Here is a 72,089-nt window from a genome sequence, read left to right as displayed (position 1 = left end):
CCTAAAAACATGAAGATGAAAACATTGGTTTTTTTTATAAGTCAAAAATTTGTATTAATAGTTAATAAATTTACAAGAAAAGAGGTCACAGCAACCCCAAAAACTTGTAAACTATTTGAATCTATAATAAGCAACATTAGGGTATTCAAGTAAAATCAAAAAACTTGGTCTTCCATCATAATGTAAACCTTCCTCTTTATTAAGAAGACAGCCCCTCTTTTCCATAGAATCGGCAGAGAAATTCTCCTCCCTATAGGTGTGAGAAGATGAAAACATTGGACATAGCTATGTGTAATCACAATAATGGCTATCCCAAACTCTAGTTATTCTTCTAAAAAAACAAGAAAATAAAATTCTCAATAAAAGATTTACTAGGCAAAAACAAAATCAACAAGCTAAAGCGGACTTCTATGCCAAAGTCGAACACGAACTTGGGCCAAATAGACGGTTCGGGATCCTCACGAGACTTGAGGTCTTTGAGCTTGTGATTGACAACACCCATCGCATCTTCAGAGAAGATATTTTCTTTGAGAAGATCATTGATGTGAGATTTTATGAGACCAAGGTCAGAGGTAACCTTTTTCAACTCAGTTTTTAGCACATCAAGACGTTTCAAGGTATCAACGAGTTGCAGTTTTGACTCATCAAAGTATTTAAGAAAATAATGAACCACTTCAGCAGAAACCATATCCTCCTTCTCAACATCCTCATGAGTATAGGCATAGTAACATGGGGCATTATGATGATCTTCATCTACAAGGGTTCTTTTCTTCCTTCCCATGGACTCAAAACCAATACCTTTGTCAAGAAACCCTCTTGCAAAACCGCTAGAGTTAGATGAAGACATTCTTGACAGACCACAGAAAAAACACCAGAGTATGCGTACGAGACTCAAGGGTTCTCGTATTTAAATGGTTTCTTAGAGAAGGTAACTTTTAGGGTTTCTAAAAATTGATTCGTGATAGTAACACGAGTACTCGCACGAACAGAATCTTGATTCAACACCAAAGGTACGCAACCGGTCGTAATTCTACGATAAGACAGAATTTCTGATATGTGAAAAATATCACAAGAATTTTGGCTCAAAAATGTTATATCTCAATAGAGAAACAATGTTAGAGCACAAAAGTAGCAGGCAACAAGGTTACAAATAAAAAAAAACTTCTTCGAAAAGGAGAAGACAAAACGAAGAACCACATTAGACTCAGTTAATACTTTAGGCAAAGTTGTATGCAGTCAATAGTTGTGTCATAAACGATAAGAGGATAACTCAACTAAACAGAAACAATTTTGACAAAAGTATACCCGATTATAACACAACTTACCCAACATGATTTTTATGAGTAAGTTCTCAACCCTTGTGATTATTTAGCCCAAGAATGAGCTTTCAGCTCATTAGATGAACGGAGTTCATGGTTGAGTTTCTTTTTCCTTTCAAGTCTAGGAAAAGTCTCTTTTGATGTGAAAAATTATCATAAAACTTACTGTCATCAAAATATGAGACATAGTTTAAGTTCTTACCAAAGGAATTTTGACTTGAGGAGGATGACAACCTGTTGACAATTTCTTTATAGCCTTCAATTATCTCCTTCAGGTTATTTCTCATATCATTAATTTTTCTCCTTTCTCCTGGGATTTCGTTCACATCAAGAGTAATGTTATCTCCAGAGGAAAAGACTTGATATTTCCTTAGACAATTTTTGTTAAGACATCTGTTCTGATTTTGAGCATTCGAGGAACTAATTGAACTGACTCTCCTGGTAGCATACACAGGGTAAGTACTAAAACCAATTGGCTTAGACATACGAATGTCAGTTACACCTTTGATAATTAAGTCTAAGGTGTGTTGAAGTTGAACAATGGAATTGTTATTCAACCTAGAGTTTCTCTTTAGCTTAATAAGCCCTTTTGAATCACAAAAGAGACATACTTTATGATCATGGGGATGATTAGAAGGTTTCGTCTTAACATCATCGTTTGAAGATTTCTTCCTTCCATTTGATGTGCAACATCCTTGATTAATGGAGATTTTAGGCACATCCTTTTTAATAGGAAGGGATTCCGATTTTACTTCTGAACCTGAAGCTTTGATTTCAATAGAAGTCGATGGTATAGAGGACTTTTTGACACGACCTTGAATAGAGACTTTATTCAAGCGATGTTCAATTTCCAAAACATCCTTTTCAAGACTTGCCTCAAGTAGGATACGTGAATACTGGTCTTCAGCGTTTTTGGAATTGCAGTCTCTTACTACACCAAGAAGGACAATGACATGGTTTTTCGACCGATTAAATCTATCGGCTTGGATACTAACAAGGTTTAGAATCATTTCACTCTCTTAATATGTTTCCCTTTCATTAATAGAGATAGACTCTTTCGAAGGATAATCGGAACAACACATGTCAATGTCTGTCTGTCGCGCCAGAACACTAGGTTCATCTATATTTGAGATTGAAGAATCTTTCTCTTTAATAGATACAGTCAAGACAAAACCTTTATTCTGATGATGCATTTATCAGAGATGGTACTCTTGTCCATAGAGTCAGATTTCCACAAACACAGACTCGTAAGGTCTTTAAACATGTTTGCCTGCTCTGATACCAATTGAAAAAAAGAGGGTACAACAACCACACCCAATATTTCACTTAGTAATTTGTATGGACTAACTCCAATATACTTTCAAGAGAATCAACTAGACTCAATCTTAATAAAGTATATTAAAGAGTTATATCTCTCTTTCTCGATTCAATTCTTACTCAAGCAAATAGAAATCTGCGAGTCTAATTGAATACAAGAAAAATCACTTGAACGGTACCAAAGACCAATGTTCAAGTATGAATCAATGTAAATCAACAACCAAAGGTTGGTTATTCTAATTGATTGATTCTGTTAGAGCATTACTCGGTCGAACTCGCATACGTTGGTTATGACTAAGTCTCGTCCTAGGATAGTTAAGTGTAGTTGAGCTCCAGACTCCATGGAGATCATCTTATGAAGACGAAGAACTACTCGAGGAACAAGTGGAACTTCATCCGACTAAAATGTATGTGGATACTTGAACTTATCTATCACTCAAAAGTCTATTATATCTCCTACTATTGAGACAAAGTCGTATAAGTATGATAGTTTTCATACATACACATTTGATATTTCGAGCCGAGTTTACTCGTCTATCTTTTTCCCGAAATATGTGTTGGTAAGCTTTCGCTTTAACCATTTTCATCTTTACGCGTGACGAAAGTCATGATGACGTTTCAATCTTGAAAATAGCTTTGATGACGATAGTCGTGAATAACGATTGTTACAACATTATAGAATAATGTTTCAATGATTGAAATGTAGAGTTAACATTACCATCTATGGATATAAGCATATATAGTGCGTTTGTACATTAGTGTATAAATCCATGTGTCGGAAACCAAGTGCATGCATATGTGTGCATGCGGTGTTGGTGAGGGAGACAGGTTGAGTACGCGTACCCATACGCGTACCAGTGGAAGTTTTCGTATCGAAAATTTCTGCTGAGTTTGTAGTTTGCAAACTATTAAACCAGTCACCTTAGTCACGCATACCCGTACGCGTACCCACGGAAGTTTTCATACCCGAAAATTTCTGCTGAGTTTGGAAACCAAAGCCAACTCAAATCCGGTAGCTAAGGTACGCATACCCGTACGCGTACCCAAGCTGGTTATTTCTCAAATCGGTAGTTCATGAACTTAAAACAATAAATTATAAGGAATGCAATCTTTGAAAACCGTGGGTATATTGTTCATGAATTGATTCAAGTGGATCAATCCGATTTTGTTTCAATTGTGTCTATGAATAAAGACCTAAGCAATTGAACAACTCTATCAACTAGTTCTTATGAGTCATTTGAACTAGTTATGATAAAGATGAATACGGTTAATATGAAAGTGTTCATATGGCTAACCATTGGTTAACTATTTGTGAACCAACTAAGTGTACACGTTTAGGTACGGTTACTCAAACCTAAATGAATACATTTCATTTGTGTGTGACAAGCTAAGTTTCGATCTAACGTTGAAAGATATTAGCTTGATTGAATCAGGTTTTTCATCTGACGGTAAATATTGAATGCTTTGTTACCAAGGTAACTTAGAGTGCAAACCCTGATTTGAAAAATATATAAAAGAGACATCTAGTAATTGGAAAAATTAATCCCCACACCTCCTGTGTGATACTAGTTAGTTTGCTAGAGTCGATTCTCCTTTAACCTTAGGTTTCTTCTCGAAACCCTGTAGGTTAACGACTGAAAGACTTCATTGGGATTGTGAAGACAGACAAAACTACTTCTCTTGTAGTTGAGCGATCTGATCTTGCCATTTTCTATCGTACGAGTTCAATTGAATAATTGACTTGAGATTATATCTCCGATAGGGAAAGATAAAAAGAAATCACAAAAATCTTCGTCTCATCGCTTGTGATTCCGCAATATCTATTTTCGCTACCATACAATTTAGATTATTGTGAGGTGATTGATAATTCTAGGCTGTTCTTCGGAATATAAGTCTGGTTTATCAATTAGTTCCTATTCACCTTGATTTATCAAAAGACGGAACAAAAACTCATAGGTTTATCTGTGGGAGAAAGATTTATCTATTATCATAGACTTTTCTGTGTGATACAAATTTGTTTATTAAAGTTTTTGACTTTGGGTCGTAGAAACTCTTAGTTGTGGGTGAGATCAGCTAAGGGAATAAAGTGCGTAATATCCTGCTGGGATCAGAGACGTAAGAAGATCAACTGTACCTTGAATCAGTGTGAGATTGATTAGGGTTCAACTACAGTCCAGGCCGAAGTTAGTTTGTAGTAGGCTAGTGTCTGTAGCGACTTAATACAGTGTGGTGTTTAATCTGGACTAGGTCCCGAGGTTTTTCTACATCTGCGGTTTCCTCGTTAACAAATTAGTGTCTGTGTTATTTCTATTCCACATTTATTTTGTTATCTAATTGAAATATCACAGGTTGTGCGTTAAGATTAATCAATTAGAATATCCAACCTTTGGTTGTTGATTTAAATTGATTGACACTTGGATATTGGTCTTTGGTACCATCCAAGTTTATCTCTCTAGTATTTGATAAAGACTCGCAGATTTCCATTTGCTTTAGTAAAGATCAAATTGAGAGATTGAGATATTAACTCTTTGATATACTTTTATCTAGATTGAGTCTGACTGTGTAGTTGATTCTCTAGAAAGTATATTGGAGTTAGTCCATACAGATTGCTAATCGAAATATTGGGTGAGGTTGTTAGACCCCCGCTTTTTCAATTGGTATCAGAGCAGGCAAACACGTTAAAGATCTTATAAGTTTGTGTTTGTAGCGATCTGATTATGGACGACTCTATCTCTAATAACGTACCAGTTCAGAAATTAGCAGATGATTTTAAAAGCTTGGATTCATCTGAGATAACTGTCACATCTAAGTCAATATCTAAACATTCTCTTGATGTAAAAACTGTTGATTGGTAAACTCTCCTAGAAGAACAGTTGGATGAACTTTCAGATGAGGTGATTCAGATATTGATAGAGATGTTGATGAGGAAGTCTCATAGTATGTTAAGTTTTTGGATTCGTGGAATATGAAGAAGATTACAACTTCTCATGTCTCACCTCTTCTGAATCCTCTCTGTCGAAAAAACAAGAAATTGAGAAGATGTTACGCAGGTGTTTATTTTTTGAATCGTTCTAACGAATCGATCCTCAAGGATTCTGAGGAAAACCTACGTATGAAGTCACTTGAATGTGATAATCTTTATCAAAAGTACTTTTTGTTGGAAGAGAAACTTGCAGAATCTGAAGCAAGGTTTAACTCTCAACAAATTAGTTTTGATGACAGAGAAAGTGCTTGTCTCGCTCGAGAAAAATGCCTTGAGGCTGATTTAGCTGATGCTCTTGATAAAATCAAGATGTTAGAAGATGAATTGAAAAAGTTCAATACTAGTTCAAGCAAATTAATCACTATGCTAGGAGCAAGTAAAACTTATCGTGATACATGATAGACACATTTATGTGTCTAATATAGCTCATTTGTATATATTGTTAGTGCTCGATATCGTACTTATTTGGTTATTTTATTTATTTGTAGGTGTTTTTGGAAGAATAAGGCTTTGTGGCGAAATTGGCTAAAAATGCGGCATTTGGACCTCCGTTGATAACGTGCCGGAAGTGCCCCAGAATTGTACCGGAAGTACCCCAGGAATATCCCGGAGGGACCCCGAAAAAAGTGCGGAAAATGTCCCAGAGAAATCACTATACGGACCCTCGATTTTGGATAAGGGGTAACCTAATTACTAAGGGGTGACCTATTTCCAGGCAGCTGCTAAAGGGAGAACAACACAGGATAAGGGCACCCACCTTCTTCACGTTTTGAATTGGAAAATTGGCGCGAAGTTCACTGGCAGATTGATAATCGAATTTTGATGGAGTTTTAACGAGATTCAATCGCCGAAATCAGTTGGGCTGGACTTGGATGGACTAAACAGGCCTAGTACAATCGATTGGAACCAACCAATTGGGCTGGAATGGCCGAGAGAGGGTTTCAAAGTTTCCAACAGAGAGACGTGTTCTCTGTTGGGTTTTTAAAATATTTTTGAGAGATTTCTGGAGGACTTTGACGCTGGATTAACATGTACATGGTCCTATTCAAGATGATGGAAGAGTTTGGTAGCTATTTTATAGCCAACAGCACGTGAAAAAGCTCAACAGAAGCGATTATCGTTTCAACTGCATGAGAAGAAGAAAAAGAATAATCGCATATTTAGTCGAGATTTATGGATCTGTTGGGCTATATAAGTGTTGGTTTACATCAAAGAAAAGTTTGGAAAACCTCAGGAGAGAGTTTAGAGTCGATGAGAGCCTAGGAGAAGCAATTATAGAGGAGACAGCGCTGCTGCTGCTGCTGCCATTAAAGCTTCTGAAGAACACGAAGAACAGACTCGCAGAGTCCGTCGTTCTTCAGCAGACTTATTTTGAATACCACTGTTGTTGTTTCACAGCAGTAGATAGTTATCGTTTACAGCAGTCTTAAATTACCATACTCTTTTGTAACAGTGACCCCTTTGTAACGGTGACGCTGTAACACTTTCACAGCGTTACAATTTCCTGTTTCATCTTATACATCAATAAAAACACCTATTTTAGCCATGAATTTATCTTGTGAGTGTTTTTTTTGGATGAGGAGCTAAACCCCTTAGCCAAGGCGACGGAGGAAGCCATTGGTCCTTATTTATGGTATAATTCTAACTTTATTATTTATTTGCAATATTATTACATGATTATTTGCATGGAATTTTTATTGGAAAATTGATTTTTATTGAATAATTGTGATTCATTTTGATGGAGCATGCTTAGTTTAAGACCCTTGATGTTTCATGCTTGGTGTTTACATTTATTACTTCAAAAATATACAAAAGGCATAATATTAGAATCACTCTAAAAGAAAAATTGCATGAATATTAATTATTAGAATTTATCAAATAATGGATCAATGGTGGAATCCAAGTCTTGGTGTTTTTCTCTAAAGGTTTGAACTATTTTATTTATTTGCGTGTTTAATTTAAATCTAGAAAAATTGTTTTCTTCACAAGTCTGATACGAATCCGTTTTACCACTTCAACTACAATCACTTTTGATAAACCATCAATTTTTGGCGCCACCGACGCGGACCTGTGTTTAGTTAGCATTTTTTTTAGATTTTTTAGATTTTTATTATTTTTGTTCTTCTTTACGTTTTTTGGGTTTTTTTTTGTTTCCTTGCAGATTTTTGAAGATTGGAGCGAAAGACAATTTTGCCAAAGCTTGTGGTGATTTACTTAAAGTTTGGGAGCGAAAAGCAAAGCTAAAGGAGCGAAAGAAGAAGATTTTCTTTATTTTGTAAAAGAGAGGAAAAAAAAAGAGAGACATTTTTATTTTTTGTAATTTTTTTTTAGACTTTCTTTTCTTTTGTATTTTTTTTATGGACTTTGGACATTAATTTTGGGACATTTTTATTTTTATTTTTAAACCCTACGGAAGGGTACCCTTAAATATAAACTGTGTGCAGGGAAGGACGACGATTGCGATATCGTCTCGGCCCCTCGGGTTCGCACACGGCATAGGAGTCGTGGCCCGAGTCGACTTCAGCGGTTCTTCGCCCGTCTGGTACGGGAGGTAAAATTCTAAACACCCGCGAATCTCCTGCAAGCGGGTTACTGGACTCCTTAAGGTGAATATATGTTGAGGACTTGAATATGGACTGTTTTTAAATTCCTAGTAAAGGGCAAGGACTGGACCATATAAGATAAGGGTTCAGATTTCATCACCGCTCCCTTCTTGCCCGTCTTAGGAAAACGAAACCTAAAGCGAACCTAAGCCTAAAATTTGGACTAGAAAGAGACCTATAGGGTATCGATCTTAACAGGACAATCATTCGAAAAATATTGGTTACTCTTTTAAGCACACCTCGAAGTTCTTGACGGTTTCTGCGAGTTGAATGCGTGACTGCGCCGCATTGGATCGGTGAGGTTTTGGGTATCAAAGCTCCACTGAGCTTCCCTCGCCTCGATTCAACTTGCTTTAACTCGGATTGATTCCAGAGGGGTTTGCTTAAATTGTAACGAATTCCCTTTCGAAGTATTAGAAGCTGGTCTAGAAACAATCTAAGTGGAGCCATCATGCTTGTTGTTTGCTAGAAATCTTTAGGTTTGCTGTGGTAAAGTCGAGTCAGCCTGCTGTGTGATTGCTAGAACCTTCCTGTTAGGATTTTTTTTTTTTTATTTCTTTTTGAATTCTTTTTAGTGTATGCCCGATTTTGTTAGGGCTTGGAAAAGAGATACTCTAGGTCGATTGATTAGCGAAAAACCTAGTAGTTCTTCTGATTTAAGCAGGGAGCTCGAAGACTCTTCTTTTGAGAGCCCTGTTTTTGGAAACTTCAGTTTTGAGAATTTATCTCTGAGTGATAAAAGTACCCCTAGTACTTCTGTTGTGCCAGCGATGGCAACTTTGAAAGATTACATGTTCCCAACTAGGACCAATCGAGCTTCATGCATTAAATTGCCAGCCACTACGTCTAATTTTGAGATAAAACCTAGTATTCTTCATATGATCCCTATATTCTTAGGAAAAGATGATGAGAACCCTTATTTCCATATTAGGGACTTTGAGGAAATCTGTTGGACAATTAGAATAAAAGACCTTACTGATGAAGTCTTGAAACTTAAAATGTTTCCCTTTTCCTTGAGAGATAAAGCCAAGACCTGGCTGAACAACCTACCGTCTGAATCCATAGAAACATGGCAGGAACTTATCGCTGCCTTCTATATGAAATTCTACCCTAAGCATAAAACTGCAGCTGTTAGGCAGAAAATTAGTGCTAGTGTGCAACAAGAGGGAGAGTCTCTTTATAGGTTTTTAGAGCGATTTAATGATCTCCTATCTCAGTGTCCTCACCATGGATTTGATAATATGAAACTCGTACAGATTATTTATGATGGTTTAGACTATTCGACCAAAGCCATGGTTGAGTCTATGTGCGCTGGTGAGTTCACTAGTAAAAATGTTGATGATGCTTTTACCTTCTTAGGAGCTATCGCTGAAAAATCCCAACAGTGGGAATCTTGTGTTGAACCCCCTAAAAGACTCTTAGTCAATAGAAGTAGCACCAATGTGGTAGATACAAGTTTTGGTTCAGATGCTAAGTTTGCTGCTTTATCTAGAAGGTTAGAAGCTTTGGAAATGGGCCAGTCTAAAAATAGGTCCCTTGTTGAACCTAATAGAGCCTCTCAAGTCTCTAGTTGTGGAATAGAGCCCGATAATTCATTATGGGAAGGTCAGGTTAGTGAAGAAAAAGCCCATGCTGTCTATAACAATGCTAGTTTTGAGAACCGTCAGAAGTTTGACCCATACTCAGAAACCTACAACCCTGGTTGGAGAAACCATCCTAATTTCTCTTGGTCTAAGAGCCAGAGTCAAGGCCAGTCTAGCAATTCTCAGCCTCCCCCAGGTTTTGGTTTTAAGAACTCTTCAGGTCAAACCCAGTTTCATAACACTTCCGAGAAAAAGATCTCTACCTTAGAGGAAGCCATCACTATGTTAATAAGTAACCATGACATGCTATCAAAGAACCACATGAGCTTTCAACAAGAAACTAGGCAGGAATTGAAGAATACTTCCCAGAGTCTTGCCAAGTTAGAACTTCAAGTAGGACAAATAGCTAAGTTATAAGTGAGAGAGAAGATGGAAGGTTCCCTAGTCATACTGATCCTAACCCTAGAGGAGAGAAATCGTACAATCATGTGAATGCTGTCACGACCCTTAGGAGTGGAAAGAAAGTTGATAATAAGGTCGACATACCTGAAAGTGAACATGCTGTAGTTCACCCTTATGAGCCAGAAAATGAGGAGACTGATAGAGTCTCTAAAGAGACCAGTGAGGGTCCTGTTGAGCCTGGTTTTGTCCCAGAGCCCCATTTCCCCGGTTATTGGCACCAACAAAAAATGAATCAAACTTTAATGACATAATGGAGGTTTTTAAGAAAGTTACCATAAACCTTCCGTTACTAGAAGCAATTAGGCAACTACCATCTTATTCCAAGTTCCTTAAGGATCTTTGTACACGAAAACGTAAGCTTAATGTCCATAAGAAAGCCTTTTTAGCTGGTCAAGTAAGTTCAATTCTTTTGAACCAAACACTCCCTAAGTACAAGGACCCTGGATGCCCTACCATATCTTGTGCAATTGGTAATCACATGGTCGATAAGGCATTACTTGACTTAGGAGCTAGTGTTAACTTACTCCCGTATCATGTATACACCCAGCTAGGTCTTGGTAAGCTGAAACCGACCAACATGACACTACAATTAGATGATAGGACTGTCAAAGTCCCTCGTGGTGTCATAGAGGATGTTCTAATTGAGGTTGATAAGTTTGTTTATCCAGTTGATTTTGTTGTTCTAGACACCCAGCCAGTTCAGGACCCAAGTGCTCACGTCCCGGTGATTTTAGGTCGCCCATTCTTAGCCACATCTAATGCTATCATCAATTGTAGGACTGGACTCATGAACATATCCTTTGGTAATATGACCACTGAACTGAATGTTTTTAATGTTACTAGACAACCTTCCAATGATTTAGAGGAAGTGAATATGATTAGCACTTTAGTTCAAATTCAGGATAATTGGGATGACACTTTATTTAATGATTGTGTGGATGCATTTGATGAGACAATCTTACTAAGACAGATAGGTGAACCTACTGTAGAACTACAAGAAGCTCTTGAGCATTTCAAGGACTCCGAAGATTCGGAAATCCAAGCAATAATTAAAGGTTTGACTGAGAGTAGTGAAAACCCTATGTTTGGAGGTAGTAATGATTCTTGTGATAGTCAAGTATCCCCATTGGAAGTCCCTAACTTGGGACTCGAGCCTAGTGAGGTATTCCCTGAGTCTATTCAGACTCCACAACCCGATCCTCCTGATACTGTCCAGGAGAAAATCCATATGTTAGAGGCTCGTTTTTCGGATGAATATGTTTCCCGATACACTCATATGAAGCCCAATTGGGCACTCCAGATAAATCCAATTGTCTTGCGAGAAACTTTAGATCAGGTTGTGCTCTTTCTGCTCATTTTTCTGTTCTTGACTATTTGTCTCCTATTAGTGGCAGTTCTATTTGGTCTTATGGACCCACAATTGTTTCGACTATTGGTATACGACTTTGGAAGGTGAAAATTCTTTTTGAGGTATTTGATGTCTAGATAATGACTATAAATTTAGCATTTACTGGGAGGCTCCCGCGTTCTTGTGATACGGTAATATCCTTCCTTATTTCTTTTCCCTCCAGTGATAACATTTTCTCCTTGTATGTGCTTTAATTTCATAAGTAGAAACATTGAGAACAATGTTAGATTTAAGTTTGGGGGTGGGGAAGAAACACTTTTTGGCTTTCAGTTGCAATAAATAAACTCCAGAGCTTAGAAATTATGCCTATTGAGGATTGCACTAACTAATCTAACTGGATGGAAGCATTTTGGTTGTAGGAGTTGAAGAACCAATCTGATTAGATGGAAACATCTAGAAGAGTCTATTCATAAAAGCACAGAGCTCAGGTGTTAGAAATAACATGATAATTTCACCATATCTCGTTGAGTCCTTTTCACTTCTATTTTTATTTTATTTTGTTTTTAAACTATGTTTCTCTAAGTGATAGGTGGGGCCCACGATTCAAGTTGTTACCAATGCTAGGGTGAATTAGAGTGATTGAGATACCATGAAAAAAAAAAAAAAAAAAATTGAGACCAGACCATTTGACCAAAAGGAATAAATTCAATAAAGTCGACCACTGGTACCCTTGTATATGCCAGTTGTGTTGACCTAGAGTTAGGTTATCGACCACTGGTACCCTTGTATATGCCAGTGTGTTGATATTAGTCAGACTAGTATCTCAATCCATTAGGATAGGTTCATTTTGGCGGAGGTCTTCAGACAGATATGGGAAACGTCGTTCACTTAGTAAACATCAAAACCATCTATGTTTTTCTATATCCATCTTCTTAATCTTTCCATGTGATTATTTTGACTCCGAATATGATGTCCATAGTGCAACTATCTGAGTAGAGCTCTGTCACTTTATATGAATTTTAGTATGCTTGAGTGCAAACTCGTGTACAACAATTGGAATTTCGCATCAAGGTACTTCTTCCTGTAGTCAATAAGTATGCCAACCAAGGAGATTCTTTAGTGCCTTCCAAGGTTCTGCGTAGATAGCTAAGCTCTGGAGTATTAAGGTTTTGTGGGTACACCTCTGGTAAACCCTCCGGAGACAACACTCTGCCACTAGGGTTTAACGTCTTACTGCACGTGCTAAGTGTAGTCATTTTATTTTAGATTAGATTTGCTCGAGGACTAGCAAATAATAAGTTTGGGGGTATTTGATAGACGCATTTATGTGTCTAATATAGCTCATTTGTATATATTGTTAGTGCTCGATATCGTACTTATTTGGTTATTTTATTTATTTGTAGGTGTTTTTGGAAGAATAAGGCTTTGTGGCGAAATTGGCTAAAAATGCGGCATTTGGACCTCCGTTGATAACGTGCCAGAAGCGCCCCAGAATTGTACCGGAAGTACCCCAGGAATATCCCGGAGGAACCCCGAAAAAAGTGCGGAAAATGTCCCAGAGAAATCACTATACGGACCCTCGATTTTGGATAAGGGGTAACCTAATTACTAAGGGGTGACCTATTTCCAGGCAGCTGCTAAAGGGAGAACAGCACAGGATAAGGGCACCCACCTTCTTCACGTTTTGAATTGGAAAATTGGCGGGAAGTTCACTGGCAGATTGATAATCGAATTTTGATGGAGTTTTAACGAGATTCAATCGCCGAAAACAGTTGGGATGGACTTGGATGGACTAAACAGGCCTAGTACAATCGATTGGAACCAACCAATTGGGCTGGAATGGCCGAGAGAGGGTTTCAAAGTTTCCAACAGAGAGACGTGTTCTCTGTTGGGTTTTTAGAATATTTTTGAGAGATTTCTGGAGGACTTTGACGCTGGATTAACATGTACATGGTCCTATTCAAGATGATGGAAGAGTTTGGTAGCTATTTTATAGCCAACAGCACGTGAAAAAGCTCAACAGAAGCGATTATCGTTTCAACTGCATGAGAAGAAGAAAAAGAATAATCGCATATTTAGTCGAGATTTAGGATCTGTTGGGATATATAAGTGTTGGTTTACATCAAAGAAAAGTTTGGAAAACCTCAAGAGAGAGTTTAGAGTCGATGAGAGCCTAGGAGAAGCAATTATAGAGGAGACAGCGCTGCTGCTGCCATTAAAGCTTCTGAAGAACACGAAGAACAGACTCGCAGAGTCCGTCGTTCTTCAGCAGACTTATTTTGAATACCACTGTTGTTGTTTCACAGCAGTAGATAGTTATCGTTTACAGCAGTCTTAAATTACCATACTCTTTTGTAACAGTGACCCCTTTGTAACGGTGACGCTGTAACACTTTCACAGCGTTACAATTTCCTGTTTCATCTTATACATCAATAAAAACACCTATTTTAGCCATGAATTTATCTTGTGAGTGTTTTTTTTGGATGAGGAGCTAAACCCCTTAGCCAAGGCGACGGAGGAAGCCATTGGTCCTTATTTATGGTATAATTCTAACTTTATTATTTATTTGCAATATTATTACATGATTATTTGCATGGAATTTTTATTGGAAAATTGATTTTTATTGAATAATTGTGATTCATTTTGATGGAGCATGCTTAGTTTAAGACCCTTGATGTTTCATGCTTGGTGTTTACATTTATTACTTCAAAAATATACAAAAGGCATAATATTAGAATCACTCTAAAAGAAAAATTGCATGAATATTAATTATTAGAATTTATCAAATAATGGATCAATGGTGGAATCCAAGTCTTGGTGTTTTTCTCTAAAGGTTTGAACTATTTTATTTATTTGCGTGTTTAATTTAAATCTAGAAAAATTGTTTTCTTCACAAGTCTGATACGAATCCGTTTTACCACTTCAACTACAATCACTTTTGATAAACCATCAATCATAAAAAGGACTACTTTTCAATAGTTTGATTGTATCCTCTAGAGACGAAGAACTAGTACTATAATATTCTTGCTCGTAAGACTGATGCACGTGCGGATAGTAATTGGGCTCACCATGGTATGAACCATAACCTTGAAAAGGTTGGCGTCCCCAGCTACTATTCTCACTATGGTCATAATACTGATGATGTCCATATTCAAATTCAGGTCGATATTCATTGTATTGGCTTCTATCATACCAGTTCGACATTCTTAATTGCAAGGGAATTCTACGCAATCACAAACAAGGCCGACTCGACTCCACCAAAGCAAACCTAAAGATTTCTAGCAAACAAAAAGCATGATGGCTCCACTTAGATTGTTTCTAGACCAGCTTCTATTCCTTCGAAAAGGAATTCGTTACAATTTGAGCACACCCCTCTGGAATCAATCCGAGCTAATGTAAGTTGAATCGAGGCGAGGGAAGCTCAGTGGAGCTTTGATACCCAAGGCCTCACCGCTATCACAAGGCGGCGCAGTCACGCATTCAACTCACAGAAACCATCATGAACTTTGGAGTGTGCTTAAAGAGTAACCAATATTTTTCGAACGAGTTTCCTATTTAAGCTCGTTACCCTATCGGTCTCGTTCTATTCCAAATTTTAAGCTTGGGTTCGCGTTAGGTTTCGTTTTCCTAAGGCGGGCAAGAAGGGAACGGTGATGAAATCCGAACCCTTATCTTGTTTAGGCCAGGCCTTGCCCTTTACTAGGAAAATAAAGACAGTCCGGTTCGTCCTCAAACAATTATCACCTTAAGGCAGACAGTAACCCGCTTGCAGGAGATTCGCGGGTGTTTCGATTGGACTTACCTCCCGTACCAGACGGGCAATGAACCGTTATCGTCGACTCGGGCCACGACTCCTATGCCGTGTGCGAACCCGAGGGGCCGAGACGATATAGTAATCGACGTCCTTCCCTGCAAACAGTTTGTATTTAATTTTTTTTTTTAATTTATAACCCTTCCGTAGGGTTTTAAAAATAATGTCCAAAGTCCAGAATTAAGTCCAAATAAAAAAAGTCCAAAAAATTACAAAAATTATGACAAATAAAGCCTATTTACAAATTCTAATATAAATAAATAAAAGCTATATACAAAAAAAATAAAAAAAATAATAAAGATTAAATCCTAAAAAAAAAATATTATGTCTATTTTTTTCTTCTCTTTTAGCTTTTAGCTTTAAGCTTTTTGTTCCCAAGTCCTTAGTATTCCACTTCGAACCTGTAAATCAAAGACACAAAAAGAAACGTAAAAAGGAACAAATAATAATAAATAAATAAATAAATATTAAACCTAAAAACAAATCTATATACAAGTCCGCGTCGGCGGCGCCATTTTGTTGTAATATTAAATTTGCGTTAAATACGGATTCGTTGCTCGGACTTGAATAGATTTAAAAACAAAAATATATACACAATTTGTCACAGGATCAAGAGATACTAGGACTCAGGATTCCACCAATTCTTATACTCATGTGAATCAACTATTAATTCTAGACAATTATAGCTTATAATGATAACAAATATCGACTCTTTTCTTTGACAAAAATAGATTTTGTAAAGTATTAGATGTAAATCATAAGCATGATGCATCAAGAGTTCCTAGACTAAGCATACATCATCAGATAAAATCACAAATAATCAAGAAAAATCATAATACAACTCATAATAGTGCAAATAGTCATACAAGAATTAAATAGAATTAGTCATGCATAAAGAATGGTTTCCTCCATCATCCCAGTAATGGGGTTTAGCTACTCATAATAATCATGTTCTAAAAATAAATATTTGATGCTCAAAAAATGATTAAAAGAGTGAAAAATATAATACAGAGAAACTACGACCTCTTTAAGCGTCCAGAGAAGAACGATAAAACACCACTGCTGTAAATAACGATACCTCACTGCTGCTGTTGACGCTGTTGTTTTAAGACCCACAGCAGCAAGTCGTTGTCACTGTTGATAAACGACTGTCTTGTGGAGTCTGTTCTTTGTGTTTTTCGTGCTCTTTAATGGCAGCAGCAGCAGCAGAACTCCTCCTTCCTGCAGCTCCCGTTCTTCGCTCCTCTAGCCTCTCTCTGGTCTCTGCTCGACCCCAAACCTCTTCATCCCTCTTCTCTGACATAAAACCAACTATTTATAGGCTTTAAATCCCCTTGAAACTCGATCAAACCCCTTGGAAATCTCCATTATTCTTTACGGGTTGTTTGAAGAATAATCTTCTTCTTGTTGCGTTACAGGCTGTTTCTAGCTATTCTCTCGTCTCAAATATCTTCTAGGACTTTTAAACAACTTTTTTGATGTATATACCACGCAAGATATCCCATAAATCTCTCAAACTAATCTCAAACCCTAAACAGAAACCGTGTGCACTGTCTTGACTTTGTGTGGATTTTCTGACTTATCCAGCCCAATTAGATGGGTCTAATCGCTTCTAACAGGTCCCTTATGTCTTGTAGAGTCCGTGGGTACCAAATTTGCCCATTGAATCGCCTCCTAGGTCGCTCAAATCCTTGATCCAAAACTGTTGACGCTGCTGCCTTTTTTCCCGCCAAAATCCAGTTTTGAAACTTTGAAGATGACCCCCCCCCTATCCAGTTCCGGTGTCCCTTTAGTACATGCCCTGAAATGGGGTTCCCCTTAGTAATTAGGTTACCCCTTATCCAAAGTGAGAGTCCGTATAGTAATTTTCTCCCACGAGCGCAAAAACCACTTTTTAGCGAATTTCGCCGCAAAAGCTTATTTCTCCAAAAACACCTACAAAGACATAAAATAACCAAATAAGTACAAAATCGAGCACTAACAATATAAACAATTGGGACAAATTAGACACATAAATGCGTCTATCAAATACCCCCAAACTTATTATTTGTTAGTCCTCGAGCAAATCTAATCTAAAATAAAATGACTACACTTAGCACGTGCAGTAAGCCGTTAAACCACTAGGTGGCCCTAGTGGCGGAGTGTTGTCTCCGGGGGGTTTACCAGAGGTGTACCCACAAAACCTTAATACTCCAGAGCTTAGCTATCTACGCAGAACCTTGGAAGGCACTAAAGAATCTCCTTGGTTGGCATACTTATTGACTACAGGAAGAAGTACCCTGATGCGAAATTCCAATTGTTGTACACGAGTTTGCACTCAAGCATACTAAAATTCATATAAAGTGACAGAGCTCTACTCAGATAGTTGCACTATGGACATCATATTCGGAGTCAAAACTAATCACATGGATAGATCAAGAAGATGGATATAGAAAAACATGTATGGTTTTGATGTTTACTAAGTGAACGGCGTTTCCCATATCTGTCTGAAGGCCTCCGCCAAAATGAACCTATCCTAATGGATTGAGATACTAGTTTGACTAATATCAACACACTGGCATATACAAGGGTACCAGTGGTCGACTTTATTGAATTTATTCCTTTTGGTCAGATGGTCTGGTCTCAATTTCTTTTTCTTTTCTTTTTTTTTTCAACTTATTTTTTTTTTTTACTTTTTGGTAACTACCATTTTTTTTTATCTTTTTTTTTTCATCTCTTTTTCTTTTTCAACTTTTTTTTTTTTTTTTTTTATCATGGTATCTCAATCACTCTAATTCACCCTAGCATTGGTAACAACTTGAATCGTGGGCCCCACCTATCACTTAGAGAAACATAGTTTAAAAACAAAATAAAATAAAAATAGAAGTGAAAAGGACTCAACGAGATATGGTGAAACTATCATGTTATTTCTAACACCTGAGCTCTGTGCTTTTATGAATAGACTCTTTAGATGTTTCCATCTAATCAGATTGGTTCCTCAAACTCCTACAATCAAAATGCTTCCATCCACTTAGATTAGTTAGTGCAATCCTCAATAGGCATAAATTTCTAAGCTCTGGAGTTTATTTATTGCAACTAAAAAGTTTCTCCCATACCTCCAAACTTAAATCTAACATTGTCCTCAATGTTCTAAACATAAAATTAAAAACATGAACAAGGAGAAACTATTACCATTGGAAGCAAAAGAGTTAAGGAAAGATATTACCTGGTTGCATGAGTTTGGGTTACCTCCCAAGAAGTGCTAAGTTTAAAGTCTTCAGCCAGACATAGAAAAGGTTTAGTCAACTCGAACCGTATAACAGTAGCCGGAATAACTGTGGGTCTTTAAAATCAAAAAGAGCTGACAAAAGGAAACTGCAGTAAACCAAGAAAATGTACAATACTGGCATGCCCTTACCTAGTTTCTGGATAACTATCGCTAATTGCGGTTCAGGTTCAGGTTCTATGAAGGGGTCTAAATAAACTATTTTCCTCGGATGCATTTCCTCATAGGTAGGATCCAAATTATTAGGTCCTAGAGTCTGGAAAAACTCAGATAAGAACCTGGAATCACAAAATAACCTAAATAATTTAGGATCCTCTAAGTCAATTAGGTATGACTTACATAGTTGACCACAGTCAGAGTAGTGGTCATTCTGAAGCAAATGTGTCGATTCTAATTTCCTAAAGTACTTAGGCTTAGTCTCAGAACTTAATAAGTGACACATTTGAAATCTATACGTTCCCACAATTGGAAGAAAACTATTTGGTGGGAAAACAAAGTCAATCTGGGTATCATAGCCTGGGAAAACCACATCAACCAGAGGATGGGTTTCTAACGACTGAACTTTTTTCATGACATCATTAGGTTCGGGAAACCTAGTATGAAGATAATCTTGTAAGATGGTTGAGGCATGGATATCAAGTCCTATGTGAGGGGACTTTCTGAGAGTTAAAGGTAAAGCACTAGGAAAGTGATAATCACCCCCAAACTTAGAGTTTTCAGTGTCTCTAGTTAGACTAGCCACAATCTCCCTAATTTATAGGTCATCAGATTCCTGAAAATGGGAAATTGATTCTTCTAAGTTGTAATCTTGCGGTGTATCCTCATTAATCTCTACGAGTTCATCTAAGACTATTGTTTCTAAATCGTACGACTCTGAAACAGTATTCTCAGGGTAAAACCGTTCCTCGAAACCATCATCGATTACAGTTTCTAAATCGTTCGACTCGAAAACAGTAGTCTCAAGATAAACCGGTTCCTCTAAACCTTTATCGGATTCGTAAACAGGACATACTACATCGTCTAAAACGGTGGTATTCCTAATCAAATCCTCGTCCTCTTGAATAGGTGAATAATCATAAAAATTATTTTGATTTGAAGTAAAAATAATATAATCATTATAAAGCTCAATTGGATTACTAGCTTCCTGATCACTATTCCTACATATTTCATGTTCTTCATCAATACTATCCTCATCATAATCATCATTATAACACGAAAAAGATCGAACCTCATCAAAACAAGTAGTGCTACCAATTCTAACCTTGTTATCTTGATTATGTAAATAACTATTTTCATTCTCAAGGGTATTATTAGATACACTATATTGGCAATTCAAGTAATTTCGAGCAATTCTTTCGTTCGTCTCAGCTATCCGCTTGAGGTGGTCTTCTAAAGAAGGTTCACTCATTATTGTAGTTCTTTCTTCTATAATTATACTATTCATATCAGCTAACTTACTCGTCGACTCAGCTAACTTACGTGTTGACTCTAGTAAAGAGGAATTATCAGAAGGATCATAAAAAGGACTACTTTTCAATAGTTTGATTGTATCCTCTAGAGACGAAAAACTAGTACTATAATCTTCTTGCTCGTAAGACTGATGCACGTGCGGATAGTAATTGGGCTCACCATGGTATGAACCATAACCTTGAAAATGTTGGCGTCCCCAGCCACTATTCTCACTATGGTCATAATACTGATGATGTCCATATTCAAATTCAGGTCGATATTCATTGTATTGGCTTCTATCATACCAGTTCGACATTCTTAATTGCAAGGGAATTCTACGCAATCACAAACAAGGCCGACTCGACTCCACCAAAGCAAACCTAAAGATTTCTAGCAAACAAAAAGCATGATGGCTCCACTTAGATTGTTTCTAGACCAGCTTCTATTCCTTCGAAAAGGAATTCGTTACAATTTGAGCACACCCCTCTGGAATCAATCCGAGCTAATGTAAGTTGAATCGAGGCGAGGGAAGCTCAGTGGAGCTTTGATACCCAAGGCCTCACCGCTATCACAAGGCGGCGCAGTCACGCATTCAACTCACAGAAACCATCATGAACTTTGGAGTGTGCTTAAAGAGTAACCAATATTTTTCGAACGAGTTTCCTATTTAAGCTCGTTACCCTATCGGTCTCGTTCTATTCCAAATTTTAAGCTTGGGTTCGCGTTAGGTTTCGTTTTCCTAAGGCGGGCAAGAAGGGAACGGTGATGAAATCCGAACCCTTATCTTGTTTAGGCCAGGCCTTTCCCTTTACTAGGAAAATAAAGACAGTCCGGTTCGTCCTCAAACAATTATCACCTTAAGGCAGACAGTAACCCGCTTGCAGGAGATTCGCGGGTGTTTCGATTGGACTTACCTCCCGTACCAGACGGGCGATGAACCGTTATCGTCGACTCGGGCCACGACTCCTATGCCGTGTGCGAACCCGAGGGGCCGAGACGATATAGTAATCGTCGTCCTTCCCTGCAAACAGTTTGTATTTAATTTTTTTTTTTAATTTATAACCCTTCCGTAGGGTTTTAAAAATAATGTCCAAAGTCCAGAATAAAGTCCAAATAAAAAAAGTCCAAAAAATTACAAAAATTATGACAAATAAAGCCTATTTACAAATTCTAATATAAATAAATAAAAGCTATATACAAAAAAAATAATAAAGATTAAATCCTAAAAAAAAATATTATGTCTATTTTTTTCTTCTCTTTTAGCTTTAAGCTTTTTGTTCCCAAGTCCTTAGTATTCCACTTCGAACCTGTAAATCAAAGACACAAAAACAAACGTAAAAAGGAACAAATAATAATAAATAAAAAAAAAATATTAAACCGAAAAACAAATCTATATACAAGTCCGCGTCGGCGGCGCCATTTTGTTGTAATATTAAATTTGCGTTAAATACGGATTCGTTGCTCGGACTTGAATAGATTTAAAAACAAAAATATATACACAATTTGTCACAGGATCAAGAGATACTAGGACTCAGGATTCCACCAATTCTTATACTCATGTGAATCAACTATTAATTCTAGACAATTATAGCTTATAATGATAACAAATATCGACTCTTTTCTTTGGAAAAAATAGATTTTGTAAAGTATTAGATGTAAATCATAAGCATGATGCATCAAGAGTTCCTATACTAAGCATACATCATCAGATAAAATCACAAATAATCAAGAAAAATCATAATACAACTCATAATAGTGCAAATAGTCATAAAAGAATTAAATAGAATTACTCATGCATAAAGAATGGTTTCCTCCATCATCCCAGTAATGGGGTTTAGCTACTCATAATAATCATGTTCTAAAAATAAATATTTGATGCTCAAAAAATGATTAAAAGAGTGAAAAATATAATACAGAGAAACTACGACCCTCTTTAAGCGTCCAGAGAAGAACGATAAAACACCACTGCTGTAAATAACGATACCTCACTGCTGCTGTTGACGCTGTTGTTTTAAGACCCACAGTAGCAAGTCCTTGTCACTGTTGATACGACTGTCTTGTGGAGTCTGTTCTTCGTGTTCTTCGTGCTCTTTAATGGCAGCAGCAGCAGCAGAACTCCTCCTTCCTGCAGCTCCCGTTCTTCGCTCCTCTAGCCTCTCTCTGGTCTCTGCTCGACCCCAAACCTCTTCATCCCTCTTCTCTGACATAAAACCAACTATTTATAGGCTTTAAATCCCCTTGAAACTCGATCAAACCCCTTGGAAATCTCCATTATTCTTTACGGGTTGTTTGAAGAATAATCTTCTTCTTGTTGCGTTACAGGCTGTTTCTAGCTATTCTCTCGTCTCAAATATCTTCTAGGACTTTTAAACAACTGTTTTGATGTATATCCCACGCAAGATATCCCATAAATCTCTCAAACTAATCCCAAACCCTAAACAGAAACCGTGTGCACTGTCTTGACTTTGTGTGGATTTTCTGACTTATCCAGCCCAATTAGATGGGTCTAATCGCTTCTAACAGGTCCCTTATGTCTTGTAGAGTCCGTGGGTACCAAATTTGCCCATTGAATCGCCTCCTAGGTCGCTCAAATCCTTGATCCAAAACTGTTGACGCTGCTGCCTTTTTTCCCGCCAAAATCCAGTTTTGAAACTTTGAAGATGACCTCCCCCTATCCAGTTCCGGTGTCCCTTTAGTACATGCCCTGAAATAGGGTGCCCCTTAGTAATTAGGTTACCCCTTATCCAAAGTGAGAGTCCGTATAGTAATTTTCTTCCACGAGCGCAAAAACCACTTTTTAGCGAATTTCGCCGCAAAAGCTTATTTCTCCAAAAACACCTACAAAGACATAAAATAACCAAATAAGTACAAAATCGAGCACTAACAATATAAACAATTGGGACAAATTAGACACATAAATGCGTCTATCAATACACGAGGATTGGGCTATAAGGGAATAGATGCTCCAAGTATTAGCAAAGTGGTCAAATTTTTCAAGGCTAGTGATTCTTCTCAACAAAAGGTTTCCACTGATGGAAAAGGTGAAATACCTTCACCGGAAATTAAGGTTCGAAAGAGCAAAGTATATCAACCTCCAAAGTCAGCACATACAGATCGAGGTAAGAACATTCCTTATGTTTGCCAGCATTGCGGAAATAAAGGTCACCTAGAAAGGAGATGTCGTTTCCGTATAAGGAATGGGAAACTTAATGATGTTCTTGTTTGGGCATCACAATAAGTTGTTAAACCAAGATCATATGTTAAAGCTAATCCCCTTAATGCTACAGGTTGTAACTGTCCAACCTTTAGGCAAAGGAATCAGTGTTGTGATAAACCTATTTTTCCTATAAACGTCATACGAATCCTTTTCACAATTGTAATGGTTATAAAAAGGATAACTTCGTAAAGGCAAAGACAAGATCCGATGTTCCCAATTGGAGAAAGACTAACTTGCAAAAGAATAGTAAATCTAATCCTCTTTCGAGAAATCTTGAAGAGAGTAACAGGAAGAAGTTTTCGGTTGTTTCTAAACGCACTCATAAGTGGGTTCCAAAGAAATTCAATGCCACTTTGAGTGTGAAAAGGAATCATCTCCCAGAAAATTCCATGACTATGGAGAAGGCAGTATCCATGATGTTGGAACTTAAAGAGTTCTTTGGAAAGATGGATTTGAATGTGAAAGGTTTTAAAAGTGATCTCTTTCATGATAATCCAAAAGTCACTTGTGTTGAGCAAGACACTGTTCACCTCAACACAACTTGAGTGTGTTTTAAGTGCATCCTCACCAAGGAATGCCATGTTATGTATACGGTGAGGGAAGCACGAAAATTGGGGCGCACATATTATGTTTGGTAAGGCTGTAGAATTCAATTAGATTCATCTAAAAAGGTATGCCTTTAATCTTTATGATTTTATATATTGCAATGTTGTTATGGGATACGTATGTTTGCGTCCACGAACTTTATTTTCCCATATCTTGTCAAAAGTAAAGTCTTTCGTAAGTCGATATGAATGTATTGATAAAAGAATGAATTGACTTTTGAAAAATACAAAAGTTAATCCTATTACGTCATTTTTTTATAAAAGATGGGTTAAAATCTTGTGTATTCAAGGATTATGTCTATTGTATGTCATTTTGCAAATAGTGATGGAAAATAGAATGAGTCCTTGTTTATTCCATGGTATAAGGTCGATCTCCGATCCACAATTTTTTGTGTACATACTGTGTTGTTCCATAAGGTATCTTGTGTTGAGCTCTATCGACTAAGTCATTGTTTTGGCATAGTTGTTGTTCCATGAGATACTTTGTGTCGAGCATGACCAAGTAAATTGATTACTTTTGTGATTAGTGTAGTTGTGTATTTCGATTAGATTAATTGTGGGTTTTCTTGTCATTAATCTAATTGAGCATTTTTAAGTCTCCATATGTTTACTTAGCTTGAGCATGTTCGATTAAATTAATCGTGGGTTCTCTTATGGTTAATTTAATTGAATATTTTGGATTCAAATTCATACTTGTACGTGATTTGTTATGTCCAAAGAAATCCTTCTTTTCTTTTTGAAATTAAGGTCGCTTTTGTTGTTCTTTCGGGAATGACATATTATGGGGAAGAGTTCTTAATTGAACTTGTGCTTAATTGCCAAATCTTTGTGGGGAGTGCGGCTGTGGAATATTATAGGGGTTATCTTGTATCTTTATAAACTCCTTGATGAATTCATTTAGCTTCGGCTTAATGATTGCATCTAAATCAGATGATATATGCTTTCTTTTAGTCATGAAATGTCTTTTTCGGAAACTTCATTAGAATCCCGTTCTTGTACCTTTGCCAATTATATTGACAAAAAGGGGGAGAATTAATATGTAGTTCACACTACAAATACATATGGTTTTCGAATAATTATGTAAGGGGGAGTGGTTTCCATGTGAGGTGGAGTATTGACTAAGGGGGAGTGACATATGACCATAGTATTGTTGTTAAAGTTGTGATACAAATGAACTTTGACGTTGTGTAATGATACTATGACACTGTATAACAATGATTGAGAACTCTTGTTTTCTCATTGTTATAGCTACGGATTTTCAACAACGATGATGCTAAACTTACAACCTTTGGGATCACTGGAGTACTTGGAAGTGACGAAGATTTCGAGTAATGTTGAAGATTAGGCATGTGGAATAGGAGCTACAAAAGTTTATTTATATATTTTTTGTATTCCATATGTATTGATAGTTTTGTCACTAAAATTGACAAATGGGGAGATTGTTAGAGCATTACTCGGTCGAACTCGCATGCGTTGCTATCTCAAGCATGTTTGTCAATGTTAGTGATGAAAACTATAAGTCTTGATTTCTAGTTTGCTATAGCTAAGGTCTCGGACTAGGATAGAAAAGTGTAGTTGAGCTCAAGAACTCCATGGAAATCATCATACAACACGAAGGACTACTCAAGGAACCGGTGGATCTTCATCGACTAAAAGGTATGTGGAGACTTGAACTTATCTATCACTCAAAAGTCTATTTATCTCCTATCTTGAGACAAAAGTCGTTTTGCTATATAGACTTAGATTATACACATTTGGTATTTCGAGCCGAGTTTATCTCGTCTATCTATTTCTCGAAATATGTGTTGGTAAACCTTTCGCTTTAGCCAAGTTCATCTTTGCCTAGTGACGAAAGTCATAACAAGTTTCAATCACTTTGGAAATTGATTACTTTGACGAAAAATAGTTTGCGAATAACAACTATATAATAAAGTCCTCTAAGAATGTTCCAAATGATTGAAATGAGAGTTTAGATTATATAACCATTGTTGTGGAAACACATATATGTATAAGTCTTTATTCCTTGAATCGAAGTTTGCGAACTTTGTTGATCAAGAGAACCGGAGTAGTGGGTGAGCTAAGTCCGCGAACTGGCGGAAGTTCTCGACCCGAGAATTTCTGCTGGAGTTTGTGAACTCCATCCGGGAACTTAATTCCGCGAACCCAGTCCGCGAACTTGAGTAGGTTATATCTAAAAACGATGTTTGTGAACTTATTCTTATATAAACTAAGGAATGCAATTGCAAACCGTGGCTATATAGTTCATGAACCGATTTGAGTGAATCACATCGTTTTTGCTTCATTTGTGTCTTGTGTAGTACATAAGATTTCCTTGCAATTGAACAACTCTCTAACTAGTTCATTTGAGTCATTTGAACTAGTTATGGTGAAGAAGAATATGGTTGATATGAAAGTGATCATATGGATAACCATTTGGTTAACTATTGTTGAACTAACTAATGTACAAGTTTGGGTACGGTTACACAAGCCTAGAAACGTGCATCCCATTTGTGTATAACAAGCTATATGTTCGATCTAACGGTTGATAAATATTAGCTTGAATCTAATCAGGTTTTCATCTAACGGTGAATATTGAATGCTTTGTTACCAAGCTAACATTGATTGAAAACCCTGATTTGAAAGAGTATATAAGGGAGAACTCTAGCAACTGGGAAACCTAATCCCCACACATTCTGTGTGATATACTAGTTGTGGTAAGCTAGAGTCGATTCTCCTTTAATCGTTGGTTTCTTCTTCTAAACCAGGTTAACAACTTAAAGACTTCATTGGGATTGCGAATCCAGACCGATACTACTTTCTCGTAGTTGTGTGATCTGATCTTGGCATTTTCTATCGTACGAGTTCAATTGAAAGAATTGGCTTGAGATTATATCTCCGATAGGGAAAGATAAAAAGTAATCACAAACATCTTCGTCTCATCGTTTGTGATTCCGCAATATCTTCTTTCGCCGCGTCGATTAATATTATTGTGAGGTGATTAATAATACTAGGTTGTTCTTCGGGAATATAAGTCCGGTTTATCAATTGGTTCTTGTTCACCTTGATTTCTATCAAAAGACGGAACAAAACGCATAGGTATATTCGTGGCAGACAGATTTATATATTATCGTAGACTTTTCTGTGTGATACAAATTTGTTTATTAAAGTCTTCGACTTTGGGTCGTAGCAACTCTTAGTTTTGGGTGAGATCAGCTAAGGGAATCAACTACATAGTATCCTGCTGGGATCAGAGACGTAGGAACATAACTGTACCTTGGATCAATGTGAGATTGGTTGGGGTTCAACTACAGTCCAGGCCGAAGTTAGTTTGTAGTAGGCTAGTGTCTGTAGCGACTTAATACAGTGTGGTGTTCAATCTGGACTAGGTACCGAGGTTTTTCTACATCTGCGGTTTCCTCGTTAACAAAAATTTTGGTGTCTGTGTTATTTCTATTCCACATTTATTTTGTTATCTAATTGAAATATCACAGGTTGTGCGTTAAGATCAATCAATTAGAATATCCAACCTTTGGTTGTTGATTTAAATTGATTGACACTTGGATATTGGTCTTTGGTACCATCCAAGTTATCTCTCTTTGATAAAGACTCGCATATTTCTATTTGCTTGAGTATAGATCAAATCTAGAGATTGAGACATAAAACTATTTGATGTACTTTTATCTAGATTGAGTCTGACTGTCTAGTTGATTCTCTAGAAAGTATATTGGAGTTTGTCCATACAGATTACTAAGCGAAATATTGAGTGTGGTTGTTAGACCCCCGCTTTTTCAAGAGCAAAGTATATCAACCTCCAAATTCAGTTCATACGAATCGAGGTAAGAACATTCCTTATGTTTGCTAGCATTGCGGAAATAAATGTCACCTAGAAAGGATATGTCGTTTCCGTATAAGGAATGAGAAACTTCATGATGTTCTTGTTTGGGCATCACAAGAAGTTGTGAAACCAAGATCATATGTTAAGGCTAATCCCCTTAATGCTACAGGTTGTAACTGTCCAACCTTTAGGCAAAGGAATCAGTGTTGTGATAAACCTATTTTTTCCTATAAACGTCATACGAATCCTTTTCACAATCGTAATGGTTATCAAAAGGATAACTTCGTAAAGGCAAAGACAAGATCCGATGTTCCCAGTTGGAGAAAGACTAACTTGCAAAAGAATAGTAAATCCAATCTTCTTTCGAGAAATCTTGAAGAGAGTAACGGGAAGAAGGTTCCAGTTGTTTCTAAACGCACTCATAAGTGGGTTCCAAAGAAAAGGAATGAAAAGGAATGATCTCCCATAAAACTCCATGACTATGGAGAAGGCATTATCATGATGTTGGAACTTAAAGAGTTCTTTGGAAAGATGGATTTGGATGTAAAAGGTTCTAAGAGTGATCTCTTTCATGATAATCCAAAAGTCACTTGTGGTGAGCAAGACATTGTTCACCTCAAAACAACTTGAGTGTGTTTTAAGTGCACCCTCACCAAGGAATGCCCTGTTATGTATACGGTGAGGGAAGCACGAAAATTGGGGCGCACAGATTATGTTTGGTAAGGCTGTAGAATTCAATTGGATTCATATAAAAAGGTGTGTCTATAAACTTGAGAAAGATTTGTGCTTTTATTTTATTAGGGAACTTATAATGACTCATGTACCTTTCTTATCGTTCTTTTCTACCTAACTTGATTTGTGTTTAAGGTTCTTAAATGTTTAGGTTTGAAAATAATAGTTCGGGATGTTTGGACTACATGGTACACATACCAGGTATGCTTAACATCATTTAAAATCAAAATCCAGGGGTTTAGGTACGCATACCCATTTGCATACTGCTCCAGGATACAAAAATTCGTTTGCAAACCCTTATGCATACTTGACGTCGATATCGGTAAATTTGTTTTGGCCGTTACTTCTTCGTCCGAACTCGGAATGACCTCATTCTTTTTGCATTTTCTTCATATTTGAATTCTATTCAAACTGTAGATGAGAAAACTTGAATTTGAATAAGTTAAGATTGGTATTTGTCCTGTCTCTTGTTTTTGAGTATTTTGCTCTGTTTCGTTGCACTTGTTCCACTTCTATTGAACTTGGGAACTTGGATTCTTGGAGTACTACTCTTCTAAGCCAATTTTTAGCTTTCACAAGAATGTTGTTGGTGAATCACAAAGAAGGAAGTTCAAGAATGGAAAGTAGTACGCAGTGCTATGGAATTCTTGAATGTTCACAATCATCCTATGTGAACTATGGTGCATGGTCGTTATTGACTTTGTATGTTCTTCTTTGTTAAGAAAATCTTTTTGTACGCTTTTGGTAGCTATTATTGGTGTAAATCCATGCGAAAAAGATTGATTCTACCCTGAAAGGACAAATCATCTTGTATGTGCATTACGAGTTTATCTTGATGCCTAGGAAACTTCTTATGAGAATTTATTCATATTTTTGAGAAGGATTACTAGAGTTTGAAATAGCTATTATTGTAATTACACATAGCTATCTCCAACATTTTAATCTTCATGTTTTTAGGTTTAATTGTTTAAATTCTAAAAAATTGTTCGGAAGATGATTTTGCAGTATTAATTTTTATGATTTTATATATTGCAATCTTGTTATGGGATATGTATGTTTGCGTCCATGAACTTTATTGTCCCATATCTTGTCAAAAGTAAAGTCTTTCGTAAGTCGATATGCATGTATTGATAAAAGAATGAATTGACTTTTGACAAATACAAAAGTCAATCCTATTACGTCATTTTTTGATGAAAGATGGGTTAAAATATTGTGTATTCAAGGATTATTTCTATTGTATGTCATTGTGCAAATGGTGATGGAAAATAGAATGAGTCCTTGTTTATTCCACGGTATAAGGTCAATTTCCGATCCAAATTTTTTTGTGTACATACTGTGTTGTTCCATAAGGTGTCTTGTGTCGAGCTCTATCGACTTAGTCATTGTTTTGGCATAGTTGTTGTTCCATGAGATACTTTGTGTCGAGCATGACTAATTAAATTGATTACTTTTGTGATTAGCTTAGTTGTGTATTTCGATTAGATTAACTGTGGGTTTTCTTGTGATTAATCTAATTGAGTGTTTTTAAGTCTCCATAAGTTTACTTATGTTGAGCATGTTCGATTAAATTAATCGTGGGTTCTCTTATGGTTAATTTAATTGAATATTTTGGATTAAAATTTATACTTGTATGTGATTTCTTATGTCCAAATAAATCCTTCTTTTCTTTTTGAAATTAAGGTCGCTCTTGTTGTTCTTTCGGGAATGACATATTATGGGGAAGAGTTCTTAATTGAACTTGTGCTTAATTTCCAAATCTTTGTGGGGAGTGCGGCTGTGGAATATTATAGGGGTTATCTTGTATCTTTATAAACTCCTTGATGAATGCATTTAGCTTCGGCTTAATGATTGCATCTAAGAGACCGGGCCAAGAGTGGAAGAAGTTGCTCCAGCTGTTGAGGAAACTGCTGCTATGACTGTTGAAGTTGCTTCAGTGATTGAGAATCGCATAATAGTGCACGAATATACTAATGCAGGGATTGTTTGTGATCCTCCATTTGGTGATTTACTCCTGTAGCACACATCAGTCGGTGGATTTAGCTTTCCCATTGGGCATGCTGACATGTATGAGTAGTTGTGGAAGATGTACGGTCATATTGTTGTCACCAAGGATCCAAAGCGCAGCTAGTTCTTGACAATGCAAGTAGGAAACATCTTGCGTGTCATAAATAATATAAGAACCAGGGCCAGATGTACTGTTACTCAAGATGTACTCTTTGATTGGGAGTATAACTTGAATAAATCTGAAGAACTTGGTTTCAACTTGAAGTGGCTTTGTGAAAATATTGAAACCATCGAGGATGCAGTAGAGAACAATATACCTTTTACCAGTCATGTTGTGGTGGAGAAAATGGCTAAGATTGTTGAGTTGACTGAGAAGCTGGAGTTGGAGAAGGCGGCCTTGCAAGTATTGGAGAATGCAGAGAAGAAGAAATCTTACTTTGCCGGTTTCCTTTTGTTTCCCTTTCCATAATCTCTTGAACCTTGAACTTCTGAGAGATGTGAGAATTTAGTTTTTTGTTTTGATTTTTGATTGGTTTTTTGAATACACGTTGATTGAGGATTTCCTTTTGGATTTGGTAGAGATTTTTCTTTAAATAAAAAAACTTTGATAAATTATTGAATTCAAATACTGGATGCAAGTATTGCAAACATTTTGGAGGAATTGAAAATACAGGTAATAGAAAATCCTAAAATGCACTGGGTGTCTCGAACAGTCGCTCGTGTCTTGAGAGAATGACACCCCAAGACTCCGAACATCTCAGGTATCAAAGGCTTTGAGCCAATTCTCCCGTATTACTGGTATGGTCCTTCCATCAGTGTTGATCATCTCGTAGTATCCTCCAACTATGGAACTAGCAACCATGAAAGGCCCTTCCCAATTGGAACTCCTAGCCGAATGGAAATTGCGCTTAGTGGCTTTGAGAACCAAATCTCCTTCATGAAATTTGTTTTTCTTGATGGTTCTCAGCCTGAAGATCTTTTGTTGATTCGGCATTCCTCTGATGATGATGGGGTTCCATGGTCGTGCAGTCAAAGTTTCCTGACTTTGTGGCACATATGGACACTCGTGCAAGGGAGAGTGCTTGTAGAACTCAGCCATTATCATAGCAATAACTGTGTCAGTTGAATGCTGAATTTTGAGAGGTTCTGCATCCAACCACTTGGTGAAGTATTGCCAAGGAGAAATCAACCACTCATATCGTTTGGTGAGTGTTGAGTTATTAGAAATATTGAGTCCCCTGACCAGGGTAGCATATTTGATAGTTGACAATATGGACGCATGAGGAGGAATAAGACTTGCCTGAGTGCGGAACCTTTGGATGAAAGTATGTGCATTTCCTCAGGTTTTTGCTTCAGTTCCGTCAAGGCTTTGACTTCCTCCTGATGCTCGAATGATGGAGTATCCTCTGTTTCTTCATAATCATATCTTTCTTAAACAGAGAAATGTGCAATTGAAGGTGTTGGAGTTACCTTTTCAGCATGAATCCATGTTCGTCCAAGGATCATATCATATCCCGGGTCTTCCCTGATTATGTGAAATTTGGTTTCTGCCCAGGTTGAACTGTTTTTTATCTTGAGGATGATGAAACCATATGCGTCCCTGGAAACTCCTTCATGATCTCAGATTGCAATGGGGGCATGAGTGGCTTCTTGTCGAGTAATACCTGCAGCTCTGAGGGTTTTCAAAGGAATGATATTGACAGTGGTGCCCACATCAACCAACGTTCGCTTGAATTCATTTCCTTTGAGGTGAACTGTAGTGAGAAGTCCCCAGACATACATCTCATTTTCTGTTGTTAGAGGCTCAGAGAGTGTCTCATGGATTACTAGACGCTTCCCTGACACTATGTGATTCAATGCTGCAAATAGATCACTTCTCTGGGCCTTTGACAGGTATAGCAATTCACAGGCATGTTCAATCAGAGATTGGAATGCTCCCTTGACAGCTGGTTCAGAGAGCGTGAAGGTCCTGATCGGAAGAGGATTTCTGTGCACTCCTTCAGTCCCCAGTTCCCCTGAATCAGATTTATCTTTGAATATGCGTTTCAAAGTTCTGCAATCACTGGTTGGATGGATGACATATTTGTGGAAATAGCGGTAGCGTGGGTTTTCCACTTCTTCTTCAGTTGGCTCTCTTCTGACGGGAGGTAGTTTGATCACACCATCTTGAATCCAGACTTCCAACAACTCGATAACCTCTTCGATGGAAAAAGGTAAATATGGATCTTCTTGGTTGTTCTGTTGACGCTGAGCCGGTGGTTGTGCATTTCTATCCTGGTTGTCCTTCCTTGGTGCTTTTGTGGGATGGGACGCCGGAGGAGCATTCTTATGCTGCGCCTCAGATTTCCTCTTGCTTCCTTCAGCAATATTCGTGGAAGGTTGGACATTGTATTTTTTATTGACTAGGCGTCTGATATTGCTTCGAGTGTCTCGCGGCTCCTCGGTTTTGACAGTTTTTGTTCTTTCCAGTAAGGATGGAGCAGTAGTTGTTGATTGCTTAGCCGCTTCATGGAGTTCTGAGAAAGTTTGGAATCGGAGATTTTCCAGCAAGGCTCTGTAGACATGGATCATCCCGTTGATGCACAAGTCCACCAATTGTTGTTCAGTAACATTAGGATCATGACAATCCAAGGCTTGAATTCTGAACCTCTTCACATATTCGTTCGGATGTTCGGTGTTTTTCTGAGCCATTCTCCCTAAGTCAGAAAGAGTAATCTGCTCTGAAACGAAAAAGTAATTCCTGTAGAAGGCATTAACCATTTATCCCCAATTAGCGATGCTCCTTGGTGCGATGTTGTTGTACCAAGTATATTCTCGGCCGGTCAGAGACTTTGAGAACTCCTTCAGTCAGGCGTCATGGTTGTGTTCATGTTCTCCTGATGCATCCAGGAATTGAGAAACATGCTCTCGGGCATCCCCGTTCCATTGTAAAGTGTGAACGCTGGAGAAGTATATCCTTTCGGGAGAGAAATCCTATGTACACCATAGGAATAGAGAGGTTGATGACGATGGAAGGTGGTGCCTTTCTCTTTCCTCGATCCTCCATGAATCGCTCTAGATCTTCACGAGTGATGAAACCGGCAGACTCCTTTGTTGGTGGGTTTTCCGCAGCTTTGTGGACTTCATCATCGTCAACTACGTGGACTGGAACAACTTCAGGATCAACAGTTGAAGATGTTTCCTTGGCTTTTCCTTTCTCATGAATCTTCTCTGACATCTTGTCAGTGAGAGTTTTGAGATAATTCCACAACGTTTTCTGTGTTGCATCCATGTCAGTCGGATTTTTAGCGAGTACTTCCTGGACCTTCATGAGATCGGCTATGGTAGGTGGATTTTCTATGATTTCTTCGGGAGACCGGCCGAAGAGAGGATGATTTTCAATGTTGGTTTGAGGAGTAGTATCACCACCATTGTTGAAAGCACGAATAGTTTCTGGAATACCATCATTGTTATTGTTGCTAGTGCTAGCGTCATTTGCATTTGTAACTAACCCATACCTAAGACCAGCCATCTTGCGAAAATGTGAGATTGCAACCGAGAGAATGATCTCCCAATGTGGTCGCCAATCTGTAGATGGGGAAAAACGATTTGCTGGTTTTTTAGGGAAGTGAAGAGACGAGCGTGTTTTCGAGACTCCTCAACCTAGCAAACTGTTCAACCTCACACAGATGCACTGCAAAGGGAGTGCTTAGATTCGGGAGGTCAATCTGTAGGACTCCGTCCTAAACCAAGTCAATGGCCGTTCCAGAGTCAATTCGTTCACAAAGAGGGGGATGGGTTGATCTGTACGAGGGAAGCTGAGAATTGTGTGGGACCGGTGATGATCAAGGATTGTAGATGTGTTGAAGGTTTCTGCAAGTTTTCTGTGAACTGATGGGTTCAAATAAGTTCTGGTAGATTGATGAATTCTTGAGAGTAATTGCTCGAGAAATTATGTGTAGACGAATGTTGTCTATTTCAATCATGGATTCAAAGACTTATTTATATTGTCAGAATAGTAAAAACATTGATCCCAGTAAGTGTTACGGTTTCTGGAATGAAAGAGTGGGAAAATGGTAGATCATGGTAAAGTTAGTTCCATGTCGTGTGGAGACTTGACTGATCGTGCACCCACTACTTTGCTAACTCCTTCAACCATTATGGATGAACACACGTGTCGTAGGCTGCCAGACCAAACCCTAATTGATATCCCCCATGTGAAGTGATTGATGTCTCACGAACGTGGAGGCTGCAAAGCATACGTGTATTTGATTAGTCAGTCGTTGACTTGAGTTTTTTTTTGAATTGAGCATGGGTGATGAATGCTCATTGATTCATGGATTGAACATACGTACAGTTCTTATGTTGTTATTTCTCGTCTGAGCAAATATTGTAAATTCGAGCAACTGAGCAAGTACTGCTCAATTCGACGAATTACTGAATATTAATAGTTGGATCAATATTCGAGCAACTGAGCAAGTATCACTCAATTCGACGAATTATGGAATATTGATAGTTGGATCAATATTCGAGCAACTGAGCAAGTATTGCTCAATTCGACGAATTATTGAATATCGATAAATTACTGAATATTGATAGTTGGATCAGTATTCGAGCAACTGAGCAAGTATTGCTCAATTCGACGAATTACTGATAAATTACTGAATATTGATAGTTGGATCAATATTCGAGCAACTGAGCAAGTATTGCTCAATTCGACGAATTATTTATTGGTAACGTGACCCAATAAAATATTAACTGAAATATTGATAGACTACCAAATAGTATATGATTAATCCAGATGTTGATTGTTGAATCAACATAAATTTATTAGTGTTTGAAATTGCTCAGAATGATGATTTGTGGAGTGTTTGTTCGAAACCCTAATTTTTGATCAATTGTTCGTTAACTGATGAATTGCTGAAAATAGGTCATGAGTGAGGGGGGACCAACCACATGGGATGATAGACGTCCATGTGGCGCCCAAGTGTCCGAGTGAGCGCGTACCTAGATCTTTAGTTGACCGGTTGGTGAAAGAATGATGATTAAATGTCGGTTTCATCATTTATTGAAATAGTGCTCGATTGAGCATTGGGTGATAAAACCTATTTATGGAAAAGTGAGGGACCGACTAAGAGGGCATGAGACCGGTCATTGGTGGTCGTGGGACCAGCTGATGGTCGTTTGAGCAAACTCCAAGTTGGTTGGAAAGAGTTTGGACCCAATATGAGCAATTGCGCAAATTAGGTCAAAATCATAAGAATGTGTGGGACCGGATCCTTGCAAGCTTTAGGGCCGGACTTGGTTGGTCAAGGAGGCATGCCCGTGTCATCATAATGTCTGTGTCTCAACCCTGAGAGTTTTGATATTTTCTGGTGTGTGATTGAGCAATATTTTTTATTTTCAGAAGAGTTTGATCTTTGACTGAAATTCTTGATTTTGCTCGAATGAGCAAGTAGAATTTAGCTCGTTTGATCAGTATTTTGAGAATATTAAAATAATAATAATATTTTAATATTTTTGAATAGCCTAGTCGGTCATGTGACCATTTGACTTTTTGGCTTTTTCATGGTTTGAGCAATATTTGAGAAAATATGAAGAAACCATGATTTTTACTCAATCGGAGGAGTTTCATGAGATGAGGGAAATAATAATTATGAAAGACTAGGGATTGTAAGGTGTGGGAACGACCACAGCTAGGGAATGGCCGGCCTCTAGGTTTATCGGTCCCGCGACACCTTTCTCTATTTGAAAAAGCGGGGGTACAACAACCACACCCAATATTTCGCTTAGCAATATGTATGGACTAACTCCAATATACTTTCAAGAGAATCAACTAGACTCAATCTTAATAAAGTATATTAAAGAGTGTTATCTCTCTTTCTCGATTCAATTCTTACTCACGCAAATAGAAATCTGCGAGTTTAATTGAATACAAGAGAAATCACTTGAATGGTACCAAAGACCAATGTTCAAGTATCAATCAATGTAAATCAACAACCAAAGGTTGGATATTCTAATTGATTGATTCTGTTAGAGCATTTCTCGGTCGAACTCGCATGTGTTGCTATCTCAAGCATCTTTGTCAATATTAGTGATCAAAACTATATGTTTTGATTTCTAGTTTACTTATGACTATGTCTCGGTCCAGGATAGTTAAGTGTAGCTGAGATCCAGACTCCATGGAGACCATCTTATGAAGATGAAGAACTACTCGAGGAACCAGTGGAACTTCATCCGACTAAAAGGTATGTGGAGACTTGAACTTATCTATCACTCAAAAGTCTATTCTATCTTCTACTCTTGAGACAAAGTCGTATAAGTATGATAGTTTTCATACATACACATTTGCTATTTCGATCCGAGTTTACTCGTCTATATTTCTCTCGAAATATGTGTTGGTAAGCTTTCGCTTTAACCATTTTCATCTTTACGCGTGACGAAAGTCATGATGACGTTTCAATCTTGAAAATAGCTTTGATGAGGATAGTCGTGAATAACGATTGTTATAACATTATAGAAGAATGTTTCAATGATTGAAATGTAGAGTTAATATTACCATTTATGGATACAAGCATATATAGTGTGTTCGCACATTAGTGTATAAATCCATGTGTCGGAAACCAAGTGCGTGCATATGTGTTCATGCGGTATTGGTGAAGGAGACAGGTTGAATACGTCTATCCGTACGCATACCAGTGGAAGTTTTCATACCGAAAATTTCTTCTGAGTTTGTATTTTGCAAACTAGTAAACCAATCACCTTAGGTACGCATACCCGTACGCATACCAACGGGTATGCGTATGTGTCATCAACTGATACATTGTTCCATAAGGTCAAAAGATTCTACTGAATTTTTTTTGTGTTCACAATAGATGAAAGCAACAAAGATGATGAAGTCAAGAAGGGAAAGACTATCGAGTTTCACAAAAATCCTGTTTTCATAACATGCTATCATGCTATCGATCATGAAAACGAACTACCAGTTCAGATGCCTTCATAACTGGTAGGAAATATTCTTCGAGATTTTGAGATCGTACGTGAACAACTCGGAATTGCAACAAGGAATCTTGATTTTCTGAAAAACGAACTGAAGAAAGCAACTGATGAACTTGCCCATGTTCAATCTCTAGTTGCTGACCGGGTTTAGTGTTTTAAAAAAAAAATCATGTTCTCTAAGAGATAGTTTGCTTAGTAAATCTTCTTTTATTGATTTATTTAGAAGAATAACTAGAGTTTGGAATACCCATTATTTTGATTACACATAGCTATGTCCAACGTTTTCATCTTCATGTTTTTAGGTTTATTTATTTAAATTCTAAAAAATTGTTTGGAAGATGATATTTTTGCAGTATTAATCTTTATGGTTTTATATATTGCAATATGTTATGGGATATGTGTGGTTGCGTCCGTGAACTATGATTGTCCCTTACCTGTTCAAAAGTTATGTCTTTCGTATGTCGATATGCATGTATTGACAAAAGAATGAATGAGCTTTTGACATCACAAAATTTTGAAGCCTATTATGTCATTATTGATGGAAGATAGGATGAACTTTTGTTTACGAGGATTATGTCTATTATATGTTATTGTGCAAATAGTGATGGAAAATAGAATGAATCCTTGTCTATTCCACAGTATTGATCTTCCCTGATCCATATTTTATGTGTATATTGTGCAGCTCCGTAAGTTTTATTATGTTGAGAATTTTCATTTTAATTAATCATGAGTTCTCTGGTTAATTGAATTGAGTATTAATTGGATTCAAATTAAAATTCATATGTGGTTTGTTATGTCCAAAGAAATCCTTCTTTTCTTTGGAAATTAAGGTCGTTCTTGTTGTTCTTTCGGGAATCGCATATTATGGGGGAGAGTTCTTAATTGAACTTGTGCTTGATTGACAAATATTTGTGGGGAGTGCGGCTGTGGAATATTATAGGGGTTATCTTGTATCTTTAAACTCCTTGATGAATGCATTTAGCTTCGGCTTTATGATTGCATCTAAATAAGTTGATATGTGCTTTCTTTTAGTCATGAAATGTCTCTTTTGGAAATTTCATTAGGATCCCGTTCTTGTACCTTTGCCAATTTTATTGACAAAAAGGGGGAGAATTAATATGTAGTTCACACTACAAATACATATGGTTTTCATATCATTGTGTAAGGGGGAGTGGTTTCCATGTGAGATGGAGTATTGACTAAGGGGGAGTGATACATATCACCATAGTATTGTTGTCGAAGTTGTGATACAATTGAACTTTGATACTACATAATGATACTATGACACTGTATAAAAATGATCGAGAATTCTGTTTTCTCATTGTTATAGCTACGGATTTTCAACAACGATGATGCTAAACTTACAACCTTTGGAATCATTGGAATACTTGGAAGTGACGAAGATTTCGAGTAATGTTGAAGATTAGGCACGTGTAATAGGAGCTACAAAAGTGTATTATTTATTTTTTTATTCCATATGTATTGATAGTTTTGTCACTAAAATTGACAAAGGGGGAGATTGTTAGAGCACTGCTCGGTCGAACTTGCATGCGTTGCTATCTCAAGCATGTTTGTCAATGTTAGTTATCAAAACTATAAGTCTTGATTTCTAGTCTACTATAACTAAGTCTCAGACTAGGATAGAAAGTGTGGTTGAGCTCAAGAACTCCATGGAGATGATCATACAAGACGAAGAACTACTCACGGAACTAGTGGAACTTCATCGACTACAAGGTATGTGAAGACTTGAACTTATCTATCACTCAAAAGTCTATCTACTCTATCTCCTAGCTTGAGACAAAAGTCGTTTTGCTATATAGACTGATTATACACATTTGCTATTTTGAGCCGAGTTTCTCGAAATATGTGTTGGTAAGCTTTCGCTTTGGCCAAGTTCATCTTTACCTAGTGATGAAAGTCATATTATGTTTCAATAATTTGAAAATGGCTTTGACGAAAAATAGTTTGTGAATAAAAACTATATTACGTCCTATAAGAATGTTTCAATGATTGAAATGAGAGTTTAGAATATATAACCAATGTTGGATATAAGCATTGTGTGGTAACACATATATGTATAAGTCCTTATTCCTTGAACCAAAGTATGCGTACTTTGTTGATCAGGAAAATCGGAAAACCAGTCCGCGAACTGTCGGAGGTTCTCTGCCCGATAAAATCTGTTGGAGTTTGTAAACTCTTTTGGGAACTTAAGTCCGCGAACTCAGTCTGCGTACTTGAGTTGGTTATTTCTAAAGATGATTATTCGTGAACTTAAACTTATATAAACTAAGGAATGCAAGTTTGCAAATCGTGGCTATAAAGTTCATGAATCGATTCGAGTGAATCAAATCGTTTTTGCTTCGATTGTGTCTTGTATACTTCTATAAAATCTAAGCAATTGAACAACTCTCTAACTAGTTCATTTGAACTAGTTATGTTAAAGAAGAATATGGTTAATATGAAAGTGATCATATGGCCAACCATTTGGTTAACTATTGTTGAACCAACGAATGTACATGTTTGGGCACGGTTACACAAACCTAACACTACACCAAATTCCAGGATTCGTACCAGGAATTTGTAACGGATTTATGCCCGTTACAAAATTCCCGTTACAAATGGCCGTTACAAAATTCCCGTTACAAATGGCCGTTACAAAAAATTCGAACAGGCTCAAGTCGTTACTAATTTTTTTAAAATTCGCAACAGGCTTAAGCCGTTACTCATTTTTTTATAGGCGTGCGAGTCACATGCTTGGTCACACTTGGATCGTAACACCTTGAGTATGTGCGTGTGCCATTCACATGCGTAGCATTATGTTTTCACCCACGACGAGTTGTACGTAAGGATGTTTCCTCCCACGTGTGTGCCATTCACATGCGTGATTTTGAGGATACACCCTACCAAAATCGAGATCAAGTTTTCATTTTCATTTCTCTTTTTTTTTCCTCTTAGGCTCCTGCCTCTCTTCTCTTCCTCTCAACACATGCCTCTCTTCTCTTCCTCTCAAACGATGAGTCGATGAAATCATCACAAAAATCACACATAAATCTCTTCAATCGTCAATCTGTGTAAGTGTTCATCGATCTTTTCAGTAACTTTTTCGATTTTTAGGGTTTCTAAGTTTTTCAATCGTCTGGTTTTTAGGTTTTCGATTTGTTTCTAATACGATTTTGTTGATCCGTGAATCTGATACGATTTGTTTCTTCTTATTTAGATTTGTTAATCTTCTTCAATTAAATCTAATTCGATTTTTTTTCCTGATTTCATGTTAGGGTTTAAAGAACTGAAGAACTGATTTGTTAATCCAACTTAAAAGGTATAAGTTTCAACATATGAACTGATTTTAGGGTTTTACGTTAATTTCTATTTTAGGGTTTGGAAATATGAACTGATTTTAGGTTTGTTTTTATGATTTCAGTTATTGTTCATTGTTGCTCTCTAGTCTTTTGCTTATACTGCAGGCTTGAGGCAATGGTGCTTATTGCTAATCAGTGGGTGCAAGAAACCTTCAATTCAGTGTTCAAATTGGTTTTATAGTTGTCTTTGGTTTCGTGGTTTTTAGCTGTTCTTTATATGATCTTGCCATGCCCATTGGCAATGATGTTTCGGTGTTCCTTTTAGCTGTTTTTAGATTGATTTAGACCATAAGCCAACATCTTATACTGCTTCATATTCTTGTTATGCTTCGTGTCATTATAAAATTTCCTAACTGGTCTCGGATTTTGTCATCTTCAGCTTCAATTGAAAAGCTCCATCGAGTAGTTATTCCAGCTGCTGTGGATTCCACCCAACAGGAAGCTATTCTGCTCTTGAAGAAACTAAAGGATTGTTATCATGAACTAATTTTTGAACCAACAATGCATGGCGTGCTGTGTTAACTATGATTCTCATTGTGCTCTTGAGAAACATTTTAGAGATGGTGCCAAGCTGAAATGGTGAGGCGTAGACCTTGTATTCTACTATTTTATGCTTCAATAAAATATGGTTAATTCAAATTATGTTGCCTGTGTGTTTAAAAATAAAAAAGCCTTCGCGGAGGCTGGCCTTGTACGAAGCAAGATATCTATCAAGTTTAGTATTCAGAACGAAACTGTTAATTATCTTCCTGAAAGGTACCTCAAGTTATGCTCCCATTGAGATCTTATCTTACCTTACATTTTCATTGTTTTGGTAACTACATATCCTGATTCTGTGATTGGTAAACCATTTCCTTTGCAGTTTTATTTATCGGTTTGATCTCTTGAACTGGAAAGCATAACTGGATTATTATCGATACGTGGGATATAAGAAAAGGTACCATAACTAATTGTTACTCTTCTGACTTCTCATGCGCATAGTCCTTCATAGCTCTTCAAGCGTGACTTATCTGCAGTCCAGATGTCCAGGAAGAAAATTAATTTAATGGATGTGAAGGCAATCAGTTATGATGCATCAGTGGCTCTTTTCATGGACTTGGAAGCTGGCGACAACAGTGTGCTGAGAAAAGTTTTTGGTATGCATCTCTTAATACACAAAACTCACAGATACACATGTTTGTTGTACATGTTACTTGTCTAAAATGAGTATTTTCCTGGCTCAATGATGAGGTGCAGTTATTTCATTCATCTTTGCATATTGTTCTACAGGGGAGAGTCGGCGATTTCAACCAGAGAAACCTGCAACGATAGCCCAAGCAGCTGTTGCATTAACTAGTGGTAGGATGACCTCTGCAATTATTACTTTTTTTTCGACGATGACAAATTCACTTTGGAATTTTTCTTATAGTCCCCTTAGCATGAGTTTTAAGAAACAAAGAGAGATTTTGCTCCGAGGATGACAAATTCACTTGGGAATATTTCTTGTACTCACCCTTAGCATGAGTGTTCAAGATACAAAGAGAGGTTTTGTTCCGAGGATGACAAAGTCACTTTGGAATTTAGAAACTATTATATATTGGATTTCCTTTTTGTTTCTTTCGTTTTACAGTATTTGTTTGTTTGGGTCTGGGGTTTTGGGGAACTAAGTATAGCATCTATATATTGTTGCAGGCACTGGAGATGGTACTTTACATGCATGGAGCATGTACATGCTAAATGAGGTAGAATTTTGTTTTCCCTTACAATGCATTAAATATACATACAAATGATATATGCAACTCGATATAAGTTTGATTGAGAAATAGTGACAATGCAACTTCATTTTTTGATAGGTGGCATGCTGGAATAGCCAGATAGGTGTAGCTACTTGCTTGAAGTGGGCGCCTCGTAGAGCCATGTTTGTAGCTGCTTCCTCGGTTCTAACGTCTTGGATTCCTGACAACACAAAGTCTTCTCTACACTTGGGCAACGCAGAACCTGATGCAAGAATATGAAACTAGATGTAGCTTTGCTTTATCATGGTATTCATCTTTTGCTTTATCTTGCATGTTGGTAGTTTAAAAAGCAGTCCCCATTAAGCCCTCTTGTCATGCCTGAATCTGCTGCAAGTTTCTAGTTAGGACCTTACCTTCCTAAATGATTGGCCCCCATCAAGCTATCCTTAACCAAATATACAACAACAGTAAATTAGTATAGATATTCGCTGAAGTTTGCACATTATGACTAGCACACACCCAAAGAAACATGTTAAGATCTGATCACCCTAAATCAGAGGATATGAAATTCCTTGAGCACGTGGTTCTTGTCCAATGTAACTTTTTTCTATATATGTGAACACGAAACGGCTTATGAACGGATATTTTCAGTCAGTCCATCATTTTTTTGTATATATTTGTAGGTGGTTTGTGTTATGTTATATGTGAATGCATAGGGACTTCACACAAGGTCAGTTGAAGCAGTAGTAGCCAGCCGGGGAAATATCAATCCTTGTTAAGTACTTCACTTGGTTAAATTTTGTACTATTAAGTTTAAATTTGTGGATTTGACACTCAGTTTATACTTACGAGGTATTGCGCTGGTAGGAAGTGAACTGCAGTTGGGTTGGCATCAGATGGAGTAAGTATAAATTGAACTATAGCTTATTTCTCTAAGTTTTATATCTATTGACTTTTGTATCACTGATTTGGCAACTCATTGTCCTGTGCAATTATTTACTATATTTATGTTATTGACTCATTGTCTTGTAGTTTTAGCACTCATTGTCTGCATTTTATTTGTAATTGACTTTGTAATTGCAAACTTTGCGAGTTTCCTGGCTCAGCTGACGATAATTTTTATGAGAAGCTTCTAGTATCTGGTCTCAAAGTGGATGGGCTAGAATGAGAATCTTGTTTCCAACCTTTTCCAGTGGTTAGTAAATTTTCTATCTGTTGTTACACCTGTGCTTGTTTGTATTTACTTGCTGCGTATATTGAACATTATTTCTTCCAGTTTACTTGTCATAATAATGCAACCTGTTGTATTATGCAGGATTGCCTACTGCCTACATCGAGTTTTTTGATGCCCAAGCTTTCAACAAACCAAGCCTGCAAAGGATATATAGCTTAGTTGTGGTTAATCGAATGATGCTCTATTTGATCAGAAAGGGTGGAAAACATAACAGCTTCAAGATTTGTAAGTTACAGTTATTCAAGTTTTGTAGGCAGTTAGTAAGTTTCTGTTTTCCATTAGAAATTTGGAACCTTCCCTGTATTCCCTTAGAAATCTGATACTTAACAAAAACAAAAAAATTGGTGCTTAGAGAAATTTCAGTAAAATTTGGTACTTACAAAAATTTCAATTATTTTTTTATATGAATGTGATATGAATAGATTGTTGAGTGTGGATGATGAATGTATTGAGAGGTGTATGCAGGGTATTGCATTTAGAATTCCGGCTTATTTCCGGCGGAAAATGAACTGCCAGTTATCCTTGACCTGGTCAAAATTGGTCAATATTGACCTATTTTGACCAGGTCAATGTTGCATGGAAGTAATTTTTTGATGTTACAAAAAAGTTCGTAACGGCTAAAACCTGTTTCCACTTTCTGAGTCGTAACGGTTATTGTTTGTTACTAAACTGCCACGTAGTAACGGCTCCTACATGTTACGACTGCGTTGTTACAAGAAAGTCGTAATGGCTCTCAGCTGTTACCACGTGGCATTTTGTAACGGCTCATCACTATTACGAACGCCGTTGCGACACAAAATTCGTAATGGCCCCATTGCCATTGCGAAAAAAATTGTATTACGCCCTTTTGAAACAGGCGAGAGCCGTTACAACCCCGATTCGTAACGGTTTGCTTCTGTTTCTAATCCCAAAATTTGGTGTAGTGTAAAATCGTGCATTTCATTTGTGTGTAACAAGCTAGGTTTTCGATCTAACGGTTGAAAGATATTAACTTGAATTTAATCCGGTTTTCATCTAACGGTGAATATTGAATGCTTTTTTTACCAAGCTAACATTGATTGCAAACCCTGATTTGAAATACTATATAAGGGAGAACTCTAGCAACTGAGAAACCTAATCCCCACTTACGTGTGATACTAGTTGTATTAGCTAGAGTCGATTCTCCTTTAACCTTAGGTTTCTTCTTGTAAACCAGGTTAACAACTTGAAGACTTCATTGGGATTGTGAAGCCAGACCGATACTACTTTCTCGTAGTTGTCTGATCTGATCTTGCATATTCTATCGTCCGAGTACAATCATAAAGATTGGCTTGAGATTTATATCTCCGATAGACAAGATATAAAAGTAATCACAAACATATTCGTATCATCGTTTGTGATTCCACAATATCTTCTTTCGCCGCGTCGATTAAGATTATTGTGAGGTGATTGATAATTTTAGGCCGTTCTTCGGGAATATAAGTCTGGGTTATCAATTGGTTCCTGTTCACCTTGATTTATCAAAAGACGGAACAAAACTCGTAAATATTTCTGTGGGAGACAGATTTATGTATTATTGTAGACTTTTCTGTGTGATACAGATTTGTTTATTATAGTCTTCGACTTTGGGTCGTAGCAACTCTTAGTTGTGGGTGAGATCAGCTAAGGGAATCAAGTGCGTAGTATCCTACTGTGATCAGAGACGTAAGGAGCACAATTGTACCTTGGATCAATGTGAGATTGATTGGGGTTCAACTACATTCCAGACTGAAGTTAGTTTTTAGTAGGCTAGTGTCTGTAGCGGCTTAATACAGTGTGTGCTCAATCTGGACTAGGTCCCGGGGTTTTTCTGCATTTGCGGTTTCCTCGTTAACAAAATTCTTATGTCTGTCTTATTTATTTTTCGCATTATATTTTGTTATATAATTGAAATATCACAGGATGTGCGTTAGTATCAATTAGAATATCCAACCTTTGGTTGTTAATTTACATTGATTGACACTTGGATATTGGTCTTTGATACCATCCAAGTTATCTCTCTTATATTTAATCGGACTCGCAGATTTCTATTTGCTTGAGTAAGGATTAAATCGAGAGATCGAGATATTATAACTCTTTGATATACTTTATTAAGATTGAGTCTAGTTGATTCTCTTGAAAGTATATTGGAGTTAGTCCATACAGATTGCTAAGCGAAATATTGGGTGTGGTTGTTGTACCCCCGCTTTTTCACTAAACTCTCATTTCAATCATTGAAACATTCTTAGAGGACGTTATATAGTTGTTATTCACAAACCATTTTTCGTTAAATCCATTTTCAAGTGATTGAAACTTAACATGACTTTCGTCACTAGGTAAAGATGAACTTGGCCAAATCAAAAGCTTACCAACATATATTTCAAGAAATAAATAAGCGAGATAAACTCGGCTCGAAATAGAAAATGTGTATAATCAAAGTCTATATAGCAAAACAACTTTTGTCTCAAGATAGTAGATAGAGTAAATAGACTTTTGAGTGATTGATAAGTTCAAGTCTCCACATACCTTTTAGTCGATGAAGTTCCACCAGTTCCTTAAGTAGTTCTTCGTCTTTTATGATGATCGCCATAGAGTTCTTGAGCTCAACTACCCTTTCTATCCTAGTCCGAGACTTATCTATAATAGACTGGAAATCAAGACTTATAGTTTTGATCCCTAACATTGACAAACATGCTTGAGATAGCAACGTATGCGAGTTCGACCGAGCAGTGCTCTAACAATCTCCCCCTTTGTCAATTTTAGTGACAAAACTATCAATACATATGGAATACAAAAATAAATAAATAAACTTTTGTAACTCCTATTCCACATGCCTAATCTTCAACATTACTCGAAATCTTCGTCACTTCCAAGTAATCCAATGATTCCAAAGGTTGTAAGTTTAGCATCATCGTTGTTGAAAATCCGTAGCTATAACAATGAGAAAACAAAATTCTCGATCATTGTTATCCAGTGTCATAGTATATTTATGCAGCATCAAAGTTCAATTGTATCACAACTTCGACAACAATACTATGGTGATATGTATCACTCTCCTTTAGTCAATACTGCATCTCACATGGAAACCACTCCCCCTTACATAATGATCCTAAAACCATATGTATTTGTAGTGTGAACTACACATTGATTCTCCCCATTTTTGTCAATAAAATTGGCATAGGTACAAGAACAGGATCCTAATGAAAATTTCCGTAGAGACATTTCATGACCAAAAACAAGCACATATCAACTTATTTAGATGCAATCATATAGCCAAAGATAAATGCTTTCATCAAGGAGTTTATAAAGATACAAGATAACTCATATAATATTCCACAGCCGCACTCCCCATGAAGATTTGGCAATTAAGCACAAGTTCAATTAAGAACTCCCCCCCATAAAATGTCATTCCCGAAAGAACAGCAAGAGCGACCTTAATTTCTTGAGGAAAGAAGGATTTCTTTGGACAAAACAAATCACATACGAATATGAATTGAATCCAAATAAACTCAATTAAATTAACCACAAGAAAACCCATGATTAATTCAATCGGAATACACAACTAAATTACCACAAGAGTGTGATCAATTTAATTGGTCATGCTCAACATAAGTGAACTTATAGAGCCTCACAGTATATACATAAAAAAATGGATAAGGGAAGATCAATACTGCGGAGTAGACAAGGATTCATTCTATTTTCCATCACCATTTACACAATGACATACAATAGACATAATCCTTGTAAACAATAGTTCATCCTATCTTACATCAGTATTTGCATAATGACATAATAGGTTCAAACTTTTGTGATGTCAAAAGCTCATTCATTCTGTTATCAACACATGCATATCGACATATGAAAGACTTAACTTTTGACAAGACATGGGACAATCATAGTTCACGGACGCAAACACACATATCCCATAACAAATTGCAATATATAAAACCATAAAGATTAATACTGCAAAAATCATCTTCCAAACAATTTTAGAATTTAAACAAATAAACCTAAAAACATGAAGATGAAAACATTGGTTTTTTTTTTATAAGTCAAAAATTTGTATTAATAGATAACAAATTTACAAGAATAATTTACAAGAAAAAAGGTCACAGCAACCCCAAAAACTTGTAAACAATTTGAATCTATAATAAGCAACATTAGGGTATTCAACTAAAATAAAAAAACTTGGTCTTCCATCATAATGTAAACCTTCCTCTTCATTAAGAAGACAGCCCCTCTTTGCCATAGAATCGGCAGAGAAATTCGCCTCCCTATGGTGTGAGAAGATGAAAACATTGGACATAGCTATGTGTAATCACAATAATGGCTATTCCAAACTCTAGTTATTCTTCTAAAAATAAAAAATTCTCAATAGAAGATTTACTAGGCAAAAAAAATCAACAAGCTAAAGCGGACTTCTATGCCAAAGTCGAACACAAACTTGGGTCAAATAGACGGTTCGGGATCCTCCGAGACTTGAGGTCTTTGAGCTTGTGATTGACAACACCCATCGCATCTTCAGAGAAGAGATTTTCTTTGAGAAGATCATTGATGTGAGATTTTATGAGACCAAGGTCAGAGGTAACCTTTTTCAACTCAATTTTTAGCACATCAAGACGTTTCAAGGTATCAACGAGTTGCAGTTTTGACTCATCAAAGTATTTAAGAAAATAATGAACCACTTCAGCAGAAACCATATCCTCCTTCTCAACATCCTCATGAGTATAGGCATAGTAACATGGGGCATTATGATGATATTCATCTACAAGGGTTCTTTTCTTCCTTCCCATGGACTCAAAACTAATACCTTTGTCAAGAAACCCTCTTGCAAAACCGCTAGAGTTAGATGAAGACATTCTTGACAGACCACAAAAAAAACACCAGAGTATGCGTACGAGACTCAAGGGTTCTCGTATTTAAATGGTTTCTTAGAGAAGGTAACTTTTAGGGTTTCTAAAAATTTATTCGTGACAGTAACACGAGTACTCGCACGAACAGAATCTTGATTCAACACCAAAGGTACGCAATCGGTCCTAATTCTACGACAAGACAGAATTTTTGATATGTGAAAAATATCACAAGAATTTTGGCTCAAAAATGTTATATATCAATAGAGAAACAATGCTAGAGCACAAAAGTAGCAGGCAACAGGGTTGCAAATAAAAAAAAACTTCTTCGAAAAATAGAAGACAAAATGAAGAACCACATTAGACTCAGTTAATACTTTAGGCAAAGTTGTTTGCAGTCAATAGTTGAGTCATAAACGATAAGAGGATAACTCAACTAAACAGAAACAATTTTGACAAAAGTATACCCGATTATAACACAACTTACCCAACATGATTTTTATGAGTAAGTTCTCAACCCTTGTGATTATTTAGCACAAGAATGAGCTTTCAGCTCATTAGATGAACGGAGTTCATGGTTGAGTTTCTTTTTCCTTTCAAGTCTAGGAAAAGTCTCTTTTGATGTGAAAAATTATCATAAAACTTACTGTCATCAAAATATGAGACATAGTTTAAGTTCTTACCAAAGGAATTTTGACTTGAGGAGGATGACAACTTGTTGACAATTTCTTTATAGCCTTCAATTATCTCCTTCAGGTTATTTCTCATATCATCAATTTTTTTCCTTTCTCCTGGGATTTCGTTCACATCAAGAGTACTGTTATCTCCATAGGAAAAGACTTGATATTTCCTTAGACAATTTTTGTTAAGACATCTGTTCTGATTTTGAGCATTCGAGGAACTCATTGAACTGACTCTCCTGGTAGCATACACATGGTAAGTACTAAAACCAATTGGCTTAGACATACGAATGTCAGTTACACCTTTGATAATTAAGTCTAAGGTGTTTGAAGTTGAACAATGGAATTGTTATTCAACCTAGAGTTTCTCTTTAGCTTAATAGGCCCTTTTGAATCACAAAATAGACATACTTTCTGATCATGAGGACGATTAGAAGGTTAAGTGGGTATATTTTTCATGAATTGATTCAAGTGGATCATGAATTGATTTTGTTTCAATTGTGTATATGAATAAATACCTAAGCAATTGAACAACTCTATCAACTAGTTCTTATGAGTCATTTGAACTAGTTATGAGAAAGATGAATACGGTTAATATGAAAGTGCTCATATGGCTAACCATTGGTTAACTATTTGTGAACCAACTAAGTGTACACGTTTAGGAACGGTTACTCAAACCTAAATGAATACATTTCATTTGTGTGTGACAAGCTAAGTTTCGATCTAACGTTGAAAGATATTAGCTTGATTGAATCGGGTTTTTCATCTGACGGTAAATATTGAATGCTTTGTTACCAAGGTAACTTAGAGTGCAAACCCTGATTTGAAAAATATATAAAAGAGACATCTAGTAATTGGAAAAATTAATCCCCACACCTCCTGTGTGATACTAGTTAGTTTGCTTGAGTCGATTATCCTTTAACCTTAGGTTTCTTCTCGAGACCCTGTAGGTTAACGACCGAAAGACTTTATTGGGATTGTGAAGACAAACAAAACTACTTCTCTTGTAGTTGAGCGATCTGATCTTGCCATTTTCTATCGTACGAGTTCAATTGAATAATTGACTTGAGATTATATCTCCGATAGGGAAAGATAAAAAGAAATCACAAAAATCTTCGTCTCATCGCTTGTGATTCCGCAATATCTAGTTTCGCTACTATAAGATTTAGATTATTGTGAGGTGATTGATAATTCTAGGTTGTTCTTCGGAATATAAGTCTGGTTTATCAATTAGTTCCTGTTCACCTTGATTTATCAAAAGACGGAACAAAAACTCATAGGTTTATCTGTGGGAGACAGATTTATCTATTATCATAGACTTTTCTGTGTGATACAAATTTGTTTATTAAAGTCTTTGACTTTGGGTCGTAGAAACTCTTAGTTGTGGGTGAGATCATCTAAGGGAATAAAGTGCGTAATATCCTACTGGGATCAGAGACGTAAGGAGATCAACTGTACCTTGAATCAGTGTGAGATTGATTAGGGTTCAACTACAGTCCAGACCGAAGTTAGTTTGTAGTAGGCTAGTGTCTGTAGTGACTTAATACAGTGTAGTGTTCAATCTGGACTAGGTCCCGAAGTTTTTCTACATCTGCGGTTTCCTAGTTAACAAAAATTTTGGTGTCTGTGTTATTTCTATTCCACATTTATTTTGTTATCTAATTGAAATATCACAGGTTGTGCGTTAAGATCAATCAATTAGAATATCCAACCTTTGGTTGTTGATTTAAATTGATTGACACTTGGATATTGGTATTTGGTACCACCCAAGTTTATCTCTGTAGTATTTGATAAAGACTCGTAGATTTCCATTTGCTTTAGTAAAGATCAAATCGAGAGATTGAGATATTAACTCTTTGATATACTTTTATCTAGATTGAGTCTGACTGTCTAGTTGATTCTCTAGAAAGTATATTGGAGTTAGTCCATACAGATTGCTAATCGAAATATTGGGTGAGGTTGTTAGACCCCCGCTTTTTCAATTGGTATCAGAGTAGGCAAACACGTTAAAGACCTTATAAGTCTGTGTTTGTAGCGATCTGATTATGGACGACTCTATCTCTAATAACGTACCAGTTCAGAAATTAGCAGATGATTCTAAAAGCTTGGATTCACCTGAGATAACTGTCACATCTAAGTCAATATCTAAACATTCTCTTGATGTAAAAACTGTTGATTGGTAAACTCTCCTAGAAGAACAGTTGGATGAACTTTCAGATGAAGGTGATTCAGATATTGATAGAGATGTTGATGAGGAAGTCTCATAGTATGTTAAGTTTTTGGATTCGTGGAATATGAAGAAGATTACAACTTCTCATGTCTCACCTATTCCGACTCCTCTCTGTCGAGAAAACAAGAAATTGAGAAGATGTTACGCAGGTGTTTATTTTTCGAATCGTTCTAACGAATCGATCCTCAAGGATTCCGAGGAAAACCTATGTATGAAGTCACTTGAATGTGATAATCTTTATCAAAAGTACTTTTTGTTGGAAGAGAAATTTGCAGAATCTGAAGAAAGGTTTAACTCTCAACAAATTAGTTTTGATGACAGAGAAAGTGTTTGTCTCGCTCGAGAAAAATGCCTTGAGGCTGATTTAGCTGATGCTCTTGATAAAATCAATATGTTGGAAGATGAATTGAAAAAGTTCAATACTTGTTCAAGAAATTAATCACTATTCTAAGAGAAAGTAAAACTTATCGTGATACACGAGGATTGGGCTATAAGGGAATAGATGCTCCAAGTATTAGCAAAGTGGTCAAATTTGTCAAGGCTAGTGATTCTTCTCAACAAAAGGTTTCCACTGATGGAAAAAGTGAAATACCTTCACCGGAAATTAAGGTTCGAAAGAGCAAAGTATATCAACCTCCAAAGTCAGCACATACAGATCGAGGTAAGAACATTCCTTATGTTTGCCAGCATTGCGGAAATAAAGGTCACCTAGAAAGGAGATGTCGTTTCCGTATAAGGAATGGTAAACTTCATGATGTTCTTGTTTGGGCATCACAATAAGTTGTGAAACCAAGATCATATGTCAAGGATAATCCCCTTAATGCTACAGGTTGTAACTGTCCAACCTTTAGGCAAAGGAATCAGTGTTGTGATAAACCTATTTTTTCCTATAAACGTCATACGAATCCTTTTCACAATTGTAATGGTTATCAAAATGATAACTTCATAAAGGCAAAGACAAGATCCGATGTTCCCAGTTGGAGAAAGACTAACTTGCAAAAGAATAGTAAATCCAATCCTCTTTCGAGAAATCTTGAAGAGAGTAACGGGAAGAAAGTTCCGGTTGTTTCTAAACGCACTCATAAGTGGGTTCCAAAGAAATTCAGTGACACTTTGAGTGTGAAAAGGAATCATCTCCTAAGATTTCAATTGTGTCTTGTGTAGTACATAAGATTTCCTTGCAATTGAACAACTCTCTAACTAGTTCATTTGAGTCATTTGAACTAGTTATGGTGAAGAAGAATATGGTTGATATGAAAGTGATCATATGGATAACCATTTGGTTAACTATTGTGGAACCAACTAATGTACAAGTTTGGGTACGGTTACACAAGCCTAGAAACGTGCATCCCATTTGTGTATAACAAGCTATATTTTCGATCTAACGGTTGATAAATATTAGCTTGAATCTAATCAGGTTTTCATCTAACGGTGAATATTGAATGCTTTGTTACCAAGCTAACATTGATTGCAAATCCTGATTTGAAAGAGTATATAAGGGAGAACTATAGCAACTGGGAAACCTAATCCCCACACATTCTGTGTGATATACTAGTTGTGGTAAGTTAGAGTCGATTCTCCTTTAACCGTTGGTTTCTTCTTCTAAACCAGGTTAACGACTTAAAGACTTCATTGGGATTGTGAATCCAGATCGATACTACTTTCACGTAGTTGTGTGATCTGATCTTGCCATTTTCTATCGTACGACTTCAATTGAAATAATTGGCTTGAGATTATATCTCCGATAGGGCAAGATAAAAAGTAATCACAAACATTTTCGTCTCATCGTTTGTGATTCCACAATATCTTCTTTCGCCGCGTCGATTAATATTATTGTGAGGTGATTGATAATACTAGGTTGTTCTTCGGGAACATAAGTCTGGTTTATCAATTGGTTCTTATTCACCTTGATTTCTATCAAAAGACTGAACAAAACTCATAGGTATATTCGTGGGAGACGAATTTATATATTACCGAAGACTTTTCTGTGTGATACAAATTTGTTTATTAAAGTCTTCGACTTTGGGTCGTAGCAACTCTTAGTTGTGGGTGAGATCAGCTAAGGGAATCAAGTACGTAGGATCCTGCTGGGATCAGAGACGTAAGAACATAACTGTACCTTGGATCAGTGTGATATTGGTTGGGGTTCAACTACAGTCCAGACCGAAGTTAATTTGTAGTAGGATAGTGTTTGTAGAGGCTTAATACAGTGTGTGTTCAATCTGGACTAGGTCCCGCGGTTTTTATGCATTTGCGGTTTCCTCGTTAACAAAATTCTGGTGTCTGTGTTATTTCTATCTCCGCATTATATTGTTTATCTTTAGAATTGAAATATCACAGGTTGTGCGTTAGGATCAATCAATTATAATATCCAACCTTTGGTTGTTGATTTAAATTGATTGACACTTGGATATTGGTCTTTGGTACCATCCAAGTTATCTCTCTTTGATAAAGACTCGCAGATTTCTATTTGCTTGAGTATAGATCAAATCGAGAGATTGAGATATAAAACTCTTTGATGTACTTTTATCTAGATTGAGTCTGACTGTCTAGTTGATTATCTAGAAAGTATATTGGAGTTTGTCCATACAGATTATTAAGCGAAATATTGAGTGTGGTTGTTAGACCCTCGCTTTTTCAAGAGCAAAGTATATCAACCTCCAAAGTCAGCACATACGAATCGAGGTAAGAACATTCCTTATGTTTGCCAGCATTGCGGAAATAAAGGTCACCGAGAAAGGAGATGTCGTTTCCGTATAAGGAATGAGAAACTTCATGGTGTTCTTGTTTTGGCATCACAAGAAGTTGTGAAACCAAGATCATATATTAAGGATAATCCCCTTAATGCTACAGGTTGTAACTGTCCAACCTTTAGGCAAAGGAATCAGTGTTGTGATAAACCTATTTTTTCCTATAAACGTCATACGAATCCTTTTCACAATCGTAATGGTTATCAAAAGGATAACTTCGTAAAGGCAAAGACAAGATCCGATGTTCCCAGTTGGAGAAAGACTAACTTGCAAAAGAATAGTAAATCCAATCCTCTTTCGAGAAATCTTGAAGAGAGTAACGGGAAGAAAGTTCCGGTTGTTTCTAAACGCACTCATAAGTGGGTTCCAAAGAAATTCAGTGACACTTTGAGTGTGAAAAGGAATCATCTCCTAGAAAATTCCATGACTATGGAGAAGGCAGTATCATGATGTTGGAACTTAAAGAGTTCTTTGGAAATATGGATTTGGATGTGAAAGGTTCTAAAAGTGATCTCTTTCATGATAATCCAAAATTAAATTGTGGTGAGCAAGACATTGTTCACCTCAACACAACTTGAGTGTGTTTTAAATGCACCCTCACCAAAGAATGCCTTGTTATGTATACGGTGAGGGAAGCACGAAAATTGGGGAGCACAGATTATGTTTGGTAAGGATGTAGAATTCAATTGGATTCATATAAAAAGGTATGTCTATAAACTTGAAAAATATTTATGATTTTATTTTATTAGAGAACTTATAATGATTCACGTACCTTTCTTATCGTTCTTTTCTACCTAACTTGATCTGTGTTTAAGGTTCTTAAATGTTTAGGTTTGAAAATAATAGTTCGGGATGTTTGGACTACATGGTACACATACCAGGCATGCATAACATCATTTAAAATCAAAATCCAGGGGTTTAGGTACGCAAACCCATTTGCATACTGCTCCAGGATACGAAAATTCGTTTGCAAACCCTTATGCATACTTGACGTCGATATTCGTTAAATTTGTTTTGGCCGTTACTTCTTCGTCCGAACTCGGAATTACCTCATTCTTTTTGAATTCTCATCATATTTGAATTCTATTCAAACTGTAGATGAGAAAACTTGAATATGAATGAGTTAAGATTGGTATTTTTCCTGTCTCTTGTTTTTGAGTATTTTGCTCCGTTTCGTTGCACTTGTTCCACTTCTCTTGAACTTGGGCACTTGGATTCTTGGAGTACTACTCTTTTAAGCCAATTTGTAGCTTTTACAAGAATGTTGTTGGTGAATCACAAAGAAGGAAGTTCAAGAATGGAAAGTAGTACGCAGTGCTATGGAATTCTTGAATGTTCACAATCATCCTATGTGAACTATGGTGCATGGTCGTTATTGACTTTGTATGTTCTTCTTTGTTAAGAAAATCTTTTTATATGCCCTTGGTAGATATTATTGGTGTAAATCCATGCGAAAAAGATTGATTCTACCCTTAAAGGAAAAATCATCTTGTATGTGCATTACGAGTTTATCTTGATGCCTAGGAAACTTCTTATGAGAATTTATTCATATTTTTGAGAAGGATTACTAGAGTTTGAAATAGCCATTATTGTAATTACATATAGCTATCTCCAACATTTTAATCTTCATGTTTTTAGGTTTAATTGTTCGAAAGATGATTTTGCAGTATTAATCTTTATGATTTTATATATTGCAATCTTGTTATGGGATATGTATGTTTGCGTCCATGAACTTTATTGTCCCATATCTTGTCAAAAGTAAAGTCTTTCGTAAGTCGATATGCATGTATTGATAAAAGAATGAATTGACTTTTGACAAATACAAAAGTTAATCCTATTACGTCATTTTTTGATGAAAGATGGGTTAAAATCTTGTGTATTCAAGGATTATTTCTATTATATGTCACTGTGCAAATGGTGATGGAAAATAGAATGAGTCCTTGTTTATTCCACGGTATAAGGTCGATTTCCGATCCAAAATTTTTTGTGTACATACTGTGTTGTTCCATAAAGTGTCTTGTGTTGAGCTCTATCGACTGAGTCATTGTTTTAGCATAGTTGTTGTTCCATGAGATACTTTATGTCGAGCATGACCAATTAAATTGATTACTTTTGTGATTAGCTTAGTTGTGTATTTCGATTAGATTAATTGTGGGGTTTCTTGTGATTAATCTAATTGAGTGTTTTTAAGTCTCCATAAGTTTACTTATGTTGGGCATGTTCGATTAAATTAATTGTGGGTTCTTTTATGGTTAATTTAATTGAATATTTTGGATTAAAATTTATACTTGTATGTGATTTGTTATGTCCAAAGAAATCCTTCTTTTCTTTTTGAAATTAAGGTCGCTCTTGTTGTTCTTTCTGGAATGACATATTATGGTGAAGAGTTCTTAATTGAACTTGTGCTTAATTGCCAAATCTTTGTGGGGAGTGCGGCTGTGGAATATTATAGGGGTTATCTTGTATCTTTATAAACTCCTTGATGAATGCATTTAGTTTCGGCTTAATGATTGCATCTAAATAAGATGATATATGCTTTCTTTTAGTCATGAAATATCTCTTTTGGAAATTTCATTAGGATCCCGTTCTTGTACCTTTGCCAATTTCATTGACAAAAAGGGGGAGAATTAATATGTAGTTCACACTACAAATACATATGGTTTTCGGATCATTATGTAAGGGGGGGTGGTTTCCATGTGAGATGGAGTATTGACTAAGGGGGAGTGACATATCACCATAGTATTGTTGTTAAAGTTGTGATACAATTGAACTTTGACACTGTGTAATGATACTATGACACTGTATAACAATGATTGAGAACTCTTGTTTTCTCATTGTTATAGCTACGGATTTTCAACAACGATGATGATAAACTTATAACCTTTGGGATCATTGGAGTACTTGGAAGTGACGAAGATTTCGAGTAATGTTGAAGATTAGGCATGTGGAATAGGAGGTACAAAAGTTTATTTATATATTTTTTGTATTCCATATGTATTGATAGTTTTGTCACTAAAATTGACAAATGGGGAGATTGTTAAAGCATTACTCGGTCAAACTCGCATGCGTTGCTATCTCAAGCATGTTTGTCAATTTTAGTGATGAAAACTATAAGTCTTGATATCTAGTTTGCTATAGCTAAGGTCTCGGACTAGGATAGAAAAGTGTAGTTGAACTCAATAACTCCATGGAAATCATTATACAAAATGAAGGACTACTCAAGGAACCGGTGGATCTTCATCGACTAAAAGGTATGTGGAAACTTGAACTTATCTATCACTCAAAAGTCTATTTATCTCCTATCTTGAGACAAAAGTCGTTTTGCTATATAGACTTAGATTATACACATTTGGTATTTCGAGCCGAGTTTATCTCGCCTATCTATTTCTCGAAATATGTGTCGGTAAAGCTTTCGATTTAGCCAAGTTCATCTTTGCCTAGTGATGAAAGTCATGACAAGTTTCAATCACTTTGGAAATTGCTGACTTTGACGAAAAATAGTTTGCGAATAACAACTATATAATAAAGTCCTCTAAGAATGTTCCAAATGATTGAAATTAGAGTTTAGATTATATAACCATTGTTGTGGAAACACATATATGTATAAGTCCTTATTCCTTGAATCGAAGTTTGCGAAATTTGTTTTTCAAGAGAACCGGGGTAGTGCGTGAGCTAAGTCCGCGAACTGGCGGAAGTTCTCGACTCGAGAATTTCTGCTGGAGTTTGTGAACTCCATCCGGGAACTTAATTCCGCGAACCCAGTCCGCGAACTTGAGTAGGTTATATCTAAAAACGATGTTTGTGAACTTATTCTTATATAAACTAAGGAATGCAATTGAAAACCATAGCTATATAGTTCATGAACCGATTCGAGTTAATCACATCGTTTTTGTTTCAATTGTGTCTTGTGTAGTACATAAGATTTCCTTGCAATTGAACAACTCTCTAACTAGTTCATTTGATTCATTTGAAATAGTTATGGTTGATATGAAAGCGATCATATGGCTAACCATTTGGTTAACTATTGTTGAACCAACTAATGTACAAGTTTGGTTACGGTTACACAAGCCTAGAAACGTGTATCTCATTTGTGTATAACAAGCTATATTTTCGATCTAACGGTTGATAAATATTAGCTTGAATCTAATCAGGTTTTCATCTAACGGTGAATATTGAATGCTTTGTTACCAAGCTAACATTGATTGCAAACCCTGATTTGAAAGAGTATATAAGGGAGAACTCTAGCAACTGGGAAACCTAATCCCCACATATTCTGAGTGATATACTAGTTGTGCAAAGCTAGAGTCGATTCTCCTTTAACCATTGGTTTCTTCTTCTAAACCAGGTTAACGACTTAAAGACTTCATTGGGATTGTGAATCCAGATCGATACTACTTTCTCGTAGTTGTGTGATCTGATCTTGCCATTTTCTATCGTACGAGTTCAATTGAAATAATTGGCTTGAGATTATATCTCCGATAGGGCAAGATAAAAAGTAATCACAAACATTTTCGTCTCATCGTTTGTGATTCCACAATATCTTCTTTCGTCGCGTCGATTAATATTATTGTGAGGTGACTGATAATACTAGGTTGTGCTTCGGGAATATAAGTCCGGTTTATCAATTGGTTCCCGTTCACCTTGATTTCTATCAAAAGACGGAACAAAACTCATAGGTATATTCGTGGGAGACAGATTTATATATTAGCGTAGACTTTTCTGTGTGATACAAATTTGTTTATTAAAGTCTTCGACTTTGGGTCGTAGCAACTCTTAGTTGTGGGTGAGATCATCTAAGGGAATTAAGTACGTAGTATCCTGCTGGGATCAGAGACGTAGGAGCATAACTGTACCTTGGATCAGTGTGAGATTGGTTGGGGTTCAACTACAGTCCATACCGAAGTTAATTTGTCGTATGATAGTGTCTGTAGCGGCTTAATACAGTGTGTGTTCAATCTGGACTAGGTCCCGGGGTTTTTCTGCATTTGCGGTTTCCTCGTTAACAAAATTCTGGTGTCTGTGTTATTTCTACTTCCGCAGTATATTGTTTATCTTTATAATTGAAATATCACAGGTTGTGCATTGGGATCAATCAAGTAGAATATCAAACCTTTGATTGTTGATTTAAATTGATTGACACTTGGATATTGGTCTTTGGTACCATCCAAGTTATCTCTCTTTCATAAAGACTCGCATATTTTATTTGATTGAGTATAGATCAAATCGAGAGATTGAGATATAAAACTCTTAGATGTACTTTTAACTATATTGAGTCTGACTGTATAGTTGATTCTCTATAAAGTATATTAGAGTTTGTCCATACAAATTACTAAGCGAAATATTGGGTGTGGTTGTTAGACCCCCCGCTTTTTCAAGAGCAAAGTATATCAACCTCCAAAGTCAGCACATGTGGATCGAGTTACAACATTCCTTATGTTTGCCAGCATTGCGGAAATAAAGGTCACCTAGAAAGGAGATGTCATTTCCTTACAAGGAATGAGAAACTTCATGATGTTCTTGTTTGGGCATCACAAGCAGTTGTGAAACCAATATCATATATTAAGGCTAATCCCCTTAATGCTACAGGTTGTAATTGTCCAAACTTTAGGCAAAGCAATCAGTGTTGTGATAAAAACCTATTTTTTCCTATAAAATTCATACAAATACTTTTCACAATTGTTATGGTTATCAAAAGGATAACTTCATAAAGACAAAGACAAGATCCGATGTTCCCAGTTGGAGAAAGACTAACTTGCAAAAGAATAGTAAATCCAATCCTCTTTCGAGAAATCTTGAAGAGAATAACGGGAAGAAGGTTCCGGTTGTTTCTAAACTCACTCATAAGTGGGTTCCAAATAAAGTCAATGGCACTTTGAGAGTGAAAAGGAATGATCTCCCAGAAAATTCCATGACTATGGAGAAGGCAGTATCATGATGTTGGAACTTAAAGAGTTCTTTGGAAAGATGGATTTGGATGTGAAAGGTTCTAAAAGTGATCTCTTTCATGATAATCCAAAAGTCACTTGTGGTGAGCAAGACATTGTTCACCTCAACACAACTTGGGTGTGTTTTAAGTGCATCCTCACCAAGGAATGCCATGTTATGTATACGGTGAGGGAAGCACGAAAATTGGGGCGCACAGATTATGTTTGGTAAGGCTGTAGAATTTAATTGGATTCATCTAAAAAGGTATATCTATAAACTTGAGAAAGATTTATTCTTTTATTTTCTTAGAGAACTTATAATGAATCACGTACCTTTCTTATCGTTCTTTTCTACCTAACTTGATCTGTGTTTAAGGTTCTTAAATGTTTAGGTTTGAAAATAATAATTCGGGATGTTTGGACTATATGGTATACATACCAGGTATGCATAACATCATTTAAAATCAAAATCCAGGGGTTTAGGTACGCATACCCATTTGCATACTGCTCCAGGATACGAAAATTCGTCTGCAAACCCGTATGCATACTTGACGTCGATATTCAGTAAATTTGTTTTTGTCGTAACTTCTTCGTCCGAATTCGGAATGACCTCATTCTTTTTTGCATTCTCTTCATATTTGAATTATCTTCAAAATGGTGATGAGAAATCCTAAATGTGAATGAGTCTAGGTTGGTCTTTGTCCCGTATCTTGTTTTTGAGTGTTTTGATCCGTTTCGTCGCACTTGTTCTACTGTACTTGGGCACTTGGATTCTTGGAGTAATTCTTTTATAAGCTCATTTGAAGCTTTTACAAGAATTATGTTGGTGAATCATAAAGAAGGAAATTCAAGAATGGACAGTAGTACGCATTGCTATGGGATTCTTGAATGTTCACAATCATCATATGTGAACTATGATGCATGGTCTTTAATGACTTTTTATGTTCTTCTTTGTTAATAAAATCTTTTTGTACGCTTTTGGTAACCACTCTTGGTGTAAATCCGTGCGAAAAAGATTGATTCTACTTTCTAAGGACAAAGATTGATTTTTGAAGTATTAATCTTTATGGTTTTATATATTGCGATATGTTATGGGATATGTGTGTTTGCATCCGTGAACTATGATGTCCCATACCCTGTCAAAAGTTATGTCTTTCATATGTCGATATGCATGTATTGATAAGAGAATGAATGAACTTTTGACATTACAAAGGTTTTAAGCCTATTATATGTCATTATGCAAATATTGATGGAAGATAGGATGAACTTGTGTTTAAGAAGATTATGTATAATATATGTCATTGTGCAAATAGTGATGGAAAATAGAATGAATCCTTGTCTATTCCGCGGTATTGATTTTCCCTGATCCATATTCGTATGTATGTACTGTGCGGCTCCAAAAGTCTTCTTATGTGAGCATTTCCAACTAAAATAATCGCGAATTCTTTTGTGGTTTATTTGGTCGTGTATTCCGATTAAATTAATCATGGGTTCTCCAATGGTTAATTTAATTGAGAATTTTGGATACAAAATCATTTCCTTTGTGATTTTTGCTTCCCAAAGATAATCCTTCTTTTCTTGTGAAAGTAAGGTCGCTCTTGTTGTTCTTTCGGGAATGACATCAAATGGGGGAGAGTTCTTTTGAACTTGCATTTAGCTTCAGATTTATGATTGCATCTAAACAAAGTTTATATGTACTTTTCTTTGGTCTTGAAGTGTCTTCATGAAAATTTCATTAGGATCCCGTTTTCGTACCTTTACAAATTTTATTGACAAAAAGGGGGAGAATTAATATGTAGTTCACACTACAAATACATATGGTTCTCAGATCATTATATAAGGGGGAGTGGTTTTCATGTTGAGACGAAGTATTGACTAAGGGGGAGTGACATATCACCATAGTATTGTTGTTAAAGTTGTGATACAATTTAACTTTGACGTTGTGTAATAATACTATGACACTGTATAACAATGATTGAGAGCTTTTGTTTTCTCATTGTTATGGCTACGGATATTCAACAACTATGATGCTGAATTGAACATATATGGAATCATGGGAGTACTTGGAAAAGACGAAGTTTTCGAGTAATGTTGAAGCACCAAGGAGATCAATCATGTGGACGAGAATCTACAAAGTTTTATCTATTTTTTAATCCATATTTATTGATAGTTTTGTGACTAAAATTGACAAAGGGGGAGATTGTTAGAGCATGGCTCGGTCGAACTCGCATGCGTTGCTATTTAAAGCATGTTTGTCAATACTAGTGATCAAAACTATATGTCTTGATTTCTAATTTACTTATGACTAAGTCTCGGTCTAGGATAGTTAAGTGTAGTTGAGCTCCAGACTCCATGGCGATCATCTTATGAAGACGAAGAACTACTCGAGGAACAAGTGGAACTTCATCCGACTAAAAGGTATGTGGAGACTTGAACATATCTATCACTCATAAGTCTATTCTATCTCCTACTCTTGAGACAAATTCGTATAAGTATGATAGTTTTCATACATACACATTTGCTATTTCGAGCCGAGTTTACTCGCCTATCTTTTTCTCGAAATATATGTTGGTAAGATTTCACTTTAACCATTTTCATCTTTACCCGTGACGAAAGTCATGATGACGTTTCAATCTTGAAAATAGCTTTGATGACGATAGTCGTGAATAACGATTATTATAACATTATAGAAGAATGTTTCAATGATTGAAATGTAGAGTTGATATTACCATCTATGGATATAAACATTATAGTGTGTTCGCACATTAGTGTATAAATTCATGTGCCAGAAACCAAGTGTGTGCATATGTGTGCATGCGGTATTGGTGAAGGAGACAGGTTGAGTACGCGTACCCGTACGTGCACCAGTGGAAGTTTTCATATGGAAATTTCTGCTGAGTTTGTAGTTTGCAAACTAGTAAACCAGTCACCTTAGGTACGCGTACCCATGGAAGTTTTCATACCCGAAAATTTCTGCTAAGTTTAGAAACCAAAGCCAACTCAAATACGGTAGCTAAGGTACGCATACCCGTACGCGTACCCAAGCTGGTTATTTCTCAAATCGGTAGTTCATGAACTTAAAACAATAAATTATAAGGAATGCAATCTTTGCAAACCGTGGGTATATTGTTCATGAATTGATTCAAGTGGATCAATTCGATTTTGTTTCAATTGTGTCTATGAATAAAGACCTAAGCAATTGAACAACTCTATCAACTAGTTCTTATGAGTCATTTGAACTAGTTATGAGAAAGATGAATACGGTTAATATAAAAGTGCTCATATGGCTAACCTTTGGTTCACTATTTGTGAACCAACTAAGTGTACACGTTTAGGTACGGTTACTCAAACCTAAATGAGTACATTTCATTTGTGTGTGACAAGCTAAGTTTCGATCTAACGGTTGAAAGATATTAGCTTGGTTGAATCAGTTTTTTCATCTGACGGTGAATATTGAATGCTTTGTTACCAAGATAATTTAGATTGCAAACCCTGATTTGAAAAATATATAAAGGAGACATCTAGCAATTGGAAAAACTAATCCCCACACCTCCTGTGTGATACTAGTTAGTTTGCTAGAGTCTATTCTCTTTTAACCTTAGGTTTCTTCTCGAGACCCTGTAGGTTAACGACTGAAAGACTTCATTGGGATTGTGAAGACAGACGAAACTACTTATCTTGTAGTTGAGCGATCTGATCTTGCCATTTTCTATCGTACGAGTTCAGTTGAATAATTTACTTGATATTATATCTCCGACAGGGCAAGATAAAAAAAAATCACAAACATCTTCATCTCATCCTTTGTGATTCTGCAATATCTAGTTTCGCTACCATACGATTTAAATTATTGTGAGGTGATTGATAATTCTAGGTTGTTCTTCGGGAATATAAGTTCGGGTTATCCATTAGTTCCTGTTCACCTTAATTTATCAAAAGATGGAACTAAACTCATAGGTTTATCTGTGGGAGATAGATTTATCTATTATCATAGACTTTTCTGTGTGATACAGATTTGTTTATTAAAGTCTTCTTCTTTGGGTCGTAGCAACTCTTAGTTGTGGGTGAGATCAGCTAAGGGAATCAAGTGCGTAGTATCCTGCTAGGATCAGAGACGTAAGGAGAGAAATTGTACCTTGAATCAGAGTGAGATTGATTAGGGTTCAACTACAGTCCAGACCGAAGTTAGTTTGTAGTAGGCTAGTGTCTGTAGCGGCTTAATACAGTGTGGTGTTCAATCTGGACTAGGTCCCGGGGTTTTATGCATTTGCGGTTTCCTCGTTAACAAAATTTCCGGTGTCTGTGTTATTTCTATTCCGCATTATATTTTGTTATATAATTGAAATATCATAGGTTGTGCGTTAAGATCAATCAATTAGAATATATAACCTTTGGTTGTTGATTTAAATTGATTGACACTTGGATATTGGTCTTTGGTACCATCGAAGTTTATCTCTCTAGCATTTGATAAAGACTCGCAGATTTCCATTTGCTTGAGTAAAGATCAAATCGAGAGACTGAGATATTAACTCTTTGATATACTTTTATCTAGATTGAGTCTGTATGTTTAGTTGATTCTCTAGAAAGTATATTGGAGTTAGTCCATATAGATTGTTAATCGAAATATTGGGTGAGGTTGTTAGACCCTCGCTTTTTCAGATTCAAACGCACAACCTGTGATATTTCAATTACATAACAAAATATAATGCGTAAAAGAAATAACACAGACACCATAAGTTTTGTTAACGAGGAAACCACAAATGCAGAAAAAACCCGGGACCTAGTCCAGATTGAACACCACACTGTATTAAGCCGCTACAGACACTAGCCTACTACAAACTAGCTTCGGTCTGGACTGTAGTTGAACCCTAATCAATCTCACACTTATTCAAGGTACAATTGCTCTCCTTACGTCTCTGATCCCAGCAGGATACTACGCACTTGATTCCCTTAGCTGATCTCACCCACAACTAAGAGTTTCTACGGAAACGACATCTCCTTTCTAGGTAACCTTTATTTCCGCAATGCTGGAAAACATAAGGAATGTTCTTACCTCGATCCGCATGTGCTGTCTTTGGAGGTTGATATACTTTGCTCTTGAAAAAGCGGGGGTCTAACAACCACACCCAATATTTCGCTTAGTAATCTGTATGGACAAACTCCAATATACTTTCTAGAGAATCAACTAGACAGTCAGACTCAATATAGATAAAAGTACATCAAAGAGTTTTATATCTCAATCTCTCGATTTGATCTATACTCAAGCAAATAGAAATTTGCGAGTCTTTATCAAAGAGAGATAACTTGGATGTACCAAAGACCAATATCCAAGTGTCAATCAATTTAAATCAACAACCAAAGGTTGGATATTCTAATTGATTGATCCTAACGCACAACCTGTGATATTTCAATTATAAAGATAAACAATATAATAATGCGGAAATAGAAATAACACAGACACCAGAATTTTGTTAACGAGGAAACCGCAAATGCAGAAAAACTCCGGGACCTAGTCCAGATTGAACACACACTGTATTAAGCCGATACAGACACTAGCCTATTACAAACTAACTTCGGTCTGGACTGTAGTTGAACCCCAATCAATCGCACACTGATCCAAGGTACAATTATGTTCCCACGTATCTGATCCCATCAGGATGCTACGTACTTGATTCCCTTAGATGATCTCACCCACAACTAAGAGTTGCTGCAACCCAAAGTCGAAGACTTTAATAAACAAATTTGTATCACATAGAAAAGTATACGGTAATAGATAAATTTGTCTCCCACAGAAATACCTACGAGTTTTGTTCATTCTTTTGATAAAGCAAGGTGAACAGGAACCAATTGATAAACCAGACTTATATTCCCGAAAAACAGCTTGGTATTATCAATCACCTCACAATAATCTTAATCTACGCGGCGAAAGAAGATATTGTGGAATCACAAACGATGAGACGAAGATGTTTGTGATTACTTTTATATCTTGCCTGTCGAAGGTATCAATCTCAAGCCAATCTTTACGATTGTACCCGTACGATAGAAACATCAAGATCAGATCACACAACTACGAGAAAGTAGTATCGGTCTGGCTTCACAATCCCAATGAAGTCTTCAAGTCGTTAACCTACAGGGTCTCGAAGAAACCTAAGGTTAAAGGAGAATCGACTCTAGGTTATACAACTAGTATCACACAAGAGGTGTGGGGATTAGGTTTCCCAGTTGCTAGAATTCTCCCTTATATAGTCTTTCAAATCAGGGTTTGCAATCAGTGTTAGCTTGGTAACAAAGCATTAAATATTCACCATTAGATGAAAACCTGATTAGATTCAAGCTAATATATTTCAACTGTTAGATCGAAAACTTAGCTTGTTACACACAAATGAAATGCAGGTTTTAGGTTTGTGTAACCGTACCCAAACATGTACATTTGTTGGTTCAACAATAGTTAACCAAATGGTTATCCATATGAGCACTTTCATATCAACCATATTCTTCTCCACCATAAGTAGTTCAAAGGACTCAAATGAACTAGTTAGAGAGTTGTTCAATTGCTTAGATCTTATAGAAGTATACAAGACACAATCGAAGAAAAAAAGATTTGATTCACTCGAATCGATTCATGAACTTTATATCCATGGTTTGCAAATTGCATTCCTTAGTTTATATAAGCATAAGTTCACAAATAATCGTCTTTATAAATAACCAACTCAAGTACGCGGACTAAGTTCGCGGACTTAAGTACCCGGAAGGAGTTTACAAACTCCAGCAGATTTTCTCGGGATGAGAACCTCCGACAGTTCGCGGACTGGGTTCGCGAACTCTTGTTCCGGTTTTCCTGATCAACAAAGTACGCATACTTTGGTTCAAGGAATAAGTACTTATACATATATGTGTTGCCACACAAGGCTTTATATCCAACATTGGTTATATAATCTAAACTCTCATTTCAATCATCGAAACATTTTTATAAGACGTTATATAGTTGTTATTCACAAAGCATTTTTTGTCAAAGCCATTTTCAAGTGATTGAAACTTAACATGATTTTCGTCACTAGGTAAAGATGAACTTGGCTAAAGCAAAAGCTTACCAACACATATTTCGAGAAATAGATAAACTCAGCTCGAAATAGCAAATGTGTATAATCAAAGTCTATATAGCGAAACGACTTTTGTATCAAGATAGGAGATAGAGTAGATAGACTTTTGAGTGATAGATAAGTTTAAGTCTCCATATACCTTTTAGTCGATGAAGTTCCATCAGTTCCTTGAGTAGTTCTTCGTCTTGTATGATGATCGCCATGGATTTCTTGAGCTCAACTACACTTTCTATCCTAGTCCGAGACTTAGCTATAGTAGACTAGAACTCAAGACTTATAGTTTTGATCACTAACATTGAAAAACATACTTGAGATAGCAACGCATGTGAGTTCGACCGAATAACACTATTTTTTATTATTATTTCTCATGAAACCGTGAAATCATGGAGAAACCATGATTTTTGCTCAAACAGAGGAGTTTCATGAGATTAGGGAAATAATAACTATGAAAGACAATGGATTGCAAGGTGTGGGACCGGCCACGGCATGGACGGCCGGCTAGGTTTCCCTGTCCCGCGACACTTTTCTCTATTTTTTACTATTATTTCTCATGAAACCGTGAAAATATGGAGAAACCGTGAGTTTTTATCAAACAAGGAAAGTTGCTAGAATGAAGGAGTTTTCATGAGTTCGTGAAAATAATAAAATAAGGAAAAAATAATGGAAGAGGCATGGGGACCGGCCACGGCTAGGGCATGCCCTGCCGACCGGTGGGCCCGGTCCCTGGGCGCCTCTTTATTATTTTAATATTATTATTTTCTATCTCCTGTTTTGTGTAGGATTCCTCGTTTGTCCCTATTTTCGAATGCTCATTCGTGCATTTGGGTGCTCGTTCGAATGCTTGTTGAGTACGCTTGCACCATTTTATTGGGCTTACTCAGTGATAGTCAGATGCACGATTGTTGAGTATTTATTACTAATTTATGAAATTCAGTGGAGAATGATTCATGAAACTGAGTAATAAAGGTGAATATCTATTTATTATCAATCCATATGATCAGCCGTGGATTCAATCATGGATTCAGAATAATAAAATGAGTATTACCATTCTATGGGATCCTGGATTCGACCAAAGAATCGGAGTAATAAAATTATCCATTACCATTCCATGAGATCAGCCGTTGATTCGATCATGAAATCGGAGTAATGAGATAAAATAATTATCTATCACCATTCTATGGGATCGGTCGTGGATTCGACCATAGAATCAGAGTAGTGAGATAAAATAGATTATCTTCTAGGAATTCAGTGGTGAATGTCACAGTAGAATTAATCTATTGCAGAAGGGAAACTAGCTAGTTAAAGCGTCATACCCGTCCTGAAAGGTGCATAGTCAGAGAACAGCGAGTGTTTCCGATGTCCTGAAGGAGTTTTTCCCTCTCAAAAATTATGTATGGAGAACCGCCTGAATCTATACACGGTCTCTCTACATAGTCAGGGAACAGTACTGAGTGTCACCGACGTCCTAAAGGCGTTTTTCCCTCTCAACAAACAATTATGTAAGAGGACCGCCCAATCATTCTTCTATGTAGAGGCAAGTCTCTCTATGTAGTCAGGGAACAACAAGTGTCTCCGACGTCCTGAAAGCGTTTTGCCCTCTCAACAAACAATTATGTATGGAGGACCGCCCAATCTTTCTTCTTCATAGAGAGGCAGAATGAAATGCGTGGCATCGAATGCTCAGCAAGTGGGAGGCCTTTAGAGAATCATATTCATCGTGGCTCTGAGAGGTACTCGATCAGAGATCGTGAAACGGTTCATGGATCGTAAAACACGAATCGTCACATGCATTCCTGAAGCCGTCAGAAACATGCAGTATCATAATTTTACGATTTTATCCCTTGCTGAAAATCCACCATCAAAAATATGGTCAGTAGATATCAACATCATAAACTCAAAATTATCGTTTCTATCAGAAGCTCAAATATAGATAGAGAAGGTATGAGTATAGAAGAAAAGAAATCTCCTTAAAGATGTTAATTAGTCATATAATAACCGAGAGATCATCTTCTCAGTTTTCATGTGCTTTCCCACCTTTCAAAATATTGAGCACCAAGGTACATTCTAACACAACTAGGTTGTGTTGAGTTGAGCCTTGTCTTGTTCGTCACGAATGACTAAGACAGAATTATCATTCTTGACCTCTTGCTTGGTTTATTTTCTCTTGTTCCATATCCTGTTTTTCTTCTTTGACTTGTGATGAAGAGTGTCATTATCACAACATTCATTTGCACAAGAGACTTTAGACAACATGATGTCTTTCTTTAGTCTTTCAAGAAGTTTATCAATATTAATCAATTGAGTGTCATTCTTTTGACTAACCTTTGGTCCCTCTTTGGATATGGAGAACTTCGGGACCCATTTAGAGAAGGGTTTCACAGGAGCAGCTTCCTCCTTCATACCATTAAGACCATTGCATTTTTTGATATTTTGTGAAACAACCTTTCTCCAATTTGGAACATTAGATCTTGTCTTTTCATTTACAAAGTTATCTTTTTTCTATAATTGGGTCTTTTATGAGACGACCTTGTCGAGCGGTTGGAAAAATTTGAACTATCATTGTAATAATTCTTTTGCGTAAACTTAGGACAATAACGATCTGAGTTCTTTCATGGAGCAAACTTAGCCAATTCGTTTGATAAAAAAGAAAGTGTATCTTGCATCTTACGAACTACGCATCCCCATTGCAAGTGTCCTTTATTACCACAATAATAACAATGCTTAGTAACATACGAAGTCTGAGTTTTAATGTTACCTTTTGGTGGATCCGCTTGCATTGGAGATCAACGAGTTTTCTATTTCTTCTTATATTTGTTCAACATTGTTGGTTTCTTGACATTATCAGAAGTGCTCTCTTTGATTGTTGCTGGTTGAACACAATTCTTAGGCTTAACATTCTTTTCTTATTTACAAGAAATGGTATCATTTTTGTCATCAATGGAATCCTATGGTTAAGAAGAATTTGTAGCTTTAACAAATTTTATCTCATTTTTATCATTGGAAGCACTTGTTTCCTTATATCCCAATCCACGTGTATCACCATGATATCTTCCTGCTTCTAACAATGAGGATAAATTGTTTGTGCTATAATTGGACCTTTTCAAGTATAATTTTTCTTCTTCCAACGTCTTGATTTTATCAAAAGCACCAGTTAGATTAGCCTCAAGGCGTTTCTCTCCTGAGAGATATTTACCTTCTTTCTCTTCAAAAATCTTTTGTTGAGAATTAACCCATGCTTCAGACTCAACAAGTTTCTTTTCCGACAAAAAGAGATCTCTTCGAAGATTTTCACATTCTAATTTCTTAAAATTTAACTCGTCTGTACGATCTTTAAGAAGAGAGTCACTGAGGCGATAACCAATATAATATCCTTGGAGAACCTTCTTCAGTTTCTTGTTCTCACGACAAAGAGGAGTCATAAAACCAAGAAAATCTAAAGTTCTCAGTTTTTTATTTTTCAAAGGATACAGTAGTTTATAGTATTCTGAGACATCCTCTTCTATATCACATTCAAAATCTGAGTCATCATCATCGGAAATTTCGGCCAACCTTTCTTGTAGACAAATTTTCCAGTCATCATTAGTTTCTACATTATTAACAGGATTAACTTGTCTAGTAGATTGTCTTGATGATTTCATGACGTTATTCAAATATTGAATTGTAGATGCCATCATCAAGTGTTAATTCAAAACTCTTTTGAAAGACCCCCAAGCTCGTCAACGCTATTAGACTAGTCAAGAGACGATTTAGTCGATAATAACTCGATTAGTTCAACACGAACGTTAATTATTAGAAATTAATCTAACAGCGACTTAGATATGAAACTAGTACCACCGGTTAGATATTGAAAAGTTATGCGAAATGGACTACTCGAACGTGTGAATCGGATATCGGACGAAGAAGAAAACATTAAGAGGGTATGGAGGGTAAAATTGTCATTTCCGGGAAAATATTTTTGATGCAACAAGGACACGTTGTGGCTTCCCATAACATTTTGGAGAGTTCTTTATCATTTTTGGTTGGTCTTATCCCCAACCGATCGAGAGGATAAGTCTTCTTTTCTCTTCTTTCTTCTTTCATTTTCTCTTCATTCTTCTTCTTCTTTCCTTCCTCTTCATATGTTCTTCCTCTGGACATTCAGAGAGAAATATCTGCTGGGAAAATTCTAAAGATACGTTTTGAGACTAATAATTCTAGGATGGTGGTGATGGATTAGGTTATGGTGTTCGATTAGAGTTGAAGAAGATTAAAAGAAAGATGAATTAGTGAGAAGCAGAATTAGGTTTTTCTTTTGAGTTCGAGTTTGTATGGAATTGATGAGAGTATTGGGTTGTTTATAATGATAAACAGAGAGGGTTTATGTTTAATTGAGTTATGGAGTTGTTTTAATGAAGGAGTGAATAATTAGGGTTTCTGTAATTGATCGAGAATTCAATTAAAGGTTAATAAGGAGAAGATAGAAGATGGGTTTGCTCTTAATTAGTGTTTGATGGAAGTTGTGGGGTTGTTATGAAGATTAATTAAGAAATTACAGAATTAGGTTTCCTCAAGTTCTTCCCAAATCGGATGGTATGTTCGTATGAGTTTGATAAGTAGACTGAGTTGTTGGTGGATGAAGAATAACCGGGTTATGGATTAATTGAAGATGTGAAGTGGTTTTTGTTGGAGGATCAATGAGTTAGGTTTCTAAAGAGGATTGATATTAAATGATAGAGATGATTGTGAGTTGAAGGCTATGGCTT

General features: G+C 36.5%; 1 long non-coding RNA gene across 1 annotated transcript; it reads left to right on the top strand.

Moving 5' to 3' along the window:
• Positions 1 to 40,791: 40,791 nt before the first annotated feature.
• Positions 40,792 to 44,273, top strand: LOC113274058. The gene is made up of 11 exons (XR_003322744.1): positions 40,792 to 40,830; positions 41,250 to 41,449; positions 41,542 to 41,626; positions 41,733 to 41,807; positions 41,887 to 42,006; positions 42,140 to 42,208; positions 42,542 to 42,591; positions 42,703 to 42,891; positions 43,269 to 43,486; positions 43,692 to 43,780; positions 43,901 to 44,273. It is a non-coding gene; the product is annotated as an uncharacterized LOC113274058 (long non-coding RNA).
• Positions 44,274 to 72,089: the final 27,816 nt, after the last annotated feature.

This window comes from Papaver somniferum, chromosome 4 (genome assembly GCF_003573695.1).
Source record: "Papaver somniferum cultivar HN1 chromosome 4, ASM357369v1, whole genome shotgun sequence".
Classification (NCBI taxonomy): domain Eukaryota; kingdom Viridiplantae; phylum Streptophyta; class Magnoliopsida; order Ranunculales; family Papaveraceae; genus Papaver; species Papaver somniferum.
Note: the sequence above shows the minus strand (reverse complement) of the source record. Positions and strands in the feature narration are given on the sequence as shown.